The 68,209-nt window shown below is 51.4% G+C and overlaps 4 protein-coding genes across 16 annotated transcripts in view; 1 reads left to right on the forward strand and 3 right to left on the reverse strand.

Annotated features, from left to right (window-relative positions):
- NCOA6 (nuclear receptor coactivator 6) overlaps positions 1-18,519 on the reverse strand; it is a 44,336-nt gene extending 25,817 nt beyond the window's left edge. For 4 of the 9 annotated variants that reach the window (XM_038158557.1, XM_038158550.1, XM_038158555.1 and 1 more), the window contains exons 1-7: positions 18,421-18,519; positions 11,710-11,812; positions 6,355-6,507; positions 5,974-6,248; positions 2,512-2,667; positions 1,821-1,943; positions 273-401 (exon numbers count right to left, since the gene is read on the reverse strand). In XM_038158557.1, the coding sequence (XP_038014485.1) occupies positions 273-401; positions 1,821-1,943; positions 2,512-2,667; positions 5,974-6,208 (643 nt within the window). In that variant the 5' untranslated portion in view covers positions 6,209-6,248; positions 6,355-6,507; positions 11,710-11,812; positions 18,421-18,519. Of the gene's footprint in view, positions 1-272; positions 402-1,820; positions 1,944-2,511; positions 2,668-5,973; positions 6,249-6,354; positions 6,508-7,084; positions 7,221-11,709; positions 18,254-18,420 lie in introns of those variants that run through there. The other 5 variants (XM_038158554.1, XM_038158552.1, XM_038158553.1 and 2 more) reach the window with 5 other exon arrangements.
- A 5,043-nt stretch (positions 18,520-23,562) lies between these two features.
- On the reverse strand, positions 23,563-45,000 carry GGT7 (gamma-glutamyltransferase 7). Of its 4 annotated transcripts, none has more exons than XM_038158982.1 (16): positions 43,437-45,000; positions 41,198-41,287; positions 40,455-40,681; positions 39,197-39,348; positions 37,860-37,974; positions 37,294-37,361; positions 36,570-36,643; positions 35,884-36,131; positions 33,819-33,906; positions 32,682-32,809; positions 30,202-30,290; positions 29,280-29,423; positions 28,659-28,776; positions 28,018-28,155; positions 26,952-27,051; positions 23,563-26,029 (listed from the first exon to the last, which is right to left on the reverse strand). In XM_038158982.1, the coding sequence occupies exons 1-16, from the start codon at positions 44,059-44,061 to the stop codon at positions 25,866-25,868; spliced, it is 2,568 nt and encodes an 855-aa protein (XP_038014910.1). In that variant the 5' UTR covers positions 44,062-45,000; the 3' UTR covers positions 23,563-25,865. The 4 variants fall into 4 exon arrangements, with proteins under 4 accessions (XP_038014910.1, XP_038014911.1, XP_038014913.1 ...); XM_038158983.1 differs by having other exon boundaries at positions 35,938-36,131; positions 43,437-44,993; XM_038158985.1 differs by lacking the exon at positions 41,198-41,287 and having other exon boundaries at positions 43,437-44,992.
- Positions 45,001-47,318: 2,318 nt separating this feature from the next.
- On the reverse strand, positions 47,319-53,385 carry RAB5IF (RAB5 interacting factor). Its single transcript, XM_038158987.1, has 4 exons — positions 53,182-53,385; positions 51,554-51,657; positions 49,605-49,734; positions 47,319-49,045 (listed from the first exon to the last, which is right to left on the reverse strand). The coding sequence occupies exons 1-4, from the start codon at positions 53,308-53,310 to the stop codon at positions 49,004-49,006; spliced, it is 405 nt and encodes a 134-aa protein (XP_038014915.1). The 5' UTR covers positions 53,311-53,385; the 3' UTR covers positions 47,319-49,003.
- A 3,535-nt stretch (positions 53,386-56,920) lies between these two features.
- On the forward strand, positions 56,921-65,627 carry MYL9 (myosin light chain 9). 2 transcript variants are annotated; one of them, XM_038159195.1, is made up of 5 exons: positions 56,921-57,135; positions 58,079-58,152; positions 63,314-63,517; positions 64,604-64,765; positions 64,933-65,627. In XM_038159195.1, the coding sequence occupies exons 3-5, from the start codon at positions 63,334-63,336 to the stop codon at positions 65,103-65,105; spliced, it is 519 nt and encodes a 172-aa protein (XP_038015123.1). In that variant the 5' UTR covers positions 56,921-57,135; positions 58,079-58,152; positions 63,314-63,333; the 3' UTR covers positions 65,106-65,627. The 2 variants fall into 2 exon arrangements, with proteins under 2 accessions (XP_038015123.1, XP_038015124.1); XM_038159196.1 differs by lacking the exon at positions 58,079-58,152 and having other exon boundaries at positions 56,925-57,135.
- The last annotated feature ends 2,582 nt before the right edge of the window (positions 65,628-68,209 follow it).

Below are 68,209 nucleotides of genomic sequence, written 5' to 3' on the forward strand. Positions count from 1 at the left end.
GTTCAAGTGCAAAAATACAATTGTCATTGTTCAACACATTTGAACAAAACACCAAGCAAGCTGGTGACTTATTAGGCGCCCAAATTATTTGAAAAAAATTAACAGATTAAGGGGGAAAGGAGGTTTTCACAGAAAGAGTAGCTCCCAGAAAGGCAGGGAAAATGCTCCAGAACAATTCTGGAGTACTCTCATGAGTACACACTCGAGCCTGTGTGCTGAAGAATCTAAGTTTAAGAACTTTTTCAATCAGTATTGTGACTAAATGTTACCACCTGGCTGTGAGGAAGGCCGAGGTGTTCGTGCCTGCAGCTCAGCACTAGCACCACTTGCCACCATAGAGGAGGGCACACTTCCACCCTGGGACATCATGACAGCTGCAGCATTGCTCATTCTTATTAAACCTTAAAAAATAAAAATAGAAATCATCAAGTCTTGAAGTTACATAGGGAAGAATTTTAGATTTTTTCTTTTAACAAGAAAAAAATATATTTGTCAGTAAAACAATTATTTAGACTTCAAGAATTGTTTGTCCAAAATAACCCGAGGTTACACCTCTGTATCTGAAAGCTCAGATTCCCTGGTATCAAACAGACAAGTTCAGATCATGCTGTAGGTCTTTCTTTAACACCAAATTTTAAAAAAGAGTAAAAATAGAAACACTACTGACTCCGGAATTAATGTGAGCCAGACCTACCACTGAAAGCACCAAGTGACAAGATTGTATCAAAGCTGTACATGTAACTTCAGCTTTTGCTACATCTGAAACTAGAAAGTAACTGAGGTGTTGCAATAGGAAAAAAAATTTCAATGTTTCACTTGAACAGGCTGTAATTTTCTAAAATGATTGCTACAGTTGCCCTGTTGGTTCTATTGCTGTTTTGCTGTTGACCTGCAGACAGGAAATGAAGGCGCTGATGCGGACAGTGGAGCATAGAGCCCTTCTTAAAAATGCTTTCGTTTTTGTTAAGGACAAAAATTTCACTACTGTTTAATTATGTTTCTACAAAGCTGAAATGTTCTTTCTATTCCTTCTCCTCAATTGCCACAAATGCATCTTAGATAAACTGACCAAAAATACTCCTGGTTTAATTGCTTTAAATTCCATTTACTAAAATATTAGTTATTTATTCTACCTTATGATTCAGCTATTTTAATAAATTAGATAGTAGCTTTCTTTGTAAAAACTCTTTGTCAAATTGAGTTTTGTAGTTAAAAATTCCTTATGAGTATACAATACTCTAAAGTATAGTTTAAAAACTACACACTTCCACAAACATCCCTTCTTCATGATCAGGTCTCAAAAGTTTATCAGAAAATAAGAAGAGAGCAACAATGACAGTGTCCTGTCCTTCCCATAATTCTAATGGATTTAATCCAAGTCAGTTTATTGTACACTGAATCAAGACTTATGCACATTTCCATAAAGGGAACCAAGCAGAACACTGTGAAAATTTGTGCATATTTCAAAATGAATTCACTACACTGAACTCATCTGCTTCAACAGACTGTAGGTAAAAACCCCAAACAAACCAACTACCCAACAATCCAACAAAACCCCAAACCACCACACCCTCAAAGTAGCTGAAAACAAACCAATGGGCCCTGCCAAAATCACTCCAAAGTTGGTGGGACACAATGCACCCAATAATTCATTTACGTAACACAGGACATGGTTTGACAGCATGGAACAAGACCAGACATTAATTTAAATGGCAATTAGAATTCTGCAAACAAGAAGTGCTGTAACCAGTGGAGTTTCATTAACCCAGCAGTAAATTTGGAGTGTCTGAAGCATCAGGAGAAGCCCTGAGGGGATTTACCTTGCGCACCCTGCATGGGGAATCCTGTGTCCATACGCATGGCGGTGCTCGCTCCCAGGGGCCCGTTGATCCGCACATCCTGGCTCCTGCTCTGGGCTAAAGCCAAGTTGATAGCACCTTCCCCTAAAGCAAGGCACAGGTTGGGTGAACAGGAGAGACAGAAAAGCAGAGCAGAGACTTTTGCAAAAGGACTTTTAAGAGATGCCGAGGAAGGAAGAACAGGTTCCACCTCCAGAGCGCACTTTAGAAGGACACTTACACATCACAGCACTCTTCCGCATTTCAGTTTTAAGAAGAACAAATGTCATGACAAGCATTACTTGCCCTTGGTTTCATCCTCAGGGTGCTGCTGGACAACTGTCCAGAAAGGGTATGGTAACTGTAAAAGCCACTGAAAACTTGTCTTAAAGAAAGCCTCGTATGAAACAACAGGGAAAGAAGATCAGCCAACCCTTTCCCACTCAACACACAGAAAACATTTTTCAGGAGGGTTCTGGGTGCCCAGAGCATTTCCAGCTTTCATTTTTATTATTAGTAAATGTTATTCTTTCAAGAATAGAAGTCCTGAACTATCTTTTTCACTAAAGCCAAAGTAGTAACTTACAAGTTTTGCCGCAGTAACCAAATACACAAAACTGCTTTTTGTGTCTACATAACTCTGAGCTTTGGAAGCAGATTTGATGTGAAATACCTTCAATCTGGACTGAGAGAATGCCCAGGTCTCGGAGCTGCTGGTTGTTGTTCTGAGCCAGGATTCGCAGCCGCTCGGCAGCTTCCCGGGGGATGTTGAAGGTGACACGAACACTGTTCCAAGGCTCTATCTTCTGCACTTTTAACTTGTTGGAATCTTAAAAGAAAAACAATCAAAGTCAGTGCAAAGGCAGTTTTTAAGCACATCTGATGAAACAACTTCGTTAAAAGGTTGAAAATAAAGAAACTCTATTTGGCTTTGAAAATTGCCAAATTTGATTGAGTGCTTAGTCTCAGGTACAGGAGATTTTTCCCCACACAGGTGTACCAGTAACCAATGCTGCCAAACCACATCAGCGATTTTCCAAAAAATTAGCAGTAAAAAAACTCCTCAAATGACAATCAATGCAGTAGACAACAGAATCACTTGATAGTATTACTTAAAAACTGAAAGATTCTGTGGATAAACTACTTTGGAAAGATAAGAAAATAACTCATAAAACAGATTTTATATAATTATAGGTATTAGGTTTGGGTTGGAAGGGACCTTAAAGCCCATCTCATCCCACCCCCTGCCATGGGCAGGGACACCTTCCACTATCCCAGGGTGCTCCAAGCCCCATCCAGCCTGGCCTTGGACACTGCCAGGGATGAGACAGCCACAGCTTCTCCAGACAGCCGGTGCCAGGGCCTGCCCACCCTCACAGGGAACAATTTCCTCCTAATAACCCATCTAAAATCTAGACTCCTTCATCTTAAAGCCCTTCCCCCTTGTCCTGGCACTCCACGCCTTGTCCCAAGTCCCTCTCTAGCTCTCCTGGAGTCCCTTTAGGCACTGGAAGGGGTGCCAAGTTCTCCTTGGAGCCTCTTCTTCTCCAGGTGAGCACCCCCAGCTCTCCCAGCCTGTCCCAGAGCAGAGGGGCTCCAGCCCTGTGATACAGTACAGTGAACTGGTACAGATCTGGTTTGTGAACTAGATGAATGTGGGGAAAAAACTGACTACAGGAATGAAATGCTTGAAATATTTGCTCAACGAATGCTTGTGAAACCATCTTTTTTTTTTTTTTCTTTACAAGACCAGTGCCAACAGACTCCTAGAAATATTCAATATTTCATTGATTTCTACCTTATTATTTAGTTTTCTGGGTAAGCATTTCAAATCCACTGCCAAAAAGCATCTCAAAGTCATGCAAGATATTCACTTGCAGGTTTTCTGAACACCTGTTCTACAAATAAGCATTTCTACATAGATCAGTGGTTTTCAAAGTCACTGCAGAAAGGTTGGGCAGTTATGTTGGATACATTATTCAAAGTGATACCTATCTAAATGATCGCTACAACATGCAGTTAAGGATAATTTAAAAAATACTCCCAATATAGCTTTATAAATTTCCAATTTCTATCTTTACAGAAAGAAAGTTCCTCTCAAAACAGAAAGCATTGACCCAAATTTTCATCAGCCAGCTCCTCCACTGTAACCTCAGATTTACTAAACATTTGCTAACTTTTGAGGTCTGAAAAACATGTTAGTTAAAAATGCCAATACTCACTGCTATTTAGGAAGCTCTTGTTCACCACTAATTCACCAAGCCCCTTTTGCTGCTACAGTAATGGAATTATTAAATTCATCCTCATTCCACCTGTAAAGCTGGTTTTGGCTGGAAACATGGCAGGAGAAGTTTTAAAATCCCCTTTTGTGGAGGTTTGAACAATCCCATATTTTCTACTATTAATGTTCCAACATTTTACATAGAAAAATTGTATAATCAATTTCAGTATTTCTATGTATTTGCACCTGAGTTTCTCATTTTTCAAGCACTGCATCTGCCAAGATAACGCCATGTTATTTACTAACTCTGCATTCAAGATATACTATTTTGCTCTGAACCAGTTTAAATAACTCCACACATGGATAATTTTCAAATTTTTAAGAATTTGCTTTCTCAGCTGAGGTCTGAATCATGTGTATTAACCCTGGCATTAATATTTATGACAGACTCAGCATGCAGCTGCCTCTATATAACAAAGATGACTATGTGCAGTTATAGACTGAATTTATTTTATATCAAAAATAATTGATCGATTGACACAATTATCTGTGGTATTACACACATCCCTTCACACCAGTAATGGTCTGTTAGTTTATATCTCCTACCAACTGCTTGTAAGAGACAGCTCAACACTGTTATTTCTTCACAGCATTTTTGTCTTATCCTTTTTTATCTCTCTGAGCAACAGCAAGAACCCAACAAACTGATGCCAGCTGACTAGATGGACAAAATTGAAAGAAAGGAATAAAGTGACAAAGAAATTCAGTTTGGTTATTGAGAAGCAATGTGTTATTTTCCTGAAAAGGTGTTTGACACTGTTGAAGAAAACAACCAAGACTACCTAACTGAGCAGCCATTAGTAACCAGCACAGGACCTTTTGCAACATGCTCAGACAGAGGACAAATGTCTTTTTCCAGATCTAAACACGCTGGGAAAAGATGTCCCAAAAAGTCAGTTATCACTGATTTGCCATAGTGCTGTTCCCAGAGATGGATGAGCATTCAAGGGATATCAGGGCACTACCCATTCCCCATCACAAATCAATCAATCAATCAATCAATCAGGTAGGGTGTTGTGATGCACTAAATAGTTATTTAGATGTTCTGCTCTGGGTGTTATGTTACATGAAGGGTTCCCCTTTCCCTCAGGTGGTTTCTTCCCTTGGTAAGGTGGTTTGTCCCTTGTAGCCCCTCCCTTCGCCCCTCCTCACTGGTGTCCCATTGGCTGCGTCCCTCTGTCCCAGCCTCCCATTCCGTGGGTATAAATGTCCCTTGGGATTGGAATTTGGTCTCTTTTTTCACCTGGATGGTCTCCGATACAGATGTCCCTTTCCAGCTAATAAAACAGGACATCAGAGCCACGTGGAGAAAGGGCGCTTCTCGTCCTTTGCTTCGTCCATGTAGGATCCGTGCGGGCATAAATCCCAAACTAGCCGGGGGGATTTACAGCCCGAGACCCACGGATCCTTCAGTAGGGTAGGTCAGAAAAGGGCAGTAATGTCATAGGTACTGGAAAGTGAACCCATTCTCAGATGAACTGTAATTGTTTAAATTGGACAGTTTGGGCAGTAAAACATCTCCTGTGTGAAAAAGCCTGGTTTCACTTTTTTATAAGACAGCCATGTGTAATAGAGGGACATGAAAGAGAATAAAACCAGGTGAAATGTGGAAACAGAAGAGAAATGAATCAATTTGCCAAATAAATCCATTTTAAACAACAAAACAACTGCATACACTTGTAGTCTGCATTTCTGGGAAGAACAACTTGCAAATTCACTAAGAATAACCCCAACCAATTATCATTACAAACTAAGTTGCTCAAACCCAATATAATCTATTTTTTTGTGCAAGTATCCTGACTACCTAAATAAGCATTTTAAGGACAGTTGGAAAGTGACAAGAAGGCACATTACCCATGTGTAAAAGGCCAGGCACATTCTCCAGTATGGTATCCAGCTTCTGCTCAAAATCTCTGTCACTTATATTTCCTTTAAAAGCCACAAAGATTGTGGAATCCCCAGGAGCAGCCTCCTGTTTCAGTTCATCTTCCTCCAGTCCTGAATCAAAATCCACCTCTAAGTCTTCCATAGCTGAGGAGTACAAGGAGGCATATGTATCTTTTAAGTTAGGTAGATCATCCAAAACCATTGTTTCCAACAATGGGAGCCTGTCAGACGTCAAGGTGATGCTTGGAAGGGAAAAAGAGAATTATAATACATATAATAATAATAATAGTGTAAGGACATTAACAGCTGCTTTCAATGGCACATTTGGTCATTGACAGAAAAACCTACCTGGTGACCCAGTATTGGGCTCTGTGAGACCAACTGTATGAGGCTGAAAATGGTGGCCATGGCAGTGCCCAAGCTGTTCCTCCACTAGGACAAACAGAAGGGGGTTCCTGGCAGAATTGTGCTGCATGTGACTTGAGAAGTATTCCAGTTGATCTAAAAGACAGACAGGTAGAAAGGAAAGTAGAGGATAAAAAATCAGAGGAAAATTAATTTTATTCATTTCTGCATCATAAAAGGGACAAGCAGGTACTTGGTACCGATGCTGCAGTGCCTGACTGTCAGGAGACTAAAACTCACAGCAACAGCTGAATTACAGAATGATAGGAAGAACCACCAAATTTAATTTTAGAGACTGCAGATGCAATAGGTCCAAAGCAGTAGGAAAGCCACAGCATATTTTTACCAGGAGAAATGTAGCATTTGAAAAATATTTTACTCACACCCAGCTAAATCTCGGGCATACTGTGCCTACTTTCCTAAAGTTTGTAAAGATTTAGGTGTTTTCAGCTTCTTCTGCACATAACAACCTGAAATCTGCTCCCCCTGTCACAGCCCACAACTCCCACCATGCAGCCACATCACACTCGGATAAGAATGAATTCAGAAAGCCAAGTCCCACACCTGATGCATCTTGCTTAATGAAATGTCTAAACTTTGCAAAAAACTTTGACATTATGACATTAATCTAAGCTGTTACAGAAGTACGATCTGTGATAAAAGTATACCTCACCTTTCAGTGGACACCACCTATGTTAGCATACACATTTTCCCACTCCATCATGAGGGCAATGGCACTGTCCTTTCCAGGTGAGACATCTGCTGTAACACTCAGCACTTTGCAAATACTGCTGAAAGATTCAAACCACCTGTAGAAATAGCCAAAAAAGGGACCTGTTCCTGACCACCACAGTCAAAATCAAATCCATTCACCAGCCAGTACTGTCAAGATCTCCTAACTCCAAAGCTGTGGGTATTTGGCACAACCCACCCAGAAGGTTTAGCTCAGGACAACATACCCTTGAACAGGATACAGATTGGGGTTTTGGCAGAGGTTCAAGTTCCCAACACAAAAACACAACTTTGAGATGAAATGTGAGCTGCAGATACTGGCCAGAAAACAGCCTTTTCTGATAAAAAAAAATCTAACAGTGTTAGAAAAGCCCAGATTCAGCTCTGCACTGTTTGCACACTCACACAAGGCTGCTGAAGGGACAATATTCCAAAGGAAAAATCAGGGGCTTGAAGTCACAAATTCCCATTGATTTTGGTCAGATCTCTACACATACACTCCATACACTCACTACATTGACAAAATACTGTGTTTTTTTCCTCCCTTGCAACTCTACCCCACACCAGGCAATCCAACAGCACTAAGAAAAATCCCCTATTTTACATGGAGTTTCTCTCTCATCCTGCAGCACCAGCCTTCATCCTCAAATCTCAGATTAAAAACCAAGCGAATTTTGTCTCACAAGCTCTTCTGCAGCCCTGCATCAGAAAATAAGTTCAATATTTCACAAGTACTGATCTATTTCCATAGTGCTTCCATATACTTATTACTGCCATGGAAACTTTAAGATGGGCAATAGAGAAATAAATTTTTAAAATTCATAACCAGGTGATCACACAGACAAATTAAATCTTTTTACTTTCACTTGTTGCTTGGCTTTGTGTCTAAATTACTGCTCTGAGTGTTGGCATCTCCATTAAGGCAAACTCCTCAGTTTCATGTCAGGTGCCCAGACAATGAGAATCACAATTAGTAGGAGTCTGTGAAAAAATGTTTTAACTGATTTTCACACAATTTCTTGGACAGGTAACTTCCTTACCCAAGCTGGCTTTACACTAACCAGGAGAACAGTCCTTCTCCTTCTGTACTCCTACATCTTTTATTCCACATCCACTGACTCCAGGGAAAGAGGAGCTGAGGGTCCTACACAAATGGCCTTTTTAATGGCCAAACATAGCCATCCTGTGCAAGGAATGAGGCCAGCATCCTGTGAAATATAAGCACTATATTTTGAGGAAAATTACATAGATTGTTATTTGTCAGAAAATCATGAGTAAATTTTTTAGGGAGAGAAATCTCAGTTCAAAATACAGGCTCCTACATGTTGAAAAGGTACAACTGCTTGGAAGTGATGGGGTGTTGCACCAGCAGCAAGAAACATGAGTACGCCTGACAATCCCTAACACCAAAAGAATAAGAATAATTTATCTACAAGAACACAAACATTTCAGATCTTTTTTTTTAACAGAGGTGTCTGAAGCCTCCATCTTCCCTGTGAAAGAGCAGAAGATCCCCAGATTGCTTAAATCTGGTTTTGAAACAACTCATAAAAATGCTGCAACTTAGACCAAATCTCATCAACCTCATCTGAATGTGCTAAAATCTGACAGGATTTGTTGAAGTTATTGCCCTTGTAAACACTATAATAATTGAGTTTTCTAATCCCAAAGAATCACAGGCATTGCTTCACCCGACTTGGAGAACCACAGGACCTCAGGGATATTGTGAGGGAAGGAAACAAACCAAGACCAAGGTTTAAATTTTACCTCCCAGATGAGCACATACAGCTACAGCTCCCTTTGCATTTTTTCTTCACATTATGCTACTTAAGGATCTCTGCTATATTCATCTGCACCCTTTCCCTCCAAAACACATGAACTTTTGTCTGTTCCTATACTCAGCTATCACTTATCTCAAGTATGACATGAGAAAGTGATGATTTGCAAAATTTTCCTTTTCAGGCAGTGCACAGCACACCATCCATATCAGAACAAATGAATCCCAGCTGCACAGTGTCCCAACAACTTCTGCAATCTCATGGTTATAGGGTTGGCTTCCATAAATCCTGAGCAAGCACTTGACCATAATTAGCAGGTACCTTCCCTCAACACTCTTCCACACAAACACAAAAAGCCTTCAGCATAAGCACACACACACTGCTCATTCAACAGTCCCTCAAATCAGAACTCCCAGCAGGTTGTGGAAGGTCTCTGATAAGTAAGAACCACATCTGAACTGATTTGCACAACCACAGCACACTTCAGGAACTCAAGCACCCATGCTCACCTGGCAGCACAAGAAGGTCTCTGACCATCATCCTTCCTTCAAAAAGCACAAATGGCCTCCTTCCTGCCCCTGCTCCTTTAGAGTTTCCAAATTAGTATTTCCCACTATACAATTTTTTCTGGAAAGTAAGAGCAAGTCCAGTGCTACCACATGGCAACCATTTACCCTCAAACCTGGCCTAGAACAGGCTACAGCAACAAAACCAGCACTGTGCCTCTTTATTATAAAGTTGGCCTTATTCGGTACAGTCTAATTATTAAAAATGTCTAACTGAAGTAAGAGAGGTGGGGATAAACAGCCAAGTAACAGATAAATGGTTAAAATGCACCTGCACTTTGTACGGGGATAGTGGGTACAAGAGCTTGGCCCACGAAGACCAGAGTGTCCAACCCGAAGGGTGCAGGGCACACCCTGAGCTGCTGGAGGCAGGAGCTCCCAGGCACACTCAGCTTATGGATAAAACAACTGACTCACTAAAATGTGCAAAAGAGGCTCTTCAGAGGAAGAATTCCCACAGGATAGAGGATGCCACAGTTGAGACCTAGGCTGACGGACAGCTGGGTCACACACGCACCACCAGGAGCCCCAAGGCATTTTGTTGTGCCCTGTGCTGTCCCCACCAGCAGCCTGACAGGCAGCCTGCACAACAAACCCAGCACCACGTGGCTGGGCAAGGCTTTGAAAATCCCATCCATACCCCGGGACAGATGGGATTAGAGCAAAATCTGAAACAGCCAGTTGTCACTAACTGGGGAGCAGCTGAACATGGGAAAGCTGGCGGGCTCTGGAGTACCTGGAAGTGCTGGTCTCTGGAGGGAAAAAAACAACACAAAGGAAAAAACCCCAAATGACACCTCGGTATTTTTGCCCCAAGGTTCACTCAACTGATCCAAACTAACGTCAATTAGTCTCTTAAACAGAATTTGAAATCTCTTGCCCTGCTTTCCCTTATCTATTGCACTACACACAGCACACAGTCAAACCAAGGCTTTGTCTGGCCACCTCTTCCAGGTTTTCTGCCACAATCTATTGATTTCCAAGCTTTTTAATGTATTCAAAATAAACACTTTCACAACTGATGTCACATCAGAACCTGTACTCTCGCAAAACGAATAAAAAGTACTAAAACAGTGCTCTACGTCTCAACAAGTACTCTTCCAAATTACACAAAAGATTGGGAAGGATGAGAGCAGAAGGAAGGATAGATTGATGCCCTTCACTAGCAGATGGCACAAGCTGGCACTAAGCAGGGTCCTCATCTTCACACTGACCATTATTTAAAGCTGCAACACGGAAGGGAAAGACATGAAGTTACAGCCAAACCCCTTGGGGGTTTGAAAATGAGGAGGAAAAGTCTGGGATAGCAGTAGCAATGTCATTTCTAAAGGATTCATGTTGCAATGGTGTCAATGAAAAATGGTTTTCAAGTGACTTAATAGAAAAAAAATACCAGGAATAAAGGATGTCTTGGAAAATACACTTTAATGCTTTCTGATTCCTTTGTTTTAGGCGTCAGCGAGAAAAATATGTAGAGATTGTCATGATGGGACAGAGGACGTTCAGCATTGCCAGAACAGTCCTGAGAGAATGGCTTTCTTTTAACCTGCAACATGCACTGGCACACAGTCACACAGGCTGTGTTTAAGCATAACACCCATAAGCCCCTGAAACACTGATCACAGCGCTGTCTGTCTTTGTTAACAGTGTATTACCCTCTTACAACTGTTTCTTTTCTTGCCTAGCATAGCACTCGCCCATCTTAGAGCTTGTTAAACCTGAGCAATGAATAAAGCTAGACACCCACATCCATTCTATGATACAAAGATTAAAATAATATGGTTTTGGGAAAAACAAAAACAAAACCAAAAACCCACAAAACAAAAACCCAACAAAACTTTTAAACAAATTCAAGGCAAAGTGTATATACCAATATAACACAAGGAGATTAAATAAGGCTAAGAATCATGGTTATAATATGAAAGAATACCTAAAAATAAACATGGACTAAAACTTCCTCTAAAACAACTTAGATGGGGTTCAAGTAATTACGAACTTCAAACATTGGCGTTAAATGAATGACAGCACTAAAGAATCTCAACTGTTCTCCTTGGGAGGAGCAGCCACAAACCTGATGGCAGATACCCCTAACCCTGTATGGCCGAGTGGGAAGTCAGGTCTGGAGCCAGCCCAGCTCTGCAAACACAGCAGTGAGGAGAGGCAGGGGGAGAATTTATAAAAACAACAGATATTCAGATGCATCATATGCTTATTTTACCTACCAAAACAAATTTCACAACTTCAGTATTGTGGGGTGTGCAACAGGACTTCAGGTAATTCCAGACTGGCAAACATGGTTAAACAGAAACTCCCAAATATGGAATCCTGAAAGAAAACCATCACATTTCATCAGTGATGTGAAATAACAGAAATACTGAACATACTGGTGAATAGCTCCATTTTTAATATGCAGTTTTGCACCAAGTCAAACGCTCTCCTCAGCAATGCAAAAAGCACATATTACTAAATTCAGATTTGAACAGCAAAGCCTGAGGAGCTTGAAAAATCAACCTTTCACTACAGGCAGAAAGTTGAATACTCCCTTTAGCTGGAAATGACATTCTATTCTTCTAAGCTGGGCAAGTTTTATCTAGAATAATGTATTTATTTGAGTCTTAGGACGAACTTATCTTGATTAAACTAATGTTCAGAACAGAGAAACCAGCACAGCCAGGGTGTCTCTCTGCTCCGTGAGCAGGTGCCTAAACCAGCCCAAGTTAAGCCCATTCCAGAAGCACATTCCAAGCCCACAGGACCACCTCAGCCAGACATTGTTGCTGCAGGCGGCCAATGTGGAGAGGTGAATCCATTCCTAGGCCTTGCTCCTGGGCTCACCAAGCTGCACTCCAGCTCCTGGGACCATAAAAACACAGCAGTAAAGCTAAATGGCTTCGGGACAACAAAACACCGCCCCTCAAATCAACGGGGTTTATAGGCACAGCCCAGGGGTGGTTCTCAAGGAGATTTTCTGCTTATGTGCTTGCCTGCTCATCAGTCGGGAAGGGGACTGCCCAAAAACAAACAGGGGAAGCAGAAAATAGAAGAACACTCAGAAAGAAAAAGCAGAGATTTGTTGTCGTCTATCTAGACAACAAAGTAAAATTGGTTTCAAAGCCTTATTGTGCTGTAGCCTGTGCACTTTGCACCTATCCAGCAACTCAGAGAGAAGGAAAGAGGTTTTACATTCAATCACATCATAGAGGCTTTGCAGCAATTTTAATGGTCATCTAGCACTTTTCAACCTCTTGTATCTTCTTGTATTTCTAAGTAATTGCAACTCAAGAAGCGTAGCACCAAGTCGAATGCCTGATGGATAAACCACAAGCAGTGACCTGTTTCCAACCATATGCACCTGCCTAAATACCATGACCAGACACCAAGCTGAGGAGCAAAATCAAAATTTGAAATAGAAAATTTTAGTAATTTTTGTAAAAGCCAAAACGAAAAAAGGTTTTCACATTCTACAGCAGATATTGCACTAGTTCTACTTTTTCACCCTTTTCATAAAAGGATGTTCCACAGTCTAAAGCTGAGTCCTGTAACAAACTGGCTGGTTACCTCCAAAGCCAGGCCAAGACTTCACAGGAAAGGCTGGGCCATGGAAAAGCTGTTTTTAAGGAAGTCTCCAAGGTGCAGCAGCCGGTCCCCATGCTGAAGGCCTGTGCCTTAGCCCAGCAGGGTGAGGGTGATTTTGGCTAAAGCATGGGGAAGTAGAGAGAAGAAAAAGATCTTCTGAACTCCTTGGTGCAAAGCACCAAAGGGGTTTTGTTCCTTCAGTTCTCCCTGCTGAGTGTTCCTCACCACGACACCCAACTGCTCCAAAGAAAAACTGGGAAAGACAGGCTGCCCTAGCAAGATCCGGTGTGAAACAGGATGGTCAGCATGGGCTATGGGAAGAAGAAGAAGAAAATAACTGCTGCTGTCTCCATTGCCATTGTGCACATGGGATGAGACCAAATTTGGCTAAGGAAAATAAGTAATCAACATTGGTTCATTAACTCCAACTTTCACTACAGTAAGTTACCTGGCAAACCTGAGACTGAGCACACATCTTAGCAGACCCCAAGGAATCACAGAAAGAGCCTTGTGAAGTGTTCCAGCTACAGAAGTGTTTTGTTTAGAGTTTATGCTTTCCCAAACACAAAGAAAACAAACCAAGCATGTCTCCAGCAAGGCAGGCTTCGTTCACTCATGCTGACACAGAACCGGTCACTGCTTCTCACACTGGTCTGCTGCACTCCCATAGCCCTCAAGCTAAAACACTGAAACCCAAATGTTTCTGACAAAGAGAAAATTACAGCTTGTTATAGCACACTTAACTCTTTCCAGTGCTATCCTGATGTAGTCTGACAGCAGGTTTAATGAAACATCAGTTTGTTAAAGGTTCAAGAAGTTTGCTGAAAGCCCACAGCTCATGCCAAGCTGCAATGGACACGCCTCAGCTGAGCCACTGGGTTTTATTCCAACAGAATTTGACTGCTGAGGTGCTCAGGACTGCTCTAAAAAGCAGAATGATAACTTCAGAATAAGCAGCTAACTTAGCCATGTAGAAATTACCCCTTTCAGCAGCTGAGATACAAACCAAGGCAGCTGTCAGGCACAAGGGAAATGGGAATTAGCAATTTTCTTGGGAGCTGCAGTCCAGCCAGCACAATATTTGGTCAATCAATTCCCATTAGCTGAGTTACTAATTTCCCATGGTAAGGGTATTTTCATTTGGAAGAAGCACACTGTGAATACTGACAGAGCTTTGCAGTACATAACTTTCCACAAGGATCCACCAACGTAATTAGCAAACAAAATGAGATGCTATTTAAAATCAGAAGCATCTTGACTATATTTGATCTTGTCTTCAAAAGTTATGAAAAATGCCTTTTTAAGTAGCAATCTGTGCTCTGTGTTACAACAAGCTTTTTATTTAAACCAGAATTTAACCACTACCAGACCTTTCTGGGCTGACACATTCCACAGGTGCTCCTTTATCACCAAATTCTCACAGGGCTTCCTGAACAATAATATAACCAGCCCAGAAATCTATGTGATCATCAGCACTGAACTAAGGTTTGACTGAAAACTGCACCTTCTGCAACATTATTCCTTCTTTCATCTAACAAATATCCAGGAAATCTCAGGGAAGCTTTTAAAATTCTGAAATTATGTAAAGGATGAAAAAAAGAATTGAAGCTAAAACAAACAGCTTAAAAGTAATTATTTGATAGGAGACACTCAGTATCAAGGAGACTCTTTTCCCTGACCAAAAAATTAATCTTCATATAACAGAAGTAGGTACACCTTTGGTTAAAATCAAAATTATTCTGAGAGTTTCCTGACTGTATAAAAACTTGCAGCTTATTTTGTGCTGCTCTGGGCTTTTAGAAAAATCTAATTTCAAGTGTTATTTATTGTCACTACTGCCATTAAGAACTACACAAGCAGCTAGGACCTTCTGGTAAAACGTGGATGCAACAGAATTGGAGAGCAATGCATTCTTGTAAGGATGAGAAGAGCACTCCCAAAAAACCCTTCAAAGAAACATTTTGCCATGCATGGCAAGGGGTAGGAATGCAGCAGTCTTTAAGGTCTCCCCCAACCTAAACCATTCTGAGATTCTGTAAATGCACACCAGAGGCTCAACTCAGTCTCTGTGAGCACCACACAGAAACCACAATGAAAAACACAATCTTACACCAGCTGCATGGTCCTGGCAAGTAGTTTGATTTTCAAAACAATAAAAATTATAAAATTCAAGTGATTTGGCATAGGACTTGGGGAATTCAATAGCATGCATCTTTTGGTGGAATAACTAGATCCCTTTCACCCACCAGATCTAAAGCATCAGGTCCCATTATATTCAACTGAGCATAAGCAACTTCCTGTCCCAAACTATTGGTTTACATAAATTAATTTAGACAAGGTACCATTCATCTCATGTAATTTTCTATTTTTCATACCAATCAAATCCAAAGCCCTGTGCAGGGCTATGCTTCAGGGCACTCATGCCAGCTGAAGAAGCAGGCAACTGGTCTCGGGTCCAAGAAGATGATGGCCCTCAAGAGCTGTGGACTCCCACATGTGTCTCCATCCCTCACCCCAGCTCCCAAAAAACAGCACTGTCACACACTGGTTGCCTTTCTTTTTCCCCAAATGCAAAAAGAAGAGTTATTTACTGAGTTACAGCCTCAGGGCTCTCACATATACATGACCAATTCAGTACTTATTCCTATTTTTGATTACTACAGCAGCAATTTTTGATGTGCCATTCAGCGTGCAGGTGCGATGCTGTTCCACTGGATGGAAAATGATTTCTCAATTTACTGAGAAAAATCCCCAGCTCCTGGACCTCTGGAAAACTTCCACTACCAGCCTGCATAATCCAAAGCTTAGATTAGCTTTAAACTCTAGCAGCATCACTCTAATTAGCCAGGGCACAAGACAATCTAAGTTATCTTCATCCTCTCGAGCTAAACCTCCAGCTCTCCGTGCAGGAACACGCTGACTCCATGGCTGAAACACTCAGTTATCTGCAATTAATGGGTGGTTCCTGCTGAAGAACATCAGTGATCTGCTCTGGAGCAGACAGCAGAGTCTGCAACAGTGACAAGACAAAACACAAAATATCCATGGCTCCGGTAAAGCAAAGGTGACTTGCTTGTCTGGCTGGTGGAAATGGAGACTTGCCTGGAGATGGAAAACACTTCGCCTGATAAAGCATCTTCCCTTCTGCCTCACCTTGGTGTCGTCTGGGGTTATTTCTCCTTCCACTGCTGGCGCACACCTGTTCCCAGCCCTACACATTCTTTCTCATTGCTTCTGCTCCAGCTGTGCATTAAGGAGAAGGTTTATGCTTGAAGGCAGTTTTTGCAGCACCAAGGGTCAAGTCCTGCTGCTCAGTGCCCTACACACCCGCAGGCCTCCTGTTCCCTCACACCATCCCTGCACCACAGCTTTGCATTTCTCAACAGAGACCACAGGATTTTGAAAGACACTCTCATCACGCCTTCTGCCCTTCAGAGGTTCTCCAGCGACCTATAAAATTTCACCATTCTCAATGCAAACTGTTACAGCCACATTAACTCTTCAATCCCTTCAGCAGCAAAGCTTTTGGCACTGCAAATCTATTAAATTTAGTGAGGCTCTGTAATTGGGCTGTAACTCCAGGTTCCATCCGAAGGCAATTGCTATCGTACTAGAAAATCAAAATATACTGCCAATTTAAGGTTTAGTTGTCATGTAGAAACATTCAACATCTCCCACAAAGGCAGGAACCGTTGTCATGCTCAGGCAGCACAAAGAATGGCATTACAGCTGTTCAGCAGAATTTACCTCCACAACCTGTATTTTCAAATATTTAAGCCACTGAAAAAAAATGGAAACACCAACACTTCCAGATGCACAAGGACCTGGAATTCTTTGGATTCTCTACTCACAGTAGTTTCTTATGTTAGAGAAGCATCTACTTTTTTACTAGAAAGATGTAAAATTACTCCATCACCTGGAAGCCTGTTGTAAACAATCCCTTCCTCCAAGTCCTACAGAAGGACAGGCCTTCCAGAGAGAATGGCTGAAGAGCACTGATGGGAGATTTTCAGCCCAAATCCAGTGCCTAACAGAAGACCCTTCCTTAGGCTCAAAATACGAAGAAATGTCATTTTTCAACTGAAGGTCAGGCATCCCCCCATCCTCTTATCTCCTGTCCTAGGAGAGTCCGGACACTGTTACTGTAAAAACATTTCCTCCTGGAGCCGGGTAAGTTTCTGAGGAAGCCATAGGGCTCAGTGGATACTTAGAATCCCTGGCAAACACCTCAGAGGTGTGCTGAGGGTACTGTGCACGGCCCCCAGGCTGCAGACCTGGCCATTCTGGACACATGCCCTGAAACCTTTGTTTCTCACTCCACAAGATATGTAGAAAAGCTGGGTTTGCTATAAAGAGCTGCCAAATCCAAATGTTGTGGTCATTACACTTGGTAGCCTTTATGGAAAATGCCAGATTTGTTCTTTGTGGTTGTTTTCACATATAGGAAATACTGAAAGGTGCCTTAGCTAAAGATCCAGCCAGAACAATGCACAATAATTGCAAAACCAACAAGAGGCACGGTCTTTCTTCTAAGAGAGGTTTTACTACAATAAAATCTCTGAGAAAGGTTTCCCTACAGTTTCCAGTGAGGGGAATGACCAAAAATGTGTCTACGAGGAGGCTGAGGGGTTATGGAGAGACAAAGCTCATGAAGCTCCAACCTGCTGCCAGGATGCAGAGCCACAGAAGAGCTCTGTCCTTCCATTCCTCAAAGCAGCGGGAAGGAATCAGGGCGCTGATCTTACTGAGATGGTTTTAAAGTAGCTGAAATTTAGAGAAACGCAGAAATCGCACGGAAGGAACGAGTGAAGAGCCTTTTCCGACTGGTTTAAGAGTCACCGAGGACTCGAACAAAAGCGAAACGTCAACGCGCCCCGACTGACACGGCACAAAGCCGTCACCGCCCGCATGAGGTCAGGGCTGAGGGACCGGCTCGCACACCGGCCGGCCCGCGGGCAGCTCCCGCGCCTGACAGCGCTGCCGGCCCAGCCGCGCTCCCTCCCGGGCCGGGCCGAGCCGCGGCCTGGGAGCGCGGCCGAGGCCGGGCGCGGGCCGGGCAGGGTCGGCTCCCCGCCGGGCGCTGCGGGGCCGCAGGCCGCGGGCGGGCTCTGCCACCGCACGCTGACAGGCTCCTGCCGGGCGCCCCGGCACCGCCGGCGCCGCCGAAACGCCCCCGGCTCGGCCGCTCCGCCGCCGGCGGCGCGGGCCCGGGACCGCTCCGCGCCCCGCCAGGCCCCGCCGCCCCTTCCCCCGCGCCGCTGACTCGGCCTGCGCCCCGCCCGGGCCGGCCCCGGCCCCGCCGCTCCCGCTGTCGCCGCCGCCGCCGCGTCCCGACCCCCGCCCCGCCCTCCCCTCACCTGGACCCGCCGCCGCCGCCGCCGGGGGCGCGCGCGGGGCCGCGGGGGCGCGCGGGGCGGGGGTCGCGCGCGGCCCGGGACTCCAGCGCCGCTCCGCCGCCTGCGCCGCGCACGTGACCCGCGCGCGCCTGCGCCCGAGCGCGCGGGGGCGGGGGGGGGGCACCGCGACCCCCGGGCGGGCCCCGGGGACACAGCGGGGACAGCGCGGGGACCGGCACCGGGGACACAGCGGGGACACAGCGGGGACACAGCGGGGACCGGCACCGGGGACACAGCGGGGACAGCGCGGGGACAGCGCGGGGACCGGCACCGGGGACACAGCGGGGACACAGCGGGGACAGCGCGGGGACCGGCACCGGGGACACAGCGGGGACAGCGCGGGGACAGCGCGGGGACCGGCACCGGGGACACAGCGGCGACACAGCGGCACCCGCGCCGCGCGCCACACGGCAGCCCTGCCGCGCCCCCGCCACCGGGACCCCGGCTGGGCTCCCCCGCCACGGGAGAGCTGTGCCCCGCCCCCCCGAGGGGACCCGCGGTGGCGGCTGCTTCTGCGAGTGGGGACAAACTGTCTGCCGGATGAAGCTGAAGAAAAAATAATAACTGGGGCCTTTATAGGAAATGTCCAGGAAATTAGGTTTTTAATTCGGATGAATTTTAATTCAGAACATTTCATCCAAAGATTTCTGACTCTTTGAACATTAGTGAATTATACTTCGATTTACCAGTGGGGAGGTGGGGAAGAAGCCAGGGAGGGTCCTGGTATGGACTCAGCAAAGGCCACAATGCTGAATTTTAATAAAAAGTCCATTAATGTGATTAACGAACAGGCCCGTGGGCCCAAAATCCCCAGGGGGCAATGCTAGATCCCTAAAATCCCTAAATCCCCTCAGCACAGAGGGGTTCCGCAGCGGAAGGGACCGTCACAGGGCACACAGCCCTTTGGCTTTTCTCTTCCTACATCCTCTATGAATATGAGAAATTATTAATACAAAACCTCTGAAACATCTGGTTTCCTGCCCATCGTTGCTGTGGCAGAAAGCTCTTGCCTGGCACTGGAGAAGAAATGACACACGTGGCAATTCCTGTTTCAGAGTAGGAAAACAATCATGAGTCCTTTATAAGACTAAAAATAAAGACTGTTCCTACAGAAGCACATGTGATTCAGTAGCTTGGGCAGATTCAGTGGCCTGAGGAGGGGTTTCAGGAGAGTGTGTGCAGCTGGAGCCAGCCCTCACAGCCACCCTTGGCTTACTGTGAAATATTGCTGGAAAAACAATGTGAAAAAGGGATTTTTTTAAATTTTAATTTTTTACTTTGTAAAACCTTTTAAACACAACAAACCCGCATCTCATTGGGCGTTATTGTTTGCAACATAGAGAAAAACACTTTTTAAAAATTCACATATAACTGCATTCCACAAAGCCCACCAAAACAAATAATGAATGTCATGGTCAGCATAGGACTTACGTGGAGCATTAGCTCTTCTGGTGTGTCAGAGCTGTGCAGCTCCTGGGCTGGCACGGGGTGAGGAATTCTTCACTCGAGGACTTTTTTGTCTTTTTGTGACTTCCACAGCCCCTGGGGAGCAATTCCAGCACTTCTCCAGTGTGCTGAGACAAGGGCAAAGCCCCCCAAGCCCCCGAGACCCTTGGAGATGTCAGGTCTGAAGAGATGGGGATCAGTCCCAGCAAGGAACATTCCATTCATCTGATCATCTCTGGGAGTTTCCATTTGCCTTTGTGTGGATGATTCCCAGGCTTTGCCTAGCTCTGCTCCTGGATTTTGGGACTGGCTGGAAACACAAGGAAGCTGAGTGAAAATTTCTTTGGTACCAAGAATCAACCTTTCTTTCCCAAATGACTTCATGTTTTCCTTGTTTCATGAGACTCTTCTTAAACCAGCTGCACTGAACTTCCTTCTCCAGCCTCATCTTCCCCAAAAAGCAATCCCCATCACAGAGACATCAGAGCACTGCTTCCAAAAAACTTCCAAGACTTCCCACTCCTGTTGCTGTTCTTGTCATGCCAGATTGTCCCTCAGATTCTTGGCTTGTTTGGTTTTATTTGTATTATGCACATTAGTACCAGGCACGTCTCAAATCCCTCAGCAAACAAGAACAAGCCAAATGCTATTTTCCAAAACCTTACTTTGCTGGAAACACAATACTGAGGTGTCCCACCAAGATCTGCTCCAGCCATCCAAGTGCTGTGACTTTCTGCTCTGGGATTGAGAGATCCCACAGGGAAAACTTCCCTGTGCCTAATCCAAACAAGCCCTCCCTTCCTCAGCAGCCTGAGGCCTGCACATCCACTTCACTCTTCAGAGCATGCTGCTTCCCATGGCTTCTGATGCTTCTGCTCATTGCTGGGAAAGACCAGAACTGCTTCAGTCTCCATGTAATTAAAATTAACCCCAATTGTCTTAGAATAGCCTTGTCACAAGGGTAAGGAAGCAAAAGGAAAGGGGAGCTGAAGGGACACTAGGGTGACAGGACACAACCAAAGACCTTTTTGAGGCATCTCTGCTGGAGACCGGCAGTTGAAAGACCCCCAGGTGCCCTTGGCACCCGTTGGGAGAGGGGAAAAGGGGTTAATGTGATGTGTAGGGGCAAGAGGGAAGAAACATGGGGCAGCTCCAGACCTACCACATCTCATCCCTGCAGCAGAGTGTGCTGCAGGCTGAGCTTACTACACAGCCTGGGTGTTCCTGGGTCTTGCCCAGGCTCTGTACAGCATAAACAACTCAGGAGAAGCTGTGGCTGCCCCATCCCTGGAAGTGCCCAAGGCCTGTGCTCCAGGTTGGACAGGGCCTGGAGCAACCTGGGATAGTGGAAGGTGTCCCTGCCCAGGGCAGGGGCTGGAAGTGGATAGTCTCTAAGGTCCCCTCCAATCTAAACTATTCTGTAATTTTTTTTGTCATTCTGTTTGTGAAACTCATGCAGGAGTAGACTCTCAGTTTGTTTGGGATGCTGAAGCTTTGCTGCAAAACAATGACACAGAATGATACCAGAGCTCCTGCAGGGAAAGAGGGCTACCTGCAGCAGACGCAGGTGTTTAAGCTGCCTCATTGTCCACAACAGAACGCAAATGCATTTGATAACATGGCAATCAAAATTGAAGGTTTATTTACATGCATTTTCATATGGCAGTATTTTCAAATGACAGGTATTACACAGAAAAATGACTTGAACAAAATAATTTTCCCTCTAACACTGGTACAATGCTCACTTGGAGAGAAGGAAGGGAGATGTGCTGCCCTGCAGTCACTCTTACTTTGGATCTGGTGCTTCATTAAATTGTGAGTGTGGTGAGAAACAGAGGTGGGCAGTTGGCTTCAGATGTGACAGGTGAGGCAGGGTTGCACAGGAGTTCATCTCTCCTCCTCCACTCCGAGGACATGGAAAGGTGGAACCTGCTGGCTGGGCCAGGAACACTCCTGGTGGGTGAAGGTCTGTGGCTGCCCAGGAGCTGTTGTAACATGGGATGCTCCCCACAGGCAGCCAGGGTCAGCTCTGCCAGAACAATCTGCACCTAAAAGAGCTGTGACCACTGCCGAGCCCTTCGAGGGCAGCATGTGTCAATGCTTTGGTGCTCCTACTCCACCTGCCCTCCACACAAGTGTGCTTCATTTCTAATGGTGCCTGCCTCTCTGAAACCAGCTCTGCAGAGCTGGCAGAGCTTTCCTTTCTCTGGCTAGGGGCCAGTTTCCATCACTGAGGTATGGAAGAGCTTTCCAAAACCACTGGAAACGCCTGGGTGCTACAGGAGCTCTTCCCGCTCCGTGTGATTATTGGCAAAATTTTACCAACCCCTCCGTGGTTTGGATGTTGATAAAAGACACGCAGGTTTCCTCGCAGGGTGTTTGCCGAGGCCTGACCTCCCTTTCTGCCCCGGACCAGCCTGTCGCGTCGGGCAGCAGCGGAAGGGGGCTCTGAGATGATCTGGGCGGAGTCTCTAGCGGGTACCCGGAAGGTGACCCGGCCCGCCGACACTCAGTGGCGCTTCCAGACTCGCTGCCCCAGCTGAGGGACCCCTCAGGTGACACTGGCAGAGCTGCAGGAAGCTGGTCATCACCCCTGGAGACGGGCACCCGGACCTGCCGGCCCAGCAGCGGCCGCTCCGTGCCTTCCGTGCCCCGGCAGTGCCCGCTCCCCCGGGCACGGGCAGGACGCGCTGCTGGAACTGCTGCAGTGCGGGAACAACCGCTGTGCCCAGGGCTGCTCTTCAGCCGTGCCCAGAGGTCCCTTGGCCTGTGCCCAGCCACACCAACAGTGACCGGCCACCCTGGCCAGCCCAGCAGCCCCTGCCCCGCCCGGAGCGCTGGGAGCAGGGCAGGCTCCAGCCTCGCTCCATGCCTGGGCACGCACGGGACAGTGACGGAAGAGAATGGCACAGCCTAAACCGCAGAGCATCCTCATCCTGCTGCAGGAGGGCAGTGCTGGCTCCTGCTCTCCTCCTCTGGCTGCTCGCTGTGCCCGGGTGAGCAGCAGCGCCCAAAGCCAGCAGGCAGTTTGTCACCTGTGCTCGAGAGGCGCGTTCAGCCCTCGGGAAAAACAAGGATAGACAGCTGAAACTCAATGGCAGAGCCTGGCTCCAGTTCATCCTCACGTGAAACCAGCACACACTGACAGGGAGCACTGCAAACCTGGGCAGTAACAAGCTGGCCATATTCCAGATCATAATTTGTCATGTCACATCTAGTAAAGGCATCTTTTAAAAATTTATTTATTTTGTCCCTTTTAAAATAGTTTTTGTTTTTCCCAGCCCCTTTGTATTTTGTGTTCTGAGCTCCTCACTGACACTTCCATGACAAAGTTTCAGGACAAATACTGCTTCAGATGCTTGCAAGGGCCAGGCTGAAATCAGGACAGGTACTCTGCACACACACACCCCTCTGCAATACAGCCCTGTATTTCACAATGCCCATCTCGCCTGTACCAAGGGAAACGTCAGGTATTTCTTGGTACCACATGTTAAATTTATCAGGTCTTAAGTTCATTAGATGTTTCATCAGATCACAACAGATGGGCTCAAAATACTAGAGACATGGGGCCAATTAGCAGATTAAAGGTGTCCATGTTGGATACATCTGTGCTATACTGATGCTGCTTTTAAACAGGAAAAGAAAAAAAAAAGGAAATTATTTGGAATGCCTTTAATTCTCTTAGCTGAAACATAGGAGCCTACGTCTCATCTTGCAATTATTTTCAATTTTCTCTTTTTTTGCAATGCAGGCTATGATCGAGCAGAACACTTCAGAACATGCTTCATTTAAAGATTCTGGATAATTGCTGTGAAATTGTAATTTGGGACATAGGAGTGCCCTTTTGAATCAAGACCAAAGTCTTTTACTCCTAAACATATACACAGTATCCGGCATCAGAAGTTGGTGAATTCAGTTAATAACAAGGAATTTAATCTTTCAAAGTGTTTTGTGACATTTCATGCAAAGTTCTGCACTGACAATGACTCGACTTTATATTTTGCAGCTGTTCATAGAAAACCTCCATGCCCAAGGGACAGATCAGGGCTGGGACAGGCCCGAAAACCCCAGACCATCTCCAGAGAGGTTCAACCCACAAATCTGCCTCCTTCCCTTCCCACGGAACCTGAAGAGGTCTGCTCCAAGACACATCTACAAACTCTCCATCCTTGGTCAGTGACCAACTCTAGTGCTGATGACAGAGAAATAAATAAATAGATTTGGTGTCCCTGTGGTGAAGAAAGTCTCTTCTTGGTGGTACAGAGCATGTCACAGATATAACATTGTGCTTCCCCTGTCCCAGCTGAGGGCATGGATACACTTGGAACAGGACATGCTGCTGATGGTCCTGCCAGTGGCAGCTGCTGTGCTCCCCTCATGGGTGGCTGCACTTCAGCAGAGCACAAAACCACCTCTGTTCTCACTCAGCCCAACATGCTTCACTGGGCTGTTCTGGAATCCACAGCTCCCAGGAACAATTAGTCCAATTACCTGCCCTGTCGCCCTGACCACCCCAAAATCAGCCCATGCCACTGAGTGCCAGAAGGTGGCACAAAGAGGGTGCCACAGGGTGCCTGAGGAGGAAGGTTGGGGTGAGTGGTGTGATCACCAAATCAAAGAGCAACACAACCATAAGCAGACACACATATATAATATGTACAGTGGCCATGGGTGCATTTGCACCGTGAAGGAAAACATCACATTTTAGACTGCAGAAAATGATTAAACGCCAGATTTTTTTAGTGCCAAGTGTCTCTAACTAGCCAGCAAAAAGAACAGGAAATGTCCAAATGTGGGCTAAATGACCTGGTGCAGATGTCAGCTGGGGTATTCTTCCCTTCTCAATTTCAGACACAAAATGCAAGAGCATTCTTTTATATTCACTACATGCTGTGGACAGAAAATTATCTCAGTAGTGTTTGGTTTGGTTTCTACTTTTTCTCTCACTCTCTTCAGCTTTTCCAGTAGATTCACTAGGACTAAAACACAGAGCTAAGGTACAGCCGTTAATTCAGTCAGCAGAAATTCCCAAGCCTCTCTGTAGGAATGACCCAGGCTTTTGGAACAGACTGAGATAACGCAGTGAAAGGAAAGCTCTGAACCCACCTAAGTGCTCTCCATGTTGTCTTCAGTCTGTGATCTGTGGTTTTTCACTGTGGAGTACCGCTAAGATATCTCCAAAAAGTGTCTAAGAAAGTTAAACCTGCTACCATTAATCAGAAATTCACCAGTGAGGAGGTTGAACCTCTGTAAGAAAACTACTGGGGAGTGCACAAGTTGTTAGAGGAAGAAGTTGTTAGAGCTGGTGAAAACCATTGCTCTGGTTACAAAATCAGACTGCCAGTGAGTCTGCGCTGCAACTGGATTCAAACTATTTACTGCCAAAATTCAAGGTAGGTAGTGATGTGGGAACTTCCCTGGGACGATTCACAAAATTCACGATTCACGTTGGCAAAAATCAGCTGGCCCAGATGGAGTATTAGAGGACTCCCCGTATTCCAGCTGCAGGCACCTACAAACACTACATCAGGCTGTATTATTACTGGCTTGCACTGGAAGCAAAGAAGGAGCTTGGGAAAGACAGGGAGATGAGGATAATCATCATCAATAATAACAGCAGCAGTAGCAGCTGGCTTTTCCCTTGCTCATATTCCTGATCCCTAAAAGTAAGATGCTGGCTAGAAGAGGGCTTTGGAAAGACTGAACTAATTAGCAAGACTGCCAAAAGAAAAGTGCTCCTGCCATTCCTGTAACAAGGATGGGGCTGCTTGCAATCCAAATGATTGAAAAATAAAAAGAGAGCTGGATGTTGCTGCTGCTGACCCCTCTGGTGCTGCCAGGCTGGGGAGTGCAGAACACCTTGCCAGCAGTATGGGGGCTGGAGAAGGGGCTACTTCAGAACATGCACATCACAGGGTTGTGTGTCAGCCCTGGCCACAGCACACGGCCCCTGGGAGCTGCTATAAGATTGTGGCTCCAGCAGCGTCTGCACTCCTCGGGTCCTTCAGGCCAATGATGAAACTGTTGGTTCTCCTGGCCCCATGAACCAGGGACACCACTGGGACTTTATCCACCTGATGGCCCCTGGCCACAAGAAATTCAATATCTTCTTCAGGAAACTCACCTGCAGGAATTTGAAAAGAGAAGTTGGTAACTGAAACCAGTGTTGCCTCTGATGCAAAGGTCTGTCTAACACTGCTGGGGCCTGCAGTGGGGGGAACCTGCCTGCTGCTCCTTCAGAATGTCCAAACTCACAAATTAGGACCTTGTGAAGTTTCAGATTTAATTCCATTTTAATTTCCAAGTCTGCAGGGCACACTGCAGGACAGATCCTATTTAGATTTTCCTCTGAAATGGGAAATCCCAGAAACTTTGGCCATTTGGTGTGGAATGAGAACCAAATTTCACTTATGGTGGGCTCTGGTGAAGTTTGGGGCAGTGTGAAAAACACCGCAGAGACCAAGACTTACAGTAACAAGGACAAGAGCTGACAGTACAGACTTCAGAGTGCCAGCACTGACAAGCTACAGGCCTTTGCATAAGCCTTGCCTTCTTCCCAGTTGCTGGAATTAAGGGACATGGACTGAAAAGTGAAGGAATATAATTTATGTCAGTGGGAATAAAGTGCAGGAAGCTTTGAGCACATGTCTGAGTGAAGTTGAGCTGCAGTCTTGCTGAGTTGGATATTGTCCATGGCACCTGATCTCCAGAAGGATTTAAGGACAGGACAGGGCCACTGCCAGGAGATGAACTGGGACAGAGGAAGGGTTGGAGAGAAGCACATGAAAGAGCTTGGAGAGGTGGTGCCAGAGGGGTCAGGAAGCATTTCCAGGACAAGAGGGAAACGACATGGCTGAGCAAAGGCTCCAAGCTTTGAAGAAGTTGAATTCTGATTTTTGTCTTCCCCAAAACCCTCCACACCCCTGGGGACCCTAGAACATGGTGACCTGTGGTGCTTCCATTGCACTGTGCTAGGGAAATCCTGCTCTTTTCCTAAACTTGCTGGATTTATGTCCATTTGTGTCCCACCCAGTGTCCATACTCACTGTCAACCTGCAAGGTGTTGGACTGAAGCTGGGGGTGAAGTCGACCAAGTGACAAACTTTCACTCAGATTCTTGTTAAATGTTAAAACATTTACCAAAACCTGCAAGAGAATAAATTATCCTAAATAATAAAAAAGCTATGAGAATAGGAGAAGCCAATTTCCTGAGCATCCCCCAAATTGGTGGCTCCAACATCTGCACATGCAGCAGGCAAAGGAGATTTTGAACCATTTACTGAACTGCATGAACCGCTGCAGGTGTGTGCACACACTAAGAGGTCCTTGGAATGTGGCCTGTATGTTGTTGCTTGTAAAGCAGGACATTTTCAGGATAGCATGGGCTTTTTGTCACATAGTTCCCGCTAAAGTAGCAGAGTTGTGTGTCTGGAACATGATATAAGCTCTAAAAAAGTGTTTGTTACAGCCAAAAGCTCAGCATGTGACTTCTCCAAACAAAGCACTAGGAAGCAGTTCTTGGCTTTGGTTTTGCTCTGAGTAATGCTTTCCAAAAGGTAAGGAAACTGGGACCCCTTCTCAGGCTTTTCTTTTCAGCAATTCATTACTGCTGTACATGCAAGCAAGCTATTGGCAAGTACTTCACCTCCTTACAAATCATAAATTAAGAGCAACTGCCCAATTTATATTCAGTGTTGAGCTGGAAGAATTCAGTTGGGAATGCCCTAAAAGGAGCTTTTCATCTGGAAAAGTGTTAAAGGGCTGCCAGTTTCCTGCAATTTGCTGAATAAAAAAAAAAATGCTCATTTTTTTCTTAATCATCCTTAAGATGAGTTTTGAACAGGTATTAGAATGACAAAAACTATTATAGATTTTGCCAAAATGCTTCTCCTCTACAGTTATGAGTGGTGCCACCACAAAAGGCGCAAGTAAAGTAAACTGGTAACCCTTAGAGATTTGAAATAACCCAAGTGCGGAACTGGTGACACCAAAGTTTGAACCAGTAACCTGTGGCCACCAGTTTTGACCCAGCATGGGACAATTAGGAAGGGAAAGGAGGGGACCCTACTCAGCCTTGAGTGAGCAGTTGCTCAGGGAGGACATGGCACACACCTGGACGATGCTGCTCAGGGCTCTGTCCCCGTGGTTGGCTCCCAGGCACAGGTAGGTGCCACACATCCCCTCGGAGGGCCTCACGATGGTGGGCAGCAGGAAGGACCGCGGCCGCTTCCCAGGCTGAAGGAGGTTTTGCTGCAGTTGAGGAAAAGTTGCACCAAAAAATGTCAACAAGCCAACTCTCCCACAGAAGGAACATGGAGCTCATCACCCCCTCCAAAGAAGAGGGTTTTACAATGCATAAGGCAGCTCTGGAAGCCACCAGCACAGGTCTGCATTTCTTTCTTTCCAAGACCCCAAGACATTTTGCCTGCTACTTGTTACTTATTACTTTTTAACCTGAAGAGCAACAATTCATAAAGAAACTGCTTAATACAAGTCCACATTGTTACTTAAAGTGCATCTGGGCTGCAGGGGAAGTAGGCAATGGTGTTGTTTGATAATTCTGCATTGTAATAATAACTGATGGAGTCCTCTGTTTTCTCACTTTCAGTGGCTCATATAATGAAAAATAGCAGCTTTCTACAGGCTGTTGTCTCTGTTACTAATAAGGCATTAAATAGTTCCCCTGTTGTGAAGATGAGAATAAAACTGGAAAAAGAAAAGGTAAATAAAAAATTTGTCATGTCATTTATTACCAGCCTGGGAATGGAGTGGTTCATTGTTTTATTTTGCCAGGAGAAGTCCAACATCTGGCTGTTCAGGAGGATTCCAGAGGGTGTTACTATTCCACTGCCAAAGGGACGATTTAAAGAACTGAAAAGAAACACAGGAAATTTCATAGAAATCATCCCAGAGATTTTTGTACGCCTCGAGGCTTTCAGGGCTCCAACTTTCTGTCCCACCTTGTCTTAATAGAGATTCTTTGATGGTCCTTTAGGGCTGGTGAGATTGAGGAGAGACCAATGCACTTAGGAGCAGGAGACACATATGCCAGAGCAGTCTGTCCCTCCCCATGTTTGAGGATTCCCCTTGCTGAGATGGATCTGCCTCCATCAGTCCTACATTTGCCACCACCTCTCCCCAGGGAGCAGGTAACAGGCCACTGCAGCCATGTTCCACTGTCAAAGGGCTCTAAGGCTGCACAGGGCAGAGCAGCACCAGCCCACACATCTGAACCCCGCTCTCCCATTCCTCTGCTGCAGGACTGACTGGGACAGAGCAGCCTGGCTGATCCAGGTCTGGTCCCACCCTGTCCTGCTGAACCCACTCCCTGCTCCCACCCCAGTTATAATGGAGGGAAGAGGCCAATCCTTTACCTCACCACGGCGACGATGAAGTCATCGGGGCCCATGACCAGGACCTGGCTGGCAGCGGCCCCGCTCTCCAGGGGGGAGTGAGGCATGGACAGGAAGGACTGGGAGTCATTGATCAGCTGGCGCAGGGAACTGGCTTCTGATTTACTTGAGCAAGGATGGAGGGAGAGAGGAAAGCAAGCTGTGAGCCGGGGGAGCTGGACGTGTCCTGGTGTCTCCACACAGCCAGAGCCAGGTGTCCCCAAGTGCTGCACGAGGACAGGGGGCTGTTTTGGTTCACCCCGAGGAAGGAAGGGGTGACAAGGTGGCTCAGTCTGCACAGAGAGGCACTTGGTCTGCCACGAGCCTCCAAAGACACTGTCTATCCCTGTTTGCCCTCATCAGGAGTAAACCCGTCCTCAATGGCAAAGATGACAACCCCAGCTGAATGCCAGTCTTCAGCAGGAGGACAAGTCAGGCCCAGCCCAAACACCAGCCATGGCTCAACCAGGCTCTGAGGTGGGAAGCTGGGCTGAAACCCCAGGCCTGGCCTCTCCTGCACGGCTGGGTGTTCTGCAAGGCCCCAAGCCCAACAGAGGGGCAAGGAGAGGCAGAAGTGGCACGTGTGGCCATGCCCACAGGGATGGCTGTTTGTCTGACCCACTCAAAGGGAATGTTTAGAGTTGTGGCAAAGTGGGAGGAACCCTCAAGCTCAAGCTGGCTCCAGGAAACCTCTGAGTGAGGACATCCTGTGACCCATCCCCAGAGCCCCGTGCCTGTGGTCAGCTGTGATCCTTGTAAAAGAATGAGCCCTGGGAGGACACTCAAGGTCTGACCTTTCCTTCATAAAACAGAGGGAGAAAAAGCTCAGGGCACAGCACACCCAGGAATGATATCCAACACACACATCCTGCAACTGTCATCTGCCTGTCCTCCTCAGACGTACCTCACCATGCTTTCTGCTGTGTGAGTGACAGACATATCACCAGATGGGTCTCCCAAGTTGCTCGCCAGACTCAGGGCTATTTTCAGTGTCTAAAGAAAGAAAGGAAAGAAAGGAGAAGAGGAGGAGAGGAGAGGAGAGGAGAGGAGAGGAGAGGAGAGGAGAGGAGAGGAGAGGAGAGGAGAGGAGAGGAGAGGAGAGGAGAGGAGAGGAGAGGAGAAACATTTATGTGGCCCTGGAAATACAACTTCTAATACTCCAAACTAGAAGAGGTATCTGGTGTCCTGGTGTGTTGGCCAGAGCTTAAGAAGAAAAATTACCAGAAGTCTGGGTTCTGGGAATACCTCAGTGCAAAGGGCTGCCACATGTGGGTATGGGAACCAAGAAGCCGCAGTCCAGCACAGTAAACTGTGCTGGAGGAGCCAAGTGAATCCAGCAGTATTTGTACAACCACAGAATCACAGAATGATTGGAGTTGCAAAGGACCTTAAAGCTCACCACATTCCATCCCCTTGCCATGGGCAGAGACACCTTCCCATGTTTCTCCAACCTGGTCTTGAAGGCTATGAGGGATGTGGTAGCCACAGCTTCTCTGGGCAACCTCTGCCAGCAGCTCACCATTTTCACAGGGAAGAATTTCTTCCCTATATCCCATCTAACCCTGCCCTCTGGCAGTAGGAAGCCACAAGTGCAACATCCCTGGCAGGAGCTGATGTCCAGCTCAGTGGTTCAGCCTCACTGCCAGCTGGCACACAGGGTCTCCAGGATGCCATTTACCTTCTCTTTCCATTCCTGAGTGGTCATCACAACAGCAGAGACCAGAATTAAATCCCAATGGGACAGAGGTGCTGGGCTTGCTGCTGCCTCTGGACCCCCATCTCTGCTGACCCAGCACCAGTGCTGAGCAGAAATGAGCTGTTCTGCTCTCCAGCTGCTGCCCAGCTCCTGGCTGTAAACCATCCAAAGGGCTTGAACAGAAAGCATCAGTCCCAGCACATGCCAGGAAATGATGGTGCAAAAGGAGGAAAAGATCTGCTTTCTCAGACATGCAGAATCCTGCCTGAGCCAGTCCATTGAAAATGGGAAGATGCAATTTCAAAGGACATGGTTTATCCAGCCCTGGGACCACAGCATAGCCAGGGCAGAGCCATGAGAAGAGACAGAGCTGCTCCTCAGCCAAGTCAGCCTTGAGAGAGAAAGGCTGAGCAGAAACACACTCAACATTCAGCTTGCAGGTTGGGCCATGGTCATTCAGGATTCAGAACAGCCCACTCCCCTGCAGGCAGCCAGCAAGATGTGACTGCTGGTCTGGAATGTGCCACACAGCAACAGCTTCTCCTTGGTTACCAACTGTGTAGAGAGCAGAACATGACAAACCTCTGGAGAAGGCAGCATTTCCATGGAAGAGAGTCCTGACCACCACACTGTGTCAGGGGGACAAGGGCTCGAAGGCCAGGGAAGAGCTCCTTGGAAACAGCAGAGCACTTCCACCCCAGAGGCTGAGGACCTCTTAACCTTGGTCCTGGTTGTCCCAGGGCTGGATACTTGAAGCTGGCCCAGCACATGTTCAGCTGTGGGACCCAGGCAATCAGGGTTACACATCTCCTGAAGTGACTGCCTTGGAGCTGGACGTTGCTGCTCCAGGATAACCAGCAGGTGAAATGCTTGGCAGAGGAAATAGATTCACCCAAAGCTTCCTGAAGAGAGCTCAAAAATTACTTAGGTGAGTCAACCTCCTGTGCCTCTGCACAGTGTGTGACATCTCCAGTTGCTGCATTTTTGCTGAGACACTTCCAAGCACCCATTGTCCTGTCTGCTACAAGGGTGTAGTTAAATCCTCATTTAAAATTCCCAGCTCATAAAGCCCAGCTGTGGATCTGTAAATTCCCAACTCATAAACCCCATCTGTGCATCTGTGGAACATTTAAGACTACAATTCTGCTTATAGAGCCAGAGACAGAGCACTTGCTCAACCTCCTGGAAAGCTGCAAGGTTTTGGCAAAAGAGTCCTAAATACTGGAAAAAATCTGGACCTCAGAGATCAGGAGGTGGGCAAAAATGTAAATTTTTTTTTTTAATGTGAAGTATTGGGTCAGTTTTCCTTGTCATCACCGTGTAGAGGCTTTTCTTGCAGCACACCTTGCAGTGCCCTCAGCTGCTCTGCAACGGCCAGGACCACTGGAGCTAAGACGTGGAGAAACTTGATGGGACCACCCTCAGGTGCTGTGGGGTCATTCTGCAGAGATGACTATATGCAAGAAATGGACAAAACCACAGTTTGTTCTGAAAAAGCTCTTCCTAAGCAGGAAAGATCCTCCTGCTCAGCCTCTGAGACAGCAGCACTGCTCAGTTTTACACCTTAGCAGTCTAATTGCTCATTCTCCTCTGGGAATAACATACGAACATTTTCGTACAGCCACAAAATAAATAAATCATTCTCTAGCTGCGCAAGGAATTCAGCCAAATGTTGAACCTCCTCTTACCTCCACCATCCAGTGCAAGATATTCCCTCTGGATCCTTGCCTTGTGATGTTAAAGCCCTCGAGGATGTTCAGTGCTGAGATCAGTGCAGGACCTGCATGTGGAGGTGGGGGAGTGAAAACAAGGTGCCCTGTGGAGGGAAGAGAAGAGGAATGAAGCTGCTTTTGTGAGACACCATCCAGTGAGAGCGCTCATCCATGAGGACAGGGAAACCCTTCCTGATTCAAGGGGAAATAATAGAAAGCAACATGATTTGAGAAGGGTTTCCCAGAACATCCCTGTTGTATCTTTTCTATTTCTTCATGAAGGATGAAGGAAGCCCAAACAGGGATGCTTTTTTACCTCTGAAATTCAGTTCTCATTGGTTGGCTGTTGGTTTCCAGATTGCAGTATGGAAGAATGGAGATGAAATCGTAGAAAACCAGAATGGTTTAGGTGGGAAGGGACCTCAAAGGCCACCCAGTGCCACCCCCTGCCATGGGCAGGGACCCCTTCCACTATCTCAGGTTGCTCCAAGCCCTATCCAACCTGGCCTTGGACACTTCCAGGGATCCAGGGGCAGCCACAGCTGCTCTGGGCCCTGTACCAGGGCTTCACCTCCCTCACAGGGAGAGATTGTTTCCTAACATCTATTCTAAATCTCTTCTCTTTTAGTCTGAAATCATTTCCCTTGTCCTGTCACTCTCTGCCCATGCTAAAAGTCACTTTCCCTCATTTTTTATAAACCTCTTTTACATACTGGAAGGCTACCCAAAAAAATTGCAGCTATAAGGAGGGTAAATACAGGGACTGCTAGAAAATATTGACATTTTAGAAACTTTTTGCATAAAGTTAGCTTTTTTCCCTTTGGGAACTGTCTTCAGCTGTAGGTCCAGCTTCTATTGAGATGTTGCATCAAGATATGACCATGTTGCATTTTTAGACTTCCAAGGGAAAAAACATTTCAAAGTGCTGAAAATCTCCTGAGCCACCCATGATGCATCAGTGTCAGCAGGGAATAGCAGGAAACTGTCTGGAAGGCCTTTCTGCAGACATTTCAGCAGAGCTTTGACTTCAACTCTTGTTCAATGCTGTTGCCACCCCTTGAAAGGAGAAGAAAACCTTCCCCTGAAGCTGCATGGTGATGGGTGAGGGTGTACCTCGATAGATTGTGTGCATGGGGTCCTCCACAGTGACACTGTAATTGCTGAAATCCTCCTCCACCAAGACTCCTCCATAGTTGTGGACCTGCAAGAGAGCAAAGCAGTGCACAGTGAGCAGCCTGGGCCAAGTCTCTCTGTGCAACACACCCCTCACTGTAAAACACATTCCATTGAGATCCCTGAGCAAGTGCCAGGTTCCTTAGGGTACCCTGGAAATCTGTGCTTTCACAGCCCTGGGGACCTGGCTCACTGTTCAGCATTGCAGGAAGGCTCTGCATTCCCCTCCAAAAGCTCACCCACCCCAAGGGTGATCCCAGGACTTTCTGTCTGCCCAGGAAGATGGGGATTGGCCCTGCCCTGCAGCCTCCCGTGCTCTGGCTGGCAAACAGGAGTGTGTTAAGGGGTATTGAATACTGCCAGGATTATGGGTCCAGGAGACAAGGAGCTTGGGTGTAGCAGGTGGCCATCACTACAAATATCAACTAAAAAAATCACTGTTCTCACCCTGTTTGAAATTATTTCATCTGACAGTGGGTCTGCTGTAGCCTTGGTCTTCCTGCAAGATTCCTGTCAGAGGTACAATGTTCCAGGGTTGGTACAGGAAAGATGGGCCATTCCCTCCACTGCAGGTCTTCAGTGGCTGAGTCATGATGGAGATGAGGGAGGACTATCAAAGGGTGGTGGGGCACTGCCCAGGCTCCCCAGGGAATGGGCATGGCCCCAAGGCTGCCAGGGCTCCAGGAGTGTCTGGACAATGCTCTCAGGGAGAGGGTGGGATTGTTGGGATGCCTGCATGCTCTGATCTCTAATCCAGCTAGCTTCCTTGGCAGGAAAACTCCTCTGGCAAAACTGAATGAATCACTGGAGCAGGACAGCTAGTGCAGGGCATGCTGTGGGGCCAGAATGCCAAGCAACCCCAAAGCTGCTAAAGATGTCTCTCCTACTTGGGATCCCTGTTTCCTTCCCAGAGAAAAGGCTGGTTGAACCCCAGGGCTGTGCTGAGCCAGGACCTGGCTCCCCAGACCCAGCCAGCTGGGAACGGGGCACAAGGAGCAGAGAAAGGGGAAGAAGCTGCAGCCAGCCACATACTGCAGACATCCCAAATTCCCAAGAGAGCACTATTTTGCACCTGTGCCTGGAAGCAAAGAGTGGGTGTTTTGGAGCTGTTGATTTCACCAGATGGATGCCCTCCCTGTGCTGGAACAATAAACACTTTGTGAAGGCAGCACTTTGCTCTGCAACCAAAGCTGGAATTGTGCACTGGATCCCAGTGCTTGTCAGGATCTTTGATGTGGCAACCCTGGGCCTTGTTCCTCCACAGGGAATTTGTGCTTCCCTGTGGCAGCCCCCAGGTCAGGGGAACACAGTGACAAAGCAGGGTTTAGCTGTGGAGATGCTCACAAGCTTGGGACTCCTCCTGCTCCACATCCTTCACCTCTGCTGTAGTTTAGGTGAACCATAGATTTCCAAACACAGACCCCACAGATGTCTGAGGCTTGAGTGGAATGAACACATTCCAGATTCTTGATGAGCTATTGAAGGAGCATCACTTGAGCCACGGTGGCACAATAAAATGGTGTTCCAACTACCCTGACTGCAGCCACACAGATGTAAAAGTTGTTATGGTTTGTTGGGGGCTTTTTTCACCAGAATTACATTGTCTGTTCTGATATTTTTTTCAGAGCACCTCTAACAGGAGTTAAAGTAAGGCAACCCCAAGCGGGACCAAGCCTTTCTAATCCTCTGCTCACAAGACTCAGGGTTTTAAACCATCTTCCTGGAGTCTGTATCCTACAGTCCCATTAACCACAACGACTTGTTTCTCAACAGCCTCTCATTCTGGGGGAAAAGGCTTTGTCACCCAAGTGAACAGAGCCCAGAGCCCAAAATGATTTTTGTTTTCCTTCCAGACTGTCCTGGTTATAGAGGAAATGGAGGTTTCACTTCTGTAGACTGTGGGAATGACCTGTGTGTCACTCCCACTACTGCAGGGACAGGAAAGGAAAAGGAGGCATCTGTCCCCATCATTGTGCTGGCACTTAGCTTATGTCCAGTTTGTCACCTTAAGCAGGTGGCAGTCCCAGGCCGGCAGGTGCCAGGGGCAGTCCTGGCTCACCTCGGAGATCATCTCCTGGGTCAAGTTCCCGCTGTAGAAGGCTGACACCCCTTCTGCCCCCAGCAGCTGCAGCACGGCCGCCAGGTCCAGGCGCCGGATGAACATCCCAGGCAGCAGGGGCTGCCCATCTGGCAGGAAGATCTTCTGGAATCGCTCAGAGTAGTTCAGGTCCTTCAGTTCACTAAGGGCTTTGGCTGCAGGTGAGAAGGGGAAGGACATCGAGAAAAAGCAGGGGTCAGGAAGGCACAAAGGACCTGGAGTCACTGTGCACCTGATGGGGATGTTGCAGCCCTGCTGCTGCCTCTGGCCCTATTGCAAAACTAGAGGGGAGCTGGACCATTGGTCTTTTGGAACTGGGAAAGAAACTCAAAGAAACCCCAGAACACTTCCCTGCCTGGCCCTGGGCACTGCCCAATGTGACTGTTCTGCCCTAGCTCTGCCCAGCCATGGCAAAGGGCTCCCGTTTGGCTGCCACCACGCTGTCCCCTGGCAGACTGTGGCTCACTCATTGCTCAACTCCCAACATCATCCAATCTCCACGTCCACAAAACCCTGATTTCCCATGACTAACCCCCTGCATCTCCAGCTGCCTTGCACAGTGAACTGCCCTGAGCTGCCCTTCAGGTACTCACCCAGGTCATGTGTGACATTAAAGCCATTCTGGGCGACACCGGCTGTGAGGCCCAGCAGCTCGGACCATGGGAGCCTGCCAAGGGAGAGAGGACAAGGAGAAATGGGCCTTGGAGGGGTGCAGTGGGGCAGGGTGGTGGGGAGCTAGCACAGAGCTTGACTCTGCAGTCAGGGGCTCCTGGGACACCAGGCTGAGGGGCCAGCAGTGGCCAAAAGGAGCACTGAGCTTTCAGTGCTTCTCCTTAACAGGACCATGTCAGCACTCCAGGATGTGCCCCAGAGAGGAATGGCAGTGCATGGATGGGGGAAGGGCTGCGTCAGCAGCAAAAGCTCAAGCCAATCTCTGGTTGTGAGCGAGTCATTCAAATCCCTGCATATCCCAACAGAGCACCAAGGATGGGCACATCTCTTAGGATCCAGCTAAAGAGACAATGAAAATGCACAGACATGAGAGGCCATGTGCTGCAGCTCTAACAGAACATTTATTGTACATCTTCTTAGCCAACAGTTCACTTTGCAGAAAACATGACCAAGCTGAATTTTTTCTTTTGTAAATCAAATAGCAAAAAAAACCCAAAACCATCTCTTTCAACACAAGCCTCTAAGTACCTCTTAGCTGATGTTTTTGACTGGTGGCTGAGAACATGGTATGATGGCAAGGGCTCGTGTGCTCCCAGCTTCCCACAGGGACCCCAGGGCACAGCCTGTGCCAGCCCCATGTCTTACCTGCCATGTAACTGGTGTGCCTGGTGCATTCCTAGGATCATGCCTGGCACCCCTACGAGCAGACCTGGCTGTAAAACAGGGAGGACAAAAAGGAAGAGAGTAGTCTCCTTTCCATGAGGACATGAGACACGGTCCCCAGCGGCAAGGGAAGGTGCAAATCATGTTTACTTTGGAATTATCTGCATAGTTAGGAGAGAGGAAGAGTCTGTAGCAACACACTTTACTATGGAATAAAAGGTTTTGGAAGGAGAGATTCAATCTTGTTCTCAACCCAGTTTGATCAGGAGAGATAACTCAGCAGAACAACTTGGGATTATGCTCCTTCCTGGGGCTCTTGTCCTCCCAGCATCCTGCTGCCACAGAGATGTACCTCTTTAGTCCCCAAAGCTCTACAGGCATTTCGGGGCTGATAAAGAAGTGTTTTCCCTGGATTCCTCATGTCTGTAGGGCCCAGGATCTCCCATGATGAGAGAGACCTCTTGCTGCTTTGCTGGGCATCTGGCCCTCAGCCTGAAAGTTGGACGGAGGAGACCTGGAGACAATGGCTGCGGAATACTACTTCTCACCTTGGTGTCTTGCTGCAGGTCCCCTTCCAGTGGGATGCCCAGGGGAGCCACCTCACGGAAGTCGATCACCCAGCTCCTGTTCTTGCGGATGTCGTGGATCAGCATCACCCCGCCCCTGCGGCGAGACAGGGTCAGGGCGCAGCGCCGGCTGCTCCTGCAGCAGCCACAGCCATGTAACTCGGGTGGCACTGAGGCCAGGGCGGTCCAGTGAGACAAGGGGCGCTGTGCCAGGTCACCAGCCCCAGCAGGGCCACAGGGTGGCTGGAGTAGCAGCGAATGCTGCTGTCCTTCCCTAGGGTGCACACCAGGACAGCCAAGGCAGGGGTGGTGTGGGACACAGGCAGCCCTGTGCTGAGCCTGGTGAGGCTGGAGCAGCCTCTGCCTGCCTGGTCATGGAGCCACTGGCTCTGTTCCACTGCCAGGTTAGGACCATCTGGGATTTTCTTTCTAATCTGAGCAGTTTTGCAACAAAAGAGGGTGTTTGCTTACAGCGGCAATGAGTGGTGCAGCTGAAGCATGATCGGGTGGCTTCGGTTTATACAACACGGCTGAGCCCTCCTGCAGAGCCAGGAGCACCAGGCTCACATGGGTGCCACCCTGGGAATGAGGGCTGGGAGAAGGAAACCCCTCCCTGGCAGCTTCCTGGAGCTGGGCTAGGACCTCAGCCTCAGGAGCAGAGCTTGTGGAAGGCAGGACTCGGGCTCTGAAAGCACCGGGGCTGAGCCCGGGGTATTTGTAGCTCCTGGCACAGCTCATGTGGCTGGGGGGCTATGTCTCCCTCTACCCCTCACCAGCCCTCTCGAGCCTGGGGCTTGGATGCTCCCTGCAACCACTACAGCAGAAATAATTCCCTGCCTGGGGGTCTCTGTCCTGTGCTGACAGCATGGAGCACAGGAAGGGTCACTGTGACACATGTGGACACATCCACTGCCTAATGTCAGAGCCCTGCCACCACACCCTGAGCCTGGCACTGCCACAGAGGCATTTCTCAGCTGCAGAGGGACTTTTTACAAGGGCAGATAGTGACAGAACAAGGGGGAGTGGCTTTACACTGACAGAGGGCAGGTTTACATCAGGTATTTGGAAGAAATATTCCTCTGTCTGAGGGGGAGGTAGGGGAACCAGGCACTGGTGCAGGCTGCCTCATCCATGGAAGTGTCCAAGGCCAGGCTGGATGGGGCTTGGAGCAGCCTGGGATAGTGGGCAGTGTCCCTGTCCATGGGTGGCACTGGATGGGTTTTAAGGCCTCTCCAACCCAAACCATTCTGGGATTCTGTGAAACCACTCCCTTGGGGACACCCGAAGACAAGAGCAGAGGGCGAGTGCCCCACACTTACCCTCCCAGCCCCGAGGTGTGGGGGTTGACGATGCCGGCGCAGAGGGCCGAGGCGATGGCCGCGTCCACCGAGGAGCCGTGCCTGGCCAGCACGTGGGTGCCCAGCACGGTGCAGCGCGCGGCGTCCGTCACCACAGCGCCGCGGTGGAACAGCTGCCGGACACAAGAGGGCACAGCTGGGCAGTGCTGGTCCTGCCCGTCTCTGCACCCACCAGTGTGGCACCTGAGGCTTGGGGACAGCGCCGAGGATGTGGCTGATCCAACAAATGTCAGTGGGAACTGTACGTCCCTTGGCACATCCCCGCTCCAGGGTGGCTGCAGGCAGCCATGGCCACCGGTTCAGACAGCTTTCCACTCTTTGTGTGCCAGGCTGGGAGGCCATGTCTCCTTCTGCCCCTCACCAGCCGAGAGCTGTCCCTGTGCTGCAGCCAGGCAGTCAGTAGCAATGGGAATACAGCTGCAAAGCATGCAGCAGGGCCCAAGGAAAACAGCGTGTTCTCATCCTCATGCCAGAGCTGTGCTAATGCAGTCCCATGATATTTTAAAGAGTTGATTTCATCCCTATAGCACAAATTGCAGCATCTCAACAAGAGCCAGGCTGGCCTGGGGACATGCAAAGACAGAAGGGCCATGGTAACATGTGGAGATGGTGATGGTGACACCTGGCTCACTGTGACCCTGGCAGAGGTTCTGCAGGAGGATCCAATCCTGTGGCCATAGTGCCTTGGCTGTGCAATCTAGCACTGGACCATGGGACAGATTAGCAGGAGGTTCACCTCTGTCTTTAGCTATTTCCCTGCTTAGTCCTGTATGAATCTTCCAGAGGTGAATCTGGGCATGTATGCCCATAATCCATAAAACTCTGTCCACGTGGACAAGATGCCTACTGTTTAACTAAGGATTATTTTCTGAAAGCACTCCCACCTGGTTCAAACCACAGCTGCAGTCACAGCAGTGGGGTTTTCTGTTCCCCCCCCAGCAGCACCCCCAAACCTGCCTGACATAGCCCCCCCACCATGGCCATGGGGCAAGCTCTGAGAGTCTGGCTCAGCTCTCCAGGCACAACTTCCAGATGCAGGAAAAGGCTTTCAAGCCAATTTGGGGTGGAACCAGGGGGAGACTGAGCACCCAGGGCCTCACTGACACCAGCCACGGCTCCCTGGTACTCCCCTTGCCGAACTGCTGACCAGAAGGAAAGTCAGGGAACTCTCCCATCTTTGGAACCAAAGCCCAACCATAAAGCCACTGTTTTGTCTTACCTGAGGGTCCCCAAAATAGATCTGCATGATGAGAGCCACAGTGACACCTGTGGCAAAGGTCAGGCAGGCAGTGATGATGACGGTCAGCCCATCCTGCTGGCAGCTGCAGTCTCCTGAGAAGGGGTCCTTGCTGGTCTCCTGCAGAGGGGACACGTCCTGGCTCCCCATCTCTGAGGAGGACGAGGGCAGGCGCTGGAGACGCGCAGACTTCAGGAAGGAGTCTGGGTCTTTGTGGGCAACAGGGAGAAAACAGGTGTGAGTTGTTGAGCAACTTGGGGCTCTTATTGCAGTGTTTACCCAGCACTAACATTACACTGAGCCCCTTCCAGCATGGCTATCACCTTCCCTATTGATCCCAGCTCTCAGGAGCCTTTCTGGCTCAGATATTGCTTTGAGTTATTTTACTGATCCTTTTCTTTAGCTCTGGTTATTCCAAACTTTCTTCCCTGGAGATTAAGAGAGACAAGAAACCCTTGAACTTTTACCCCATTTCAGTCCATTCATCAGCCTTCAGTGACACGCCCACTCTTATGCTCCATTTGGACAAGTTCTTAACACAGCAAACAGGTCTTTGAAATGTAGTGGGACTGAAGAAGAGAAAATTAAGACATGAAAAAAGATGCAGCAGCTTTACTTGGAGCTGTGATTGAGCTAAAGCACCTGAGCAAAACAGAGGTAAAGCAAAACATTTGGCCTGGGAAGAGAAAATCCCTGTAGGGAAGCGAGGGCAGGGAGGAGCAAACCTGCAAACTGGAGGCCTCGGAACATCCACTCGCTCCTCTGCAGGAAGGACTCTGCTTTAATTCCTTGCTTCCTCTGGCAGATGAGGCCCACTGTGAAATGAAGCCACACACTGGACACCCAGCTCCAAGATGGCAAAGCAGTGGGGCAGGGGTTTGCTGGGCCTCAGCAGGATGAAAAAGTCTCTTTTTTGCTCTGAAAGATGCCTTGAATCTCTGTGAGTGTCAGCTGCTGCCCTTGTGCTGGGAGGGCACTGGCTAAGGATGCCCTGCCTGTCCTGTTGCTGCCAGGCACACGGAGCTGCTGGGGTAGCTGTGAGGTCGTGCCCATCCCTCATGGCCTCTGAAGGGGACCAGGTAGCTCAGGGCATCATCCAGGGCTCCTGGAGGAATTTTTTCAGGGGCTGCAGTACTGTGTGCATCCATGGTGGAAAAAGAAGCATCAAGTGGAAAAGACAAGATAAGAAGCTTGTCCCTCTGTACAGATGTTTCCTGGGCTTGGAAAAGGAGAGGGGAGTGAGCAGGAGAGCCCACATCCCCCATTAACTGCCCGTCTGTCTGCTCTGGCAGGTGCTGGGTATCACCCTGAGCACTGCCAGCCCAGTCCTTGTCATGGCATTAACCTGACCTGGCTGCAGCTCTCCTGAGGCCAGGGAGGGAAGGAGTTTTAATTTCAATGATGCTGCAACCAGGAGTAAACTCCCACAGCCAGGGAATCCCCTCAGAGTGAATTTAATCTCATTTGGGCTGTGGTGGTTTAGGAGTGGGACTGGGAAAGGCTCAGCTTTTGCAGCCTGAGCCTCTGAGCACATACTGAGCCCCTCATGGGCTTGTCTGGCCTAGGTGAGCTGGACTGAGCAGGAGGACTGGCTGGTGGCCTCAGTGGGGGCCACAACTGGCCTGGTAGGGGCTGCCATTAGAGTGGGATGTCACATACAGCCCCTGGCACACACGAGTTAGGCCCCAGCCCCACCTCCAGGAAAACTGAGGAGTGAGCTGGACTCCAGGACACCATCCCTCTGCTCTGGTGACGGGCCAGCCCAGCATGAGGGGACATGAATACCTAGGAAGCAACTGTAGAAGAGGGCAGACCACAGCCCTCCCACCATGAAGCACCTCCATTCTCTGCCACAGACATCCTAGTTTTAGTCTCTGCAACCACAGGTCATAGGGAGAGCAGAGCTGCGGTGTGGGGATGGGAGCAGCTGGAAGAGGTCACTTGGGAGCAGAAGCAGCCTGCACAGCCAATGCACAGCTGCCCATCCCAACACCAGTGTGCATGCTTTGAAAAAGAAGCCACCAAATCCCACTTGGCTTCTGTGGGGCCGTGACGGAGTCGTGGCTTTATGGGGGAGCCAGTGCTTTGGAGAACCAGGGCCACCTCAGGTCTGGAGCTGTTGCAGAGGAGACAGCAGAGACTGGAGCTGCTGGTGGGCTCTGCAGGTGCTCCTGCAACAACTGTCAGGAGAGCAGCAGCTCTTCTCCAGCCATCCCACCTGCAGTGTTGGCACTGCCAAAACTGCACCAGATTCTGGTTGTGTGACAAGAGGCCTTGTGCTTCCAGGAGAGCTGCTCCCACGCTCCTGCATGCAGTGGCTTTGCCTTGATGGTCAGGAGAGCACAGGGTGGGAACAGGCAATGGGAATTTCACCCGTGGGCATGGTGGGACAGGGCAGAGGGCAAGGGGAGCCTGGGGCTGTGCAAACTTGGGTTTGGGGGCTGACAGGCACTCAGAGTGGGAACCAGCCCCCGGGGGAAGGGCGATATCACCAGAAGAAACATAGCATGGGGGAGAAACAGCATTTCTCTCAACTATGGCGAAGGAAGCAATCAGTTAAAAATAGGCAGAGGATTTTCTCACAGATCAAACGATCACCTGACTTTATTCCAGCTGAGCACGGGAGGGATGAAGCATCCTGGACTGAGGGATGTGCAAGTAGTACCCCAAGGTGGGGATATGCTCAAGGAGCATCCCAGGTGGAGAGACGCTCAAGGAGCATGCAAGGAAGCCATGCACAAGTGGTCCAGGCTGGAAGGCCAGGCAGGCTGTGGGAGCGCACATTCCAGCCTGCCCTGGGAGGCTCTGCGCCGAACCCCCGAATCTCTGGCCGCCTTCCGTCCCTTAGGGTGAAGGCGGGGCCGGGGCTCAGGGACGGCGGGAGCCGGGGAGCCCCGCTACGGGCGCGGGGCCGAGGGCCGGGGGTGCCGGGGGCCGCGGGCGGGCTCTGCCACCGCCCCTCACCCGTGTCCTGCTCGCCCAGGAACGCGTCCTCCTCCTTGCGGGCGCGGAGGCCGCTCTCGGCCGCGCCGCTCGGCTCCTCCTCAGGCAGCCGCGGGAAGCTGGTGATGCTCATGTAGTCCACGGGCGAGCCGGCGGCCAGGGCCCGCTGCCGGCCCGGCACCGCCTCCGGCACTGCCATCGCCGGGTCACGCCGAGCCGGGACCCACAGCCGCGCCGAACCGGGCCGGGCCCACCGCTCCCGGTCAAACGGAGCCGCCCCGCGCCGGCCGGGCGGGGCCGCCGGAAGGGGCCGGGCTGAGGGGCGGCTCCTCCCCGGGGCTGGGGGCGCTCCGGGCCGCTCTGGCAGCCCGGGTTTGTCCCGGGTGCTGCCGCGGCAGCCAGCACCGGCAGGCGGGGTCGTGCGCGGCTGGGGCGGAGCGGGGGGGGGCCGGGCCGAGCCCTGCTCCAGCCGGGGTTGCTCCATGGCCCGAGCTCCCCTTCGCCCCTGACCCTCACAGGGGGGGATCAGCCCCGGCCGCACCGCATCAGGCGGGTTCCAGGCCAAGCCTCCGGGGAGCTGGATCCGAGATTCCTCCGTCCGCCTCCAGAAGGCTGGAAGAGTTTTCCAGGGGATGGGCATGGACATTACGTCGCTGCCACAGCCAGCCCGTAGCAGGGGCCTCACATCTCACCCGTTGTCACGGGGCAAGGGGCCACCAGCACCCAGTGGGACCATCAGCCAGAGATGCTGTGACATTGCCCCAGAGCGGCCGGGTGCTCTGCTCTCCCACAGCCTTCTTTCCATCGCTGGCTGCTCGTGCGTGTGGCCCTCTGAGATGAAAGCTGGACACCGTGGTTCCCTCTACAGCACAGGGAGTTTGGGTTGCCGTTTGCAGGTGCAGCTGGCCAGGCTCACCTGGCAGTGGTGGCTCCCTGCTCCTGGCTCCAGCAGCACCGGCACAGGTGTCAGGCGGGGCTGAGGCTGCTGGGTAGCACAGGGAGCCAGCACAAAGCCGGGCAGAGCCCAAATGGGAGCACAGGACCAGCTGTGCCTGGGGCAGGCCTGAGCTGTGGTTACCAACAGCTCCCATTTGGCAAAGAGTTGTGGTGGACTTGCATGTGTTGAGGGGCCTGGATTACATAGATGTTTCTGAGATCAAATTGGCTGAAACATTTAAATTTTCCCCTGCACTTCTTCCAGAGATTGACCTAAAAACCACCAGTAAAATAACTGCAAGATGGAAGATGTTGTTTCTCTCCATGGTCCAAGTTTGTGAAAATTCCTTATCCCTGCAACAACATTGGCCTCTCTCGACTTGGCACACAAACTTGTCTCTTTGGCTGCCAGATCTGAAAAATCCATCTACTGCCCCAATGTATCCTGGACATCTGTTGTTTTGGGAGGCAGAGTATGTGGAGTGCTGTTTGGATCTGGGGAGGTCACCTGACAGGTATGTGTCCTACTTTTTCATCCTCTGATGAGCCAGCTAATCCCCTGCATGAGCAGCTCCACTGGCTCGGTGCTTCTCAACACCGGGATTTGTAAATCTTCCTTTGCTGAGGCACTTGCAAGGTTTTGGTTGTGCCTCCAGCAGCCCGAGGACATCATGACTATTGCCAGCTATAGTAAATAAATAAATAGGAATAGGGACAGGAGTAGGATAGTTTGGTTATAGTGGAGCAGTCTCAGTCTGCTCCACTTTCAGACATCTGTCCAGTCTGCCCATCCCCAGCAGCTGGTGGGGTTTCTTCCCCACCACTGCATCTTCAACAAGGCCAGGAGCTATGTCCATACTGCATCCTCTTCCACCCACTGCCTGGCAGAGGATCAACCCACCAGCCCAGCCTCTGCCTCTCTGGTGTTTAAGACAAACCCAAACCAGTTGGCTGTGGCAGGAGCAGCCACCTCAGTCCCTCTGGCCAGTGACTTGCCACCTGCCTAGATCATGTCACGGCTGGCTCCAGCCTGACTGGCCCCTCGGGGTGTGGTGGGGCAGAAGGTCAGAGCCCCAGTCAGGGAAGGCTAATGTGGCTCTATCCTACCACAGATCAGATTCCACAGGCTCTGGAAGGAGCCACGCTGGGGGACAGTGGAGCCACTCCTCAGAGCTGCGGGTCAGCAGTTGAGGACTCTCCCCATGGGTCAGCACAAAGCTCCTCGAGGCTGAGAGCCCTCAGCTCATTGCATAGGGATTTTGCATTACAGGGGACCCTGCTGAAATCTTGAGAATTCGTACAGTCAGGTGGTTTCAATTCTACTTCACAGCATGAATCTGTATTCATATGTTGGCTGAGGTTTAATTGGTTTATAAAAGAGGGTTATTTGAATATATTGTCTCAATGTTGCAAGCTTCATGATACCTGTGGGCAGCTGAAAGCCAACAGCCGTGAGCACTCTTTGCAAGCTTTGAAATCGACCTGGGGAACTGCGGAGATGGTGACACTCCATGAAGAGGACAGAGGCTCCTTGGGGGATGCTGCTACCCCAACAGGCACTGCTCGGTGCCAGGTCTAGCTGGGCTCTGACAGCTGGGATTGGCAGGACTTGAGATGCCTGGGGGCACAGCCACCCTCCAACACCCCTTGGCACCCACCCCAGTTTTCTCCCTTTAACACCCACAGTAACTTGCATTGATTTCAGCACATGTGCTTGGAGGCCAAGGGCACCAGAAACTCCTTTACCAGTTCCACCACACAAAACACTTGCTGCTCACCTCTCAACAAGGTTAGGCCAGGGGATCTCTCTGCCTCCTGCCAGGGACTGTCTGCTCTTCGCTGAAAGCCAAGGTGATGTTCTGCAGGTCTGTAGCTTAGCAGGGAGCTGCACTGTGGGCAGTGCAGCCTCCGTGTCAGCTCCATGAGGATACCGCTGCTGCTGGAACTGTGTCCCAGCAGCTGGGGCTCCCACAGCCCAGCTCTCCAGTGCAGGAAGGACATTCTTCTCCCCGAGCTGAGGCTCTGTGGTAGCACTGACACCCACCAGCCATTGGCTCTTTCCCACCAAGGAGTGCAGAGAGCAGAGCAAGCTTGTTGTGCCCTCACAGTGCAGAACTGTAAGGGCAGGGGTGCTGCCTAAGCCTTGCTCTCTCACAGCATTCCCTGCTCCTGTCAGCCACTGCTCTCCTGTCTTCCCAGCACCAAAACCACGCTCACTGCTACATCACTCCTGTATCAGCCTCTCAAATCTCTGCAAGTGCTCCCTGTATTTACAGTTCTCATTGTTTGCAAGATGCTCAGCTCCCTTCTGCTGGCTGCCACATTGCCTTGAGCTTAAAATTAATTCCCTCCTTCATGAGCAGGCACCAAAGATTTAGTTCTCCTGCTGACCAGCACAGGGGATACCAGCTCCTAGCCCTTAAAACAAGAACCTGAAGAGAGAAAAACCTGCAGCTGGGCAACAGCAATTGGTAAATTTTTTACAAGGAGCCTTAAAGATACCAGAGACCTATGTCTGTTCATGGTCATGATCCTCCTCGGCTCAGGTTCAGCTTCCAGCCACTGGAACTGCACTGAACTGTCCAAGGAACTGAGCTGGTGGGAGCACAGGCAAGAAAGGAACAGAGCAGAGGGTCAGGGAAGCAGCTCTGCACTCTCTCTGCACATGGTGCAGCAGTGCTCCAGACCACACCTGAGCACTCTGGAAGGAGCACTGGCTCTGTGAGTCACAGGGCAGGGACAGTCACTAAAGGAGCAGAACAGCTTGCACAGGCAACATGGCTTAGCCTGCTTAGCTGAAGCATGGATCTAAGCATTAGCTACCACTGCAAATGCTTCTGGTCTCTTCTCAAAGTGCAGCACAAGAGATCTAAGAATCCCAAAAACTTTACAAAAAAATCTAACTCTGAAAGGAATCCCACACTCCCACCATTTTACAAAACATCAAAGACCAGAGGACACAGAAGCTGCACAGTGGATTATTCAGGCAATATTTATTGGAGCATTTCAAGTATACAATGGTTTTACTGATGGCTGTAAGCAGCTAAGATGCAGAGAGATGCCAGCAGGAAAGGGTGACCTAGAACTAGCAGGCTATGCAATTCTCATGGGAAGTTAATGATTTCAGCTGATAGGAGAGGAAGAGAAAGTAGCAGACTAAAAGTTTGGGCAAGTTTGGGGATAGGAAGGAGAAAATAAAGAAGTTTTTTTGAGATAATTTACTTAAATTGGCCACTCACAAGTAGCAGAAGCTGTCTGCTATTGCACTCTTCCCTTGGCATTCCAAGGACCTAAAATGATCAGGACTGTTTCTTCACCAAGAACAGACAGATTTTCCCTGGTAAGAATGGAGGCTTGCCCTGGCTCAGCACTTGGAGATTGAGATCCCTGGCTTTGCACTCCCAGTGAGAGCAGGCTGTGGCACTTCCACCAGAGAGGAGGCAATGCAGGCTTGCAGCAAGAGCACACTAAACTACCAACCCCTCACTATAAGGCAGCATTAGGTCAGGACTTTTTTTGGGTGCCTGAGCTGTTTAGAGAAGCAAGGACCACATGGCAACAAGACTACAAGGTCCTGTGACAATAACAAGGACTGTGCGTGTTTCCCAAGAACTATTTCTGAAAGACACGTTCTTAAAAAATACTTTAAAGCAGAGACTCCCCATTGATCCACAAAAAGGACATGACTAGGGAGGGACTGAGCTATGAAGTCATCAAGCACCTCCCAAACACAGGTTGTGTACTCTACCCAGTTTGCAAGTTGGTACTTCTGCATTTAAGATAATAGCTGCCTCAATTGTGTTTTAGTGTCCTGCATTTATGAACAAAGAGCAGTTGAATTCAAGAGCTTAAAATCAAATTGAAACACTAACATTTAACAGGGTATCTCCAGAATGACTCCTTTGAGACTACAAAGCTCTGAGGTATGTGATGGCAACTTGGTAGTCAGGCTGGCAGAGTGCAGTGGAGCTTCTAAGCGTCCTGCACACATCTTGGTTGACCAAATGAATCAGTTCTTCCTAGCAAAATCACTTAAAAATTTGTCTTCGGCAAAAAACATTTAAAAATTCAGATCAACAACTGATTCGCAAGTAAAACAAAAACAAAAAAAATTAGAAATGGTAACAACACAGTCTGTTTAATCAAATCAGATCTGGTTACTACAAAAACATGCTAAGGACAGCCACCCCCTCATGTCCTGGGTGCTGCTGTGCCTTCTGCCCACATACCTACAACTGCTTTTGAAACACTGTTTGTCTAAAGGACAACCATGGAAGACGAGTCAGGGTTTAATAACAGATTTCAAACAGAAGGGCATAAATACATTACATTAATAGACTCAACCTTCGGCACAGGAGTTTGATAAGAGTTACTGGCTAGAGTCACAGAAAGTTCCAAATTTGAACAGTCTTGAACCACTTCCAAAAATTCCAATGGCTTTTTAATAGTTCCAATAATTCACGGGTATATAAAACGGAGACAGGCTTCTCCAGCAGAAGAGTTGGGGCTCCTCCAGGCTACCCAGACCACTGGTACAGAGGAGAGCTAGTTTGACTTCCCCACTTTGCCACCAGTCCACTAAAGACTAGGATTTATTAAAACCTTCTCTATTTATTGACAACTGATTTAACAGGCAAATGCTGCAGACTGTGTCAATCATAGTGGATGGCAGTATAGAAGATTATCCAAACCACCTGTGGGGAGGAAAGGAAGGGAAGGTTATTTGGATGTCTCTGGAGAGGTGTCAGGCACAGCAAACGAGCCTCAGGCCTTGCTCTCAATAGGGGACTGAATTCCAGCTTCGAGGTGATCTTGGAGAGATCTTAGGATCACCACTTGCCCCAAATGGTGGCATTCAACTTGTCTGCCAGCCTCTCCACATTAAAATCCCACCACAGCCCCTCCAGGGATTCAGAGGCACCGGCTAATCAAGTGCTGTGATCAGATACTTGGGGGAGGGGAGTAAGGGAAAAACAAAGACACCCAAAACACCAGTCCAGGTCTAACTAATTCAAGATGGAATGGAACTCCACCAGGGTATATGGGACAGAGGATGGGAGTGGCTGATACATCCTTTACTACAGAGAAACCCCAGGTGTCAGCACTGTGTTTCACAGCCAGCAATCCCAATCACTGGCACTTGGTGCTAACACATCTGCCTTCTCTCACCACTTCCCCTGCTCTCTTCTCATGTCTTCAGAAAGTACACCAACATAATTCACAAATCATCTTAAAGACAGCAAGAGGCATTACCAGAAACAGTGCAAAAGATGTCATGAATCCCTCCTTCGTTAGCTCCCACGTCCCACCATATTCCTCCTCATCTATCTGCTGGAAGCTGCTGAAGTAGAGGTACAGAACACCAGCATTGATCAGGCAGAATCTGCAGGGAGAGGTTAGGAACCATCATTGCAGTGGTACAGGCTGTAGGTATCCCACATGCCATACAGTGAAATATCTTCTATCCACAGCAGAGAGGAAGCAAAGAGGAATCCTTTTCCTGCAATACTTCCCAGGCAGCTCAGTCACTTCCTCAAAAAAGCCCCTCCAGGTGAGCTTGCCAGGTTGGGATGAAGTTCACTTGACAAGGCACAACCTACTCCTAGTAGGGCTCAAGAGGCAGAAGTCAAAAGCTGGAAGTATCCTCAGATCTGCAAACCTGCAGATTCTTCTGTCCGGCAGGTTGACAGCAGCTCTGCCTCCGCAGAGAACCTGTATGTGCTTCTTGATTCTCAGGCAGCAGAGAGGGAAAACCGTCACCTCCATGCTCAGGGTAGATCTCTGTGAGCATCCCAGGACCAAACAGGGAAGAGATAAGGGCCACAGAGACTCAACAGTGCCCTGGAGCCACAGCACTAGGGTTCAGTCTGAGACACCCCAGTGCTCTCCAGTCTGTGCTGAGCAGAGAGAACAAACACGACCTTCTGTTTGTCCTAAGGCAGGTTTGGCTTTCCACCAGCCCAGCCTGGGGCTGGGACAGGTCCGTGTCCTGCAAGGAAGGCTGTGTGGGAAGGGTGGGATGACAACACACAAAATGGGTGACCAGCAGCAGCTGGAGCAGCTGTGTCACTGCACAGCACAGAGAAACTGCACACACACTTCCAGAAACTTTTGGTTTTCCGCTGTACACCAAATCCTTCCTGTTTACATTTAGCACAGGAATGGGCTTAGATGCCTGAAGGTGCCTTGTCAATTCATGGTGACTAAGTAAGAACAATGAACTGTTCCTGGGGGCACTTCAGATTGAACTGTTTGTTGAAGCTAACCTGGTTCCTGCTGGAGCATCACCCCTCCCCTTTCTTGCCAAAACCAGAACATTCGGGATGAGGGACAAGATGACAAATGAACTTTGCCTAAGAAAAGCTGTGAGGCTGGAGCTTGGCTATTGAGACCTTGGCTAGCAGAGATATTTGCAAACAGAGGCTCCCCAGAGCAGATCCAGCATCTTCCCCGAGTAGATGTGCAGAGAGCAGGACTCTGCACCCACCTCTGCTGGCCCTTGAACACTTCCAGGCATTTGTCAGGCCCAAACAGATTTTCTCTTCGTAACTCACTGCAGCCTTCAGACACCTCTGGGGAGGTGACCTGGCTCCCAGGGCCTCAAAGCACACACACCCCCTTCAGGCACTGCCTTCCCAACCCCTTGGCTGAAAGGGCCATGATAGGAAGCCAAGAGTGCTGCCGAGCTCTGCTGGTGCCACTGTGCCTGCTTGGGACCTCCAGCCTCTCATGTTCTGAGCAAACCTTTTCTTCCTCTCAGAGCAGCTGCCCCTGTCTGCTGACAGAGCCTCCTGTCTGAGCAGGGCTCAAAGACCAGGACATGCACACCTTCCCCCATGGACACTCCTTCCTGGGTGATCACAGCAGGCACCACAGTCCCAGCCCCTCCCACACGTGCAGGGCACACACCAAGTCAATTGAAATGCTAGCTCCCTTCTTCTGCCATTGCCCCTTTTAATAACAAAACAAATAATAATGTTTAGAAGTATTAATCAGGCTGAGGAGAAAGAGACTGATGGACATGTTATGATTTGGGTGAATTTCATGGCAACCAGCAATGGAATGAAAGGCTGGCTGTGAGACACAGAGCAGGCAGAGCCTGCCTTTAGCCAGCCCACTGCTCACAGCACAGCCTCAAACAGGCTCCCAGGCCAGCCCAAACGTGGGAACGTACACGAGACAGAAAAGGAAATAAACCTTACACTGCTATTCCCACGAATCCCTTCAGTGGAACTACTCCCCAGATGATTCCCAAAATAACTGCAATGATCTGCCGGAACCAGTAGATCACATCTAAAAACTCGTCCTGAGGAGACAAAGCACAAGAAAAATGTTGGCATTTATTAAGTTTCTTTTTTAAAAGCACCACACAATAAACAGGTGAAAATTCAGCATACTGAACACTTAGTTCCCCACTCAGAGTATAAAATATTGCACTCAGAACAGATAAAGCAGCCTGGGGCATTGTGCACCCTGGACTCCTCTGCTTCCACATTAAACACACAGCTCTGTCCTCCAATGGGCCAACTGCAGAGGCCAACAAGTCTCTAGTCCCCTTATTTACTAAAGGTGCAATAATAATCCCCTGGAATAAAAGTTTAAAGAACTGTTTATGCTCTGAGAGTGCTCTACCCACGTTGGCCCAGGCCCTCCTGCACCCAAGAGCTTTCAGGGCTCAGGGCAGCTCCAAAGCACAGCTGTACCTCACTCGTGCAAGGAGAACGAACTCCTGTGCTTCCTGAGCAGCAGGGCTCTCCTCATTCCTCTGTCCAAGGGCAACATTCCTGTAGCTACTGTAGCCTAGCAGTAGGGCTCACACTTTAATAAGATTCACTTCAGCTCACATCTCTTTTCCCAGCCTCCCCAGGACTGGGATCGTCCCAGCATCCCCTCAAACACCAAAGCCTTTGTGATCCCCCAAAGCTTGTGGGATGTGCCAGCTGTTCAGTTCCTCATAGAAGATGGGAACCCATGTAGGATACGGACATCTCTTCTGGTCACTGCACTTGACAGGCAGCCTTCAGTTCACCTCCTACAGTATCGAAACATGGGCACAGCCGTCCCTGCCCCCCTGCTGACTCTGAAATTCCAGCTCCATCTGCCAGAGGCGAGGGGGCAGGGTCACACGAGCCCCACCAGTTCGGGGAGCCACAGGTAAGGAAAAAGCGACACAGATTGCCGTGTGACCCCCACGGAAACAGGGCGTGCCCCTTCTCCACACCAAAAGCAAAGCCAGCAGCAGGGAGCAGAGGCCGGAACCCACGCTGTGTGCCCGGGCGCGGCAGGGCTCCAGCGGCAGCTCCGGGCACCCGGCGGCTGCGCTGCGGGGAGGCGGCCCAGGAGAGGCGGCCCTGCAGCACATGGCAGACGGGCACGGGGAAACTTCGGAAAGCTGTTTCTGCTGTTCCCTGAACCATACAAGGGAAATTTTTATTTAATCCGAGAAGAGTGTTAAACCACAAGCCAGAAGTAACGGAGGTGTCTCAACACCGTGTTTTCCTTGGCTCCACGCCCAAAAGCCGGGCCATGTGCCGGCCACGGAGGATCGGGAAACACGGCTCGGCTCAGCGGTGCGGCGGCCGCACTCCATCCGCCACGAGCGTTCTCCCCACAGACGCCCCCGCCGCTCCGGGGCTGCGGGCACGGGGCGCTGCCGAGCCCCGGCACGGCCCGGCCGCGGCACCGCCTCAGCCCGGCGGTCCCCGCAGAGGCTTCAGCCGTGCTCGGGGGCGGCGGCTGCTCCGGCAACCCCGCGGGACGGAGCCGCCGCGCCGGGCGGGTCCCGGCCCCCCCGTCAGGGCCCCCTCCGGTCCCGCCGCCCCGGTCCCACCTTGTCGTGCCAGGCGGAGTCGCTGCGCAGCGCTTTGCCCCACACGGAGCCGCGCCCGGCCGTGCCGCCGTTGGCCACCGCGTGGTGCTGCGGGTGCGGCGGCTCGTCCCGGCGCCGCCCGCCGCTCATCCCGCTCCTCCGGGCTCCTGCGCCGGGATCCGCCCGCCCGGCCCGGAACCGGCCCGGCCCGCGCGCGCCGCCAATCACCGCGCGGCCCCGCGGCACGTGACACGGGCGGGGCCGCGCCCTACGGCGGCCGAGAGGGGACGGGGAATGGAAGTCGGTCAAGTCTCGTCTCGTCTCGTCTCGTCTCGGCCTGGCAGGGCCATCCCCCAGCATAAGGGCCGGACAGCAGTGCCGGTGTTGCTGGCTGGGAGGGGGGACAGCCCTTGGCAGCCCTACAGGGTCACCGAGCCTGCAGACAGGCCGCCCTAGGGGACCGCGGTGCTCAGCCAGGCTGTGGAGGCTCCACAGAGCCGGAGTGTTGGGAGTCTGTAGGATACACAGGGTCGTGCAGCTTCTTACCTGGTTATTCACCTCACCTTAGAGCAGCTGAACGTGTGGGGGCTGTGGGTAGAGTTATCACAGGTGCAGCCCTAAAGATTTGACTCTTTCTCATGTTCTTGCCTTCCAGGAGCGATGGTGCTCAGACCAGTTGCACTCCTCCTGGAAAAGCGTACAGGAATTACTCCTGCATGCTGTGGGCAGGGTGTATGCTTGGCTCTCACTCTCCGTTACCTCCTCAGCACGTGATTGTGTGGGTAGAGAGGGGCCTGAGTGACAATATTCCAGGTGCCCCTGGCAGCTGGGTGGTGCTGGTGGGGCCACTCTGGGCACTGCTGGAAGGCCTGGATCCTGAGGGGATACTCACTGGTGCCAGTGGGGCTGAGCCCTGCCCAGGTGCCCTGTGTGGAGCCCTTCCTCCCTCCCCTGCTGTGCACATCCCGCTGGCACTGGTACAGCCTGAGCCCCGCTGTTCCTTTTTCCCACTAACAAACCCCAGGCCCGAGGTGCTGCATTTCTTATTGTCTCACAGACCTGCAAACACGATGTGCTGAGCATCTCCAGAGCCTGGCTGCAGCTCCAAATGCTTCAGCAGCAGCTGCTTTGCTGCCAGCAGGACCTGGAGCCCATGGGTGCAGGCTGACCCTGCGTGGGCTGTGTGGGGTCAGCACAGAGGGAACAGGCTGAGGAGTCCTTGTCCCAGAGCTCTGATCACTTCCAGCCATGGAGTATAATTTAAATACAGATTATGCAAGATACTAATGGACTTATGGAGAAGTATCTTGCCCTGCTCCTGCAAGGCCATCAGGTCCTGATCACCTCCAGCCCCTTGGGCATTTGCCAGGAGCCAGAGGCTGGTCCAAGCCAACTAAGCGTGGTAGCATGGCCAGGAAGGGGCCAGTGTGGGGTCATCGCTGTGTCTTTGGCAGCTCCTTTGCCTGTGACCCCCACGGCAGGGCCAGGCCAGAAGTGTCCGGCTCCAGCCTTGCTCCCCAGACACTCCTCTGGTGCTTGGGGAAAGTGGAAACGGTGTCTCTGTCTCTGTCCCCACTTCACAAGGATGGAAATGCCTGCATGGTGATGATGACACCCGGGTCAGGGAACTGACCTAAAATTCACATTCTTGAAAAAAATGGCTTGTTTTACTCTGTTTCCATTGCCTGATGCTGAAAGAGAGAGAAGCAAATTAAATTTGGGCTCGAAAGAGCCAGAGGGAGGCAGGAGAGGTGCCAGAGGGCACAAACAGGCCCTGGTAAGGGATGTGTGTTGGCAGATACATGGAAGCAGGGAAGAAGGATTACATGGGCAGCCCTGGGCACAGACAGGGAAGGCAGGAAGGGCTGGATGGGGCTCCAGGGACAGCAGAAGGGCCCAGCTGCAGGGGCTGCAAAGCTGGAGGAGCTGCCATGTGCTGGCAGCCCCTCTTCAGCAGCTCCCCTTGCAGGGGCCTGGCTGGACACTTGCCCAGTGGTGAGAAAGCAGGGCTCAGTGAGGGACAGCAGCCACCCCAGAGGAGCTGCAGGTGGGTCCTGCTCCTGCTGGGCTCCTGGGTACACCTGGACCGTGCTGAGGCTGGGCTTCTCCAACACAGAAAACTCTGGGACCAGCCACGGGGTGGCAGCTCAGGCGGCTGACTCCCGATTGTTTTTTTTTTTTGTGGGTTTTCTTGGGTGGGTTTTTTGGTTTTTGTTTGGGTTTTTTGTTTGTTTGGTTTGTCTGCTTTTTGTTTGTTTGTTTGTTGTCTGGTTTAGTTATTTTTGGTTTGTTTTTTTTTTTTGGGGGGGGGTGGTTTTGGTTTTTGGGGTTTTTTTTGTGTTTTTTCCCCCTCTTATATATTTTTTTAAAAAGACAAACCTTCTGGGGCCTCCCTGTCCAGCTCACGGGCATGGCAAAGGTTCTGTGCTTTCCCTGCCTTGTCTCCACCCTGGCACAGCATCCAGCAGCATTTCCAACTCTACTTCTGCATTCTGCTGGCTTCTGAGCCTGTCCTTCAGAGGGGCGGCAGGCAGGACACCTACTTCCATCCAAGGGTCAGGAACCTCTGTGGCTCCCCGAGGAAGGGAATGCCCCTGCAGATTTCATCCAAGCAGCACGGGGACATGGGTATGATGTCCCCAAGCCAGGCAGGCTCTTGGCAGAGCAGGTCACTGGTCTTCTGAGCCAGTGGGAGCAAGCTCCATGCCTTGGGCAGGGTCTGGCCAGCCTGCCAGAGGGCACGGCCACTGCTTTTATATCAGGGCTGAAACAGTTTTTTTTTTTGCTTTTTAGCTGTTGTTTGCAGTGATGCCCTGCAGGAGAATGGCAGCTGAAGAATAATTTGTGCCACTGCTCATTTCTGTTCTTCATCTGTGCTGCTGCAAGTGCAGCCTGTCCCCTCTGTCCATGCTGTCCCCTCTGATCAGGGTCTGGTCCTCAGCCTCAAGTTCCCACGTCTCCATGGGCAGCGATGCAGCTCCTGGGAATGCTGAAGCCGGGCAGTCCTGCTCTGGCTGCCCACTCAGGGCTGGGTCCCCAGAAGAACACTCCCTCTCAGAAGTACTCCTTGTAGTCTCCCTCTTCCACCTTCCTGCTCCTCTGCAGGCTCAATTCTGCCCCTGGTGTTGTGGGACCCCACAAAACAGAGATAAACCTCCCCTGGGATGATGTCTGGAGGGGCATCACCCTCCCAAGAGGGATCCCACAGAACCTGGAGCTCCTCTTGGTGGCTGCAGGACTGTGATGAGGCTCAGGGTTGCTGATGGGAAGGAAACGTGAGCAAGAGCTGCCGCCCTGGAGAGGTGTCCCAGGATCAGCGTGAGTCCTGCCTTGGGTAGAGGAGCTCCCCATCCCTGTTTCTCCAGGCTCTGCAACCCTGCTTGGGAATGGGGCAGTTCCCCAGCTGTTCTCTGCTCCAGGCCACTTGTTAGAGACCCTTTGAGGGGCTGCTTGACCCTTCTGGCCCCTGTTCCCTTTGCATGGCCGCCCACGGTGCAGCCTGTGGACACTCTCTGGCCTTTCCACGGACCCCAGGGCCCTCTGGTCCTGCAGCAGCCCCACCAGCAGGGACCTGCCCCGCCACAGCCAGAGGTGCTCCAGGGAGCTCAGGGTGAGCCCCGGCCCGTGGGCCGCAGGCGGTGCCACCGCAGGGCGCGGCCCCCCGTGTCACCTGGCGGGACGCGCGGGTTCGCCCGCGGGTTGGCGGGGCCCGGTGCCGCCCGGCGCTGCGCATCCCCCCGCGGGACGGGGGCACGCGTGGGCGCCGCTTTCGTCTATATAAGGGCGTCCCGCCGCCCCGGCCCCGCGGCCCCGGCCCCGCCGCATTCTTCTGCCTTGTATGGGCCGGGCCGGGCCGGGCCGGGACCCTGGGCCCGCCCGCCCCGCGGAGCCGCGTCCCGCAGAGCCGCGCCGGCCCCGCAGCTCCCGCACGTCCCGCAGCTCCGGCAGCGCCCGCGGCTCCCCGCTCCGGGACAGGTGAGGCGGCGGCGCCGGGACCGCCCCGGGACGGGAACGAGCGGCCCCGGGACGGGAGCGAGCGGCCGCGGCGGGGAGGGAGGGGCGGGATGGAGCGGGAGGGATGGAGCCGAGGGGAGCAGGGGGAGCGGCCCCAGCCGTCCCGGGAGAGCAGGGGGACCTGGCCCTGCTGCCTCGGGGAGCAGAGGGAGGCAGCCCCGCCGTTCCTCCCCCTCCGCGGTGCTGGAGCTGGTGCCGACGTCAGCCCTGGGGACGGGTCGAGGCGGCAGGAGGATCCTCGGTGTGCCCTGCTGGGCATCCTGTATCCGGGCAGCCTCTTGCCAGGCCCAGCAGAAATGTCCCGGCAAGGACAGGTGGGGAGGGGTCCTGAGCTGAGCTAAGCTGAGGGTAACTGTTTGCAGTGCCTTGGAGCTGGGACATCCCGGCTTCTCCGGGATGGCAGAGCTGCTGGAGCAGATCCTGCTGCCCGTGGCTTCACCCACCTCCTGATCTCTGAGGCTGCTCGAGTCTGGAACATCTCCTTTTCCTCCAAGTCCTTTTGCTGATGATCAGGGACAAGATCTGGATGCATGCGTGATGCCCCAGATATCTCCCCAGTGACCTGGGAGCCACTTCAGGCAATAAACTTCTTTAAGGCAGAAAAGCTTTATTTAGCTCATTTCCTTCAGCCTTAAGCACAGAGGGATGTTGTGTTTTGTTTAGTCTTTCCCATGAAAACTTGAAGTCCTCTTGGCTTCCCTCCCAGCATGCCCTTTTGGTACAAAATGTTTCAACTGTGATAAAAGCCAGGCAAGCTCTAAAACGTGGATGTGTAGGAGAAGGCGGCGGCCGGAGCTGAATTCTTTGGAGTGGAACATCCCCAAGTGTTAACAACCACCGCTGCTGACCAAAGATGGTTGGGTTCCTTCAGTCACTGGAATTTTTTTCCTCTCTCCCTGGCAAGCTCTGTGCGGTTGTAGGAGGAGTTAGCGATCACCTCCCCCCTCCGAGGCGCTGCGGCCACATTCCCCCGCCGAGGTGAGCCCCTTAATTCCCCTGGGAAAATAGCAAACTCCGGCCAGGACAGTTATGCTGACTGCCCGAGGCCATGAAGACCTTGTGCCTGTGGTCCATTTCCCGGTCTCCCCGGGCATGGGAAGGGGCTGGGTTCTTTGCACATTGAGGGTGTCTGTGCCAGGGCTTCTCCTGGGGGGCCACAGAACCTGTGCTTTGGAAGGGTTTGCGTGTGTCACATGGTGAGCTCCTTGTCTCCTACACTTGGTGGGAAGCAACTAGTGCAGAAACCATCTGCTGAGCTGAGCCCCACAGCTGTGCATGGACCTGGCCAGGACCCCAGTGTCCAGTGTGAGCTGGGGGAGGGCTGGGATGAGCTCTGCCTCCCCGGGGGTTGCTGCACACTTTGCTGTGACTGATGCTGCCCTGGCCCTTCCTCCCTGGCATCAGTGCCGGTGGCTGTGGCTGGACTGGAGACACAGCCCAGGGCTCAGGGTCTGCTTTCCTCTCACCTCCAGGCTCCCTTTCCCACATCTCTAATAAGGCCATAAAAGGAGCAGAATGGCAGCTGCCTGCATTCCTGCATTGTCGAGTGGGCTGAGGATTCCTCCCGCAGCTCCCAGTGCCTCTGGCTGGCAGTGGGGCTCCCCTCGCACCAGAAACCCTCCTTGGTGAAGCCGAGCAATGCCACATCCCACAGGCATCCTGAGCAGTGCTGTGCTGGAGGAAAGGGATGGTTTAATAACAAAAGAAGCAGGGAAGATGAGCTGCTCCCTGCTCCCTCCCCCAGTGGGACACCTGGTGGGCAGCCCTTGGGCTCTGAGAGGTGCCTGCGGCTGGCAAAGCTTTAGGGTGGAATGATGTCCCCCCCTCCTGTGCCAGGGGCATGCACAAGGCACCACCTCACCCCGCTGGCCCCCATGTCACCCTGGAGCAGGGGTGGGACCTGCTGCCTGCGCGGGGCTCCCAGTGGTGGGGGCCATCGCTTGCCCACCAGTGAATGGCTGCCTCATGGCTTGCTGGTACTGGGCAGAGGTTTGAGCACAGTCCCTCCTGAGGAGCCAATGTTTGCCCTGCAGGAGTGTCCCTCGGGACAGCCCAGGCTGCTGGAATCGCTCTTTGCCTGCCTGACCCAAAGCAGCCAGCAGGGGCACGATGTCGTGGAGCTGCTGGAGCAGATGTCCCTTCCCGGCTGTGCCAGGGACAGCCGGGCAGTCCCACTGCAGCCTCCTCAGCACGTCCAGGGGTGGCTCCTGCTGGAGCAGCTTCTGAGCAGCCGCCCCTGGGAAACCCTTAGCAGCGTGTCCTGGGAGATCATAGCTTCAGGATCCATGTGAACACCCCAGGGACTGGGGACAGGCTGCTGCCACCTCTGCCAGAGGAGCTGCGCTGTCCCCTGCCTGCCACTCCTCTGTGCCATCCGGCCTGTCACAGCGCCTTCAGGCCAGCGATGAGCTCCTGCCGGGATAATGAGCTGGGGCAGCACAGCAGGAGCTGCAGGGGAGGGTGGAGGCAGGCAGGAGGGGAAGGATGGGGCTGGGACAGGCTGCCTGCCCTGGTGGCACTGCCGTGTCCCTTTGGCTTGTCCCACCCTCCCCAGCACAGCCAGGAAGCAGCACCAGGATGGAGTTGCTTGCTTGGTTTTTACCAAGGGGGAAACACATGGCAGTTTATATTTCTGATAACTGTGGGTCCTTTCCTCTTTCAAACTAAACTGTTTACTAATTTATGAGCTCTTTAGGTCATCCCCATGGTCCCTTGGGTCTGGCTCTCAGGTGGAGAGGCACAAGCCTGGCAGCAGATCATTTTGCCTCCACTGCAGGAGGCTGGGAAATTGTTTTGGCAGGAGCAGTGGCAGAGGGACAAGGAAACAAGGGCAGCTGGTGATAGGGTGAGCTGGGGACCAGATCAGTGTGTGGCTGTCACCAGCACTGACCTCCTTGGCTCTGCTCCCCAGGATCCACAGTTCCTGGGCTGGGGCAGTGCTGGGGCTGTTAGCGGGGGGTGCCGGGAGCAGGACCTGTGCCCGTGCATTTCCCTCCTGCTGAGGGGAAGCTGGAGCTTTGGTGGCTGCACCATTTGTCTGAGCTGAGGCCAGCCCAGCTTGCAGGCCATCATGGCCAGGCACTCCCTGCAAGGCTCCTGGAACTGGGTTTTTGGGAATCCCAGAAAGCATGGCTACTGGGAGCATGGCCATCAAGCCCTTGTGCAGAGCAGGGACTGCTCCAGCTGAATCAGGTCTGTCTGCAGATCCCTGCACAGAAACCATGCACAGGAACCTTTCCCCACAGTGACCCAAAAATCTCTTCCCAAGTCCAGGCCAGCCCAAGGCAGCTGTCAAACAGCAGAGATAGAATGACTGAGCTGGACCTTGGGACTGAGCATCTTTCCAGGGCACATTTTGGATCAAACTGCAGATCCGTGTGCTGTCAAAATTGTACTTAATCCTGCTGAAGAGCACTGTCTCTGTGGAGATGGTGCCAAGCTGTGCTGGTCACAGTCGGGGCAGGGTAAATATTTGGATAATATTAATTCATGTGGTGAGAGCAAAACTCCTGCTTATTTCTGTAGTGTTCTGCTAATAATTCTGCTAATAATTGGATGTGTTTTGAAAGCTGAGCCCAGTGCCATGGGACAGCAGCAGAGCTTTTATTTCTGGCTCTGACTCGACCTGGTGGTGTTGTGGTGTTGCACTGAGCTTCCCACGCTGCTGCCATGGGATGTCACTGGCCCATTCCATCTGGGGGTGTCATTGGTGCTTGGTGGTGCCTGGCAGGGCACGCAGAGAGGGGCTGGCCTCCTGCAAAGAGCTCTGTTGGGCTGGAGGAAGCAACAAGCAGAGATGGACTGGGGGATGAAGTCTCTGGCTCACCCAGTGTAGGCACAGCTGGGCTCCCCAGCCCTGCTGCCCCCCTTGGCTGGCTAGTGACAAACATCTCTTTCCTGCTGGGCACTGGGAAAGGAGGGAGAGTTCAGGGGATGTGGTTTGGTTTGGTGGCTGCTGTCAGGTGGTGAGGTCAGCACAAAGGAGGGGGCTGAGGGAGGTGTGGATTCCATCCTGGAATGGGGACATATGGGGGATGAGGGAGGACTCCTGGGGACATGGGGCATGTTCCCTGCAGATGAAGGGCCCTGCCTGGGTTCTGTGGGTGCTTCCACAGTAGGACGGGAGCCTTGTCAGGATGTGGGAAGATTGCCCAGCCCCCTCTGAGCTTGGCTGGTCACCATGGTGTGTTGGGCTGCGATTTGGCACTGCCTGATGTCCTTCCAGCACAGCCCAGCTGCGGGAACCTGGAGACCACAGCAGGCTGAAGACCAGGCTGGTGGTCCCCTGCCCCAGCCCTTACCTCTGCTACCCCTTGAGAGAGTGATAGCAGGAGGGGAAGGAGAGACCTGGAGAGTGGGTCTGGTGTGGGGAGGGCAGGGGAAGGCTCTCTGGGGCTAGTTTGCTCTGCTCTGGTCCATGCCAGCACCAGGGGATGTTCCCCAGGTCCCCGTGGTCCCCCTGGGGTCAGCACTAAGGACCAAGCTGGGAAGCAGGTCCCAGAGCAGATCCCAGAGCAGCCCACTCAGGGTGTCCAGCCCAGCAGGGACAGTCCTGCTGCAGCTCACTGGGGTGTGTCTCCATGAGAGAGGATGTGGCTCCTGAATTGCTCCATCCCTGGGCACTGATGAGGAGCCCAGGTCCTGCTGCCCACCAGGCATGGGGCACACAGAGCACAAGAGTGATTCTCTGCTCTTCCACCGTGGAATCCCTTCATGATCCATTAATTTGCTATTGCCCTAGCAGCTGCTGCCCAAGCCAGACGCTGGCTAGGAGGGGAGCCAGGGCTGTGTGTGAGGGAGGAATGGCTGTGGCACAAACACGAGGGCTTTGAGCACTCCCCCTTCCCTGGGCTGGCCTCGGGCCAGCCAGTCCCACAGGACCATCCCAGCCTGTCCCACAGTGTCCCACAGGACTGTCCCAGCTTGTCCCACAGGCCAAGCTGGGCTTTACTGTCATCCTGCTGGTCTCAGCCTGGCAGGATTCCCCTGGGAGGAACCTGAGCATCCTCCTCTCAGGCAGAGTCAGTGGAGCAGAGTGCTCCAAACCCTGAGTACATCCCTCAGTCTGGAAGCATGGGGACACCACCAGCCCCCTGCTGGGAGCCCGAGGGGGACTGGATGCCATCCTGGGCTGGGAGTGGGCTCTCTGCTCCAGCCCTGTTCCTGCTGGGGGCCCCAGTTCCAGCTGGGCACAGCAACTCCCACCTTGGAAGGACCAGGTTTTCCTGCTGTCATCCTGCCTCAGTGGTGCGTGGGATCCGCATGGTCCCTGTGCCATTCCCCGTGGAACACACACTGCCCCAGCCGTGTCCTCAAAGGTGGGTCTGTGCCACTGCGCCCCCCCCCTTCTCCTGGCATTCATTACCCGTAACAACAGCACCATCCTCAGTGCCCTGGGGCTTTTGGCTCCTCTCCTGCCTCTGCAGCCCTCTGAGGTCAATGGTCCCCTCTCCCCTCTGCCTTTTCTCGTGGGCTCCCTGGGCAGGGTGGGGGTCACCGAGACAGGGAGAGCAGCAGCAAGAGGTTTTTGACCCACTGGGGGTAGGATGGATGGATGGATGGATGGACAGAGGGAGGGACATGGGAAGCAGTGGTGTGTGAGGAACGTGGCCAGAGCAGATAACCCCCTTGTGCTGGTTGCTGGAGCTGCTTTGGCACTGTGACACAGAGAGTGCGAGGGTGACCCGCCAGCCTGGCAGCTGGGCTGGGCCTAGAGAGCCTGCCGGAGCGAGGGGAGGTGGAGAGGCACGGCCACGGTGACTGATGTGCCGAAACCTCCATCCCCATGGTGCCGGGACTGGCACCCAGCTGGGTGCTGGGCCGGGCATCTCTCCCTGTGCCCAGATATGCAGAGAGGACAGGCAACGAGTGGGTTTGGGGCTGTCTGCAGCCCTGGGGGACAGTCCTGGGGAACTGCAGTGAGCACTGCCTGCTCTGTGACTGCAGTGGAACTCATCAGATCTCAAGTCCTGCCCATCCTCATGTCTGACCCTGTGTCTGTCTCATCTCCCTGTGTTGCCCAAGTGTGTGACAGCTGGGGAAACTGAGGCACAGCACCGGAGGTGCCAGGGGCAGTGTATCCCTGCTCTGGCCCTCTGGCTCGGCCTGTCCCCAGCCCTCCTGATGCTCCTGCCCCCAGGTACTCCCCCAGCCACCAAGATGTCCAGCAAACGTGCCAAAGCCAAGACCACCAAGAAGCGCCCCCAGCGCGCCACCTCCAATGTCTTCGCCATGTTCGACCAATCGCAGATCCAGGAGTTCAAGGAGGCTTTCAACATGATTGACCAGAACCGAGATGGATTCATTGACAAGGAGGATCTGCACGACATGCTGGCTTCCCTCGGTGAGGACACCCTGCCCCCGTGTCCCCGCAGGTCCCTCTGCCCCGGCACCAGCTTGAGAGCAGGGAGAGCTGCAGGGTGACCTCATGCCCACACCCAGGGTGACCTTGTGCCCACACTGGGTGTGCTGGGATGCCTCAGAGCCCAGGGTGGGATTTCTCTGCTCCACCAGCTGACAGAAGGGGTGTTTGTGAGGCGTCCAAGGGCAGCAGATCTGTGTGCTGCTCACATGTGCACTCACCAGAAGGGAAGAGACCCTCGGAGTTGGAGAAGCTCTGCCCTGGGAGCAACCACCAGCTGCAGCCATGGAGTGTTTGAGTAGTCTCACCCCGGAATGTCACTGAGGCTGTCCCATGTGGAACAAAGCCCTCCCATTGCTCTTAGTTGGGGTGACAGGGGCAGGTCCCCGTGCTATGTGAAACCTGGGCTGGTTGAGACTTGCAGGTCTCTACCCACTCCCTGCCCTGAGCCATTCTCCTTTGCTGCAGATCATGGCTCCCTCCTCCCACCCCCAGTGGTACCTCCACTGCACTTTGGGAGGTCTGTCAATGATTGACCTGGCAGCCAAACCTGTTCTGGAGGTCCTGCCTGACCACGGGAGGGATCTCCCTCCTCCTAGGGAGATGGAACTCTGGGAGCAGAGAGGGGCCAGCGCTGGGGGCAGAGCAGCTGAACCATCCCCGGTGCACCCATGATGAGAGCAGTGCTGGGGACGTCAGCAGCACGAGGCTTGTGTGAGGACACTGCTGCCCCTCTCCTCTGAGCTGTCAGGGGGACGGGAAAAGCCATGAACCCATGGCTTTTTTTTTTTTTTTTCATTCCAGTAACCCCCAAATTAATTACTGTGCTTCCCCCAGTACAGAGCAAGGCAGAGCTTGTTCCCAGGTGTAGATGAAAGCATCAGGAGAGGTGCTGAGGGGGGAGCTCTGGGCACTGCAGAAATTTCCATGTTCATGGGGTGGGTGAACAAGAACGAGCAGATCAATTTGCAATGGATAAAAGCTGTTCCAGCTGTTTGCACGGGCTGACCCTGGGGATGGGAGCTGGGGAGCAGGGCCCTGCATCTACCCCCTGCCTGTGTCCTGCAGGGAAGAACCCCACTGACGAGTACCTGGAGGGGATGATGAGCGAGGCGCCGGGGCCCATCAACTTCACCATGTTCCTCACTATGTTCGGGGAGAAGCTGAACGGCACCGACCCCGAAGATGTGATCCGCAACGCCTTCGCCTGCTTCGATGAGGAGGCCTCAGGTACAGCCCAGCCCCTCTGCCACAGCCAGCATAGGAGCTGGGCCACACGACTGTTGGAACAGTCCCCAGGCAGCTCCAGAGCGGGTGTCTTTGGGAGAGGTGGGCAAGGTGCTGTGCTCAGCCCTCCTGGTGCCCCCTGCTAACGCTGCCCCCTGCCCTCCTTGCAGGCTTCATCCACGAGGACCACCTGCGTGAGCTGCTGACCACCATGGGGGACAGGTTCACTGACGAGGAGGTGGATGAGATGTACCGGGAGGCGCCCATCGACAAAAAGGGCAACTTCAACTACGTGGAGTTCACCCGCATCCTGAAGCACGGGGCCAAGGACAAGGACGATTAGAGCCCGCGGCCACTCACCCCTTCTGCCCTATCCCCTGCACATGCCCTGCCCCTTGGCTCCCCTTGCTGCCCCACAGTAGAGTCCTCTCACAGGAAACACCTCCCAGGACCATCACCCTGCATCAGGACACGCTTGGAGGGGATGCACTCCCATCACTGTGCTGCTGTGTGCCCATCCAGCCTTCCCCTCCCATCACCTCTCCCACCCACTGGGCGCCCCAGCCTTGCTGTGACTTCCCCTCAGTAGCCACTGACCCCCTCAAAGCCACCATGCCACTGGTCCCGGGGCTGGGGTGAGCATCCCCTGCTGACCTGCAGGGATTTGTCTGGGTCCAGCCTGAGCGAGCCGCATTCAGGGCCATAGCACAGAGGAAAAGCTTCTCTCCCTCTCCTCCCACACTCCCCCTTCAGGAAAGAACCCCCACTTTGTTCCTCCTCCCTGGCTGTTTTACGGCTTTAGAGTCTGAGATCTGAGGGATTCAGGAAGCTGGAGGGGTGTATAAAGCCTGATGGGTGTGACAGACGTGTGCTGTTTGTGGCTGCCTCGTGACCCCGTGCTGTGCCCGGGGCTTTGGGAAGGTGGGTTTGGGCACTGCAGCTCCTCACCCTGCTGCCCTTGTCAGCCAGGGCCCCTGGCAATGGGGCAGCCTGGTTTTGAAGCCAAATTGCTCTCGAATGATGTAAAATCAGCTTGAGCATCATTTTCTGCCTTAGCTGGTGGGCTGAAGGTGGTTCTGCTCAGCCCCTGTGTCAGGATGGGCTGGGAGACACTTGGCAAGGTGCCAGCCATGCTCCCCACATCAGCTGGCCCAGGGTCCCAGGGGCTTGGCCACCCTTCTGTGTCACCCTGCACGGGTGGGGGAGCAAGAAACAGAGAGGACAAGAAATGGGGAGGAGCTTTGTCCCCTTGGTTTGGTTATTTGTCACCTCCTTGACAAGGATGTGGGAGCATGGGGCGCTCCCACCTTGTGAAGCTGTGGTCTTAAAATGCTGCTTGAAGGCTGCCCTGGAGGGAGGCATGAGTTTCCAGCAATTCTTTATTTAAAACGGGGGGACAAACCTACAAAACCTGGTGAGGGCATAGTGCACGGCAGAGATGCTACCAGTGCTGGGAAAGCTTGGGTAGGGTCTGTGGGAGCTCCATGGGCATATGCTGGGCTCAGAGGCACCAGAGACGCTCCAGGCCCCAGGTGATGCTCTCTCACCTGGGAGATGATCCATGAATTAAAAGCTACTCCTTGGTCTCAGTGGTCCTATTTTGCAGGAACTACCAACACCAGGAAAAAGGAAGTAAATTGTCAGATGTGAAAGGGTGACCTGTGATCTCCAGGGAGTCCCCCAGGGTCAGGGCTTGTGCTCTGCAGCAGCAGCAGCCCCAAACCAGCCCACCTCCAGCCTCATGGGTACCAACTTCTTCCCTAATTCACTGCTGTGCCAGGGAAAAACTACAGTTCTCCCACAGCCGGAGAGAATTCCCAAGCCTGAAGGCTTCTGGAGGCCTGGATGCTTTATAAATGTCACTGTGACACCCAGCAGCATGAACATCCACAGAAATCACTTTGGGGCAGAGGAGCTGATGCTGGAGCTGGGGACAGATCAGCTCCCAGGGCAGCTGCATCTAGGAGTGCTGCTTAGCCCCTCTGGCCCCCAGGGATCACCCTGTGTGAGCAGCCCAGATCCTCACAGTGCCAGAAGTGGGATGGACTCACTGCTGCTCTGAGCTGGGAGCTGCCACAGGCTCCAGCCTGGGGCTGTCAGAGCTGCTGCCTCAAGCAGCTGCCAAAACTGCTGGGTCTGAGCTGCCTCTTCACTGGCGCGGCTGTGCTGGCACTGTGGGACTTTCAACCCTGAGACAGCAAAGCAGAACAAATTTGTTATTGGACACTGAGGTATTTATGGGAAGAGTAAATAAACTTACTCCACTGGCACAGGTTTCCCAGAGCAGCTGTGGCTGCCCCACCCCTGGAAGTGTTCAAGGCCAGGTTAGACAGGACTGGAGCACCCTGAAATAGTGGAAGGCGTCTCTGCCCATGGCAGGGGGAGGAATGAGATGAGCTTTAAGGTCCCCCCAAACCCAAACCATTCTGGGATTTGATGAATCTATGAAACTCCAAATCTATCTGGGCTCACGTGAACCTCATGGAGCTCAACCAGGCCAAGCGCAAGGTCCTGCACCTGGGTCAGGGCAGCCCCAGCACCAGCACAGGCTGGGGCTGGCTGGGTGGGGAGCAGCCCTGGGCTGGTGGTGACAAACTGGATGTGACCTGGCCATGGGCACTGGCAGCCCAGGAAGTCAGCTGTCCTTGGGCTGCATCAGAAACAGCAGAGGCAGCAGCTGGACCTGACCTGACTCGTTTCAAAGGTATTAAATAGCAGCAAAATAAAGACATTCATTTCAGAAGCATTTGCTTGGGGCAGGGGGACACCAACTTAGGTGAACCTTTTGGTCAGTCTAGAAGAGCTGCTCCCAGAGCAGAAGTGTCTCCTGAGCTCGGAGGGCCCCTCCTCCTGTGTGTCACTTTGTGCCCGAGGCCCCTGGGGCTGTCCCTGGCCCTGTCCCCTCTGCGGCCTCCCCCTGGGTTTTTATCCCCAGGGATGAGATGCCCTGAGCCTGCTCTGCTCCAGGCTGGGCAGTCCCAGCTCTCTCAGCCTCTCCTCATGGCAGAGACGCTGCAGTCCCTCCATCACCTTCATGGCCCTGTGCTGGACCCTGTCCAGTCTGTCCCTGTGTCCCGCACTGGGCAGCCCAGCTGTGGGCCTGGTCTGTGACAGCTCCCAGTGCAGCCCAGGGCCCCCTGACCCCGGAGTGTTTGCTTTTCTCAGTGCTCTCAGCAGTGCTGTGAACTCCTGGTGTCCCCACACTCCTCTTGCCATGTCCAGAGGTGTAAATTAGAGGAACATCAGAGAGGAAAAGGGTACAGCAGTGCCTGCTGAGAGGTCTGTCCTGCCCTATGGCCTCCAGGAAGGAATCAGAGCAGAGCTTCCCCATGGGAAGGGGCAGGAGGAGATAGAGGGACTGCAGTGCCCAGGAGAGGGGCTCCAGCTGGAGCCCAGCTCCCAGGGCCGGTCCTGCTGGGGGAATCCCAGCCTGAAGCAGGTCCAGTG

This window comes from Motacilla alba, chromosome 20 (genome assembly GCF_015832195.1).
Source record: "Motacilla alba alba isolate MOTALB_02 chromosome 20, Motacilla_alba_V1.0_pri, whole genome shotgun sequence".
NCBI classification, from domain to species: Eukaryota; Metazoa; Chordata; class Aves; order Passeriformes; family Motacillidae; genus Motacilla; species Motacilla alba.

Bases quoted from the DNA above. Each gene is read 5' to 3' on its own strand.
- GGT7 (XM_038158982.1), bottom strand. From the start codon at position 44,061: ATGTCCATGCCCATCCCCTGGAAAACTCTTCCAGCCTTCTGGAGGCGG. The intron at 39,349-40,454 runs GTAAGACAAAAC...TGTGTCCGGCAG, and splicing joins TCTATTTTGGGGACCCTCAG to CTGTTCCACCGCGGCGCTGT. The intron at 28,156-28,658 runs GTAATAAATGAC...CCTCAACTGCAG, and splicing joins ACCACTCCATTCCCAGGCTG to CAAAACCTCCTTCAGCCTGG.
- RAB5IF (XM_038158987.1), bottom strand. From the start codon at position 53,310: ATGAGCGGCGGGCGGCGCCGGGACGAGCCGCCGCACCCGCAGCACCAC. The intron at 51,658-53,181 runs GTGGGACCGGGG...TTGTCTCCTCAG, and splicing joins ACTCCGCCTGGCACGACAAG to GACGAGTTTTTAGATGTGAT. The intron at 49,735-51,553 runs GTAAGGTTTATT...CTCTCCCTGCAG, and splicing joins GGATTCGTGGGAATAGCAGT to ATTCTGCCTGATCAATGCTG.
- MYL9 (XM_038159195.1), top strand. From the start codon at position 63,334: ATGTCCAGCAAACGTGCCAAAGCCAAGACCACCAAGAAGCGCCCCCAG. The intron at 63,518-64,603 runs GTGAGGACACCC...TGTGTCCTGCAG, and splicing joins CGACATGCTGGCTTCCCTCG to GGAAGAACCCCACTGACGAG. The intron at 64,766-64,932 runs GTACAGCCCAGC...CCCTCCTTGCAG, and splicing joins CTTCGATGAGGAGGCCTCAG to GCTTCATCCACGAGGACCAC.